At 39.8% G+C, this 59,693-nt stretch overlaps 3 protein-coding genes and 1 long non-coding RNA gene across 6 annotated transcripts in view; 1 reads left to right on the top strand and 3 right to left on the bottom strand.

The window, feature by feature from the left end:
- Positions 1-12,917: 12,917 nt before the first annotated feature.
- On the bottom strand, positions 12,918-29,735 carry TRAM1 (translocation associated membrane protein 1). Its single transcript, XM_054190384.1, has 11 exons — positions 29,467-29,735; positions 26,480-26,543; positions 25,767-25,888; positions 25,448-25,564; positions 24,600-24,658; positions 24,119-24,203; positions 18,625-18,695; positions 18,431-18,535; positions 17,669-17,812; positions 16,527-16,687; positions 12,918-13,569 (listed from the first exon to the last, which is right to left on the bottom strand). The coding sequence occupies exons 1-11, from the start codon at positions 29,587-29,589 to the stop codon at positions 13,496-13,498; spliced, it is 1,125 nt and encodes a 374-aa protein (XP_054046359.1). The 5' UTR covers positions 29,590-29,735; the 3' UTR covers positions 12,918-13,495.
- Positions 19,748-24,112, bottom strand: LOC128905030 (uncharacterized). The gene is made up of 2 exons (XR_008464732.1): positions 20,469-24,112; positions 19,748-20,101 (listed from the first exon to the last, which is right to left on the bottom strand). It is a non-coding gene; the product is annotated as an uncharacterized LOC128905030 (long non-coding RNA).
- A 3,182-nt stretch (positions 29,736-32,917) lies between the features above and the next one.
- Positions 32,918-47,962, bottom strand: LACTB2 (lactamase beta 2). 3 transcript variants are annotated; one of them, XM_054190387.1, is made up of 7 exons: positions 47,683-47,962; positions 47,119-47,282; positions 45,704-45,827; positions 43,281-43,459; positions 38,961-39,133; positions 37,276-37,357; positions 32,918-34,680 (listed from the first exon to the last, which is right to left on the bottom strand). In XM_054190387.1, exons 1-7 carry the CDS (start codon positions 47,802-47,804, stop codon positions 34,637-34,639), a joined length of 888 nt encoding a protein of 295 aa, XP_054046362.1. In that variant the 5' UTR covers positions 47,805-47,962; the 3' UTR covers positions 32,918-34,636. The 3 variants fall into 3 exon arrangements, with proteins under 3 accessions (XP_054046362.1, XP_054046363.1, XP_054046361.1); XM_054190388.1 differs by having other exon boundaries at positions 38,961-39,109; positions 47,683-47,957; XM_054190386.1 differs by lacking the exon at positions 32,918-34,680 and having other exon boundaries at positions 36,012-37,357; positions 38,961-39,109; positions 47,683-47,960.
- A 10,612-nt stretch (positions 47,963-58,574) lies between these two features.
- Positions 58,575-59,693, top strand: part of XKR9 (XK related 9) — an 11,370-nt gene continuing 10,251 nt past the window's right edge. Inside the window, exon 1 of the mRNA XM_054190383.1 lies at positions 58,575-58,849. Within this exon, the coding sequence (XP_054046358.1) occupies positions 58,575-58,849 (275 nt within the window). The remainder of the gene's footprint in view (positions 58,850-59,693) is intronic.

Genomic DNA, 59,693 nt, shown 5'->3' with positions numbered 1-59,693 from the left:
CACTTGACAGCAAAACAGAGGATGCCTCTCAGTCGTCTCAATCTGCATAAAGGAGTGGACCCTTCTTTATGCAGATCTGCACAAAAAACTTGAGTTCAGTTTTAAGTAAGTTAAGACAAAAAGGAAAATAAACAGTTCCACTTCCAGTCAAGCTGCAATTTCATCAACAGACCAATGAATTATTTTCTATGCTTTCATTGCTAACAAATCACAATTTATATAAAATGCCAAGCATATTAGAATTTTTATATGAAATATAATTGTAAAATAAATTCCCCCCCCAAAAAACCCCCAAACCCAAACATTGCAGTGTGAAGACAGGAATAGAATACTATAGAATTACTAATATTTGTATTCTCTTTTAACTCAGTAGTAAGTTATTTAAACAAGAAAGCATTATTTCATTATATAGAATGAGTAATATGGTTATTCACAGGAGTAACAGTTAACTCAGGTATTTCCAGCTGATATCAGGGAACGTTCAAATTTATCTAAAATACATAGCCACTATTATTTGTTGCAAAGAATGGCTGGAGACCAAGAATTAAAATACCTTGACCATAGGACAGACAATGTCACTTAATCCCAGACAAAAAAGCAAACCTGCGCTCTGGGATTTTTCCACTCCACCTTCTGTAAATCTCTTTCAAAACGTTTGTTGCACTCAAGGTGCAAATGCCCTTGAAACAGAAAAATAAGGGGAGCATAAAGGTGGTATTACCAGAAGGCCTCTCAAACCCCAGTCTTTCTTCAGTTCTTCTTTTTAGTTCACCTTTTTTTTAAAAAAAAAAAAAAAAAAAAAAAATCAACATATCTTCCGGCTTCAGATGAATTTTAACAATGCATCTAAGGCAACATTTCCAATGCACACAGGCGGTGGTAGGAGGAAGAAGGGTCCCACCACTTTACACATTGAACTGTAATTCAGGCTTGCTCCCCATGGTACCACAGAAGCCTTTGGACCATCAGCTCCAGCTCTTCTGCTGTAAGGTGAGAACATATTCAAGGCCAGGCTTGACGAGGCTCTGAGCAATCTGATGTAGTTGAAGATGTCCCTGCTTACTGCAGGGCAGTTGGACTAGATGGCCTTTAAAGGTCTCTTCCAACCCAACACATTCTATGATTCTATACTGCTTCTCCACTTCTCCTTGTCTGATACATGGATCATCTTTTATCACATGTAGACGCAAGTCCTAGGGCCGTTAGCCGTTCTAGAGCAGACGTGCTATTTTAACTCATAGCGTCATTCAGATATCCAGGTCAAAGGACTGCGGGTTGAAGTATGGAAAATCCAAAGCGCGGCAGCACAACATCTTGTTTTCATCACAGCATGTCTTGAATAGAAAAATCTGCTTTTGAAGTTATGGGTGATTTTTGACAACCTTCCCCATCAAGCTGAATCACCCGGCCATGCAGAACCCAATGCATTACCATTTTTCTTTAAAGCAGCAACTGCAAGGCACAGCAGATAAAATACATTTGTAGGTCACAGATCCTTAAGTCAGTGTCCCAATAGCTATGTGAGCTAAATATGATCCACTATTTAAAAAGAAACAGAAAGTTAAAACTGACTAGTTCAAGGTTCCCAAAAAGACTGAGATAGATTCAGAAACAGAACTTAACTCATCATGGTTTTCAAGTTAACGTCTTAACCATACTATGCAGCGACTCAGTTTGATATCAGATCTAAGTCCAGCCTTGGAAGTATTAGCAGGTTGATGTTGGGGTGATCAAACCATACTGCTCTGAAGTCCAAAAGATAGCTCCTCACCATAAGAGAACTTCGCATTTTTTGAAATTACCATGGACAAAGATAAGTAACTAATAAAACGGGGAAAGGACAAAACAAACTGGCGTAACAACTAATATGGTAGCTCTACCTTGAAAATTTTTGTTTCTAAAAATTATGACCCTTTAAAAACTAGCTGATCCCCAGTGAAAGAAATCCAAGCTACTGCCAGCAATCAGGGCAGGCCAGCAGCACGCCTGCCAAAAGGGGTTAATTTGTTACAGTGCCTATTTTCAAGACACAATGATCCCAGACCTTTGAAACATCCAGTGTTTGCTATTGAAATATTGCAGAACTAAAGTATTATGGCAAATTTAGGCCATATGCTTACCGACGAATGCTACTGTTGAAAAGCATTTTCCCAAGTTGTTTGAAAAATATTTTAATAGCACCAGCAAGACCAATAACAGAACAACCACCGCGTGTGTGCTACACTACAAACAAAACCAAGAGGCCACTAGAGTGAGCATGGCCATGGAAGACCAGGCTGCGTTCAAGATAAAGCCTTTCATAGAATCATAGAATGGTTTGGGTTAGAAGGGACCTTAAAGATCATCTTGTTCCAACCCCCCTCCCACTAGACCAGGTTGCTCAAAGCCCCACCCAGCCTGGCCTTGGACACCTTCAGGCATGGGGCATCCACAGCTTCCCTGGGCAACCTGCGCCAGTGCCTCACCACCCTCACAGTAAAGAATTTGTTCCTAATATCTTATCTAAATCTCCCCTCTTTCAGTTTAAAACTGTTGCCCCTTGTTCTATCAGCACACTCCCTGATAAAGAGTCCCTCCCCATCCTTCCTGTAGGCCCCCTTTAGGTACTGGAACGCTGCTATAAGGTCTCTCTAGAGTCTTCTCTTCTCCAGGCTGAACAACCCCAACTCTCTCGGCCTGTCTTGACCCTCCTCTGGACCCGTTACAACAGGTCCATGTCCTTCCTGTGCTGAGGACTCCAAAGCTGGATGCAGTACTCCAGGTAGGGTCTCATGAGAGCAGAGTAGAGGGGCAAAATCACCTCCCTTGACCTGCTGGCCGCGCTTCTTTTGATGCTTCCCAAGATGCAGTTGACTTTCTGGGGCTTCTCATCCACCAACACCCCCAAGTCCTTCATCTCAAGGCTGCCCACAATCCATTTCCTGCCCAACCTGTGTTAGTGCTTGGGATTGGCCCAACCCACATGCAGGACCTTGCACTTGGCCTGGCTGAACTTCATGAGGTTCGCACAGGCCCACCTCTCAAGCCTGCCCAGGTCTCTCTGGATGGCGTCCCTTCCCTCCAGCGTGTCGACCGCATCACACAGCTCAGTGTCATCGGCAAACTTGCTGAGGGTGCACTCAATCCCACCATCCATGGCGCTGACAAAGATGTTAAACAGCACCAGTCCCAGTACTGACCCCCGACGAACACTACTCGTCACTGGTTTCTACTTGGACATCGAGACGTTGACTGCAACCCTTTGAGTGCAGCCACCTAGCCAGTTCCTTATCCACCGAGGGGTCCACCCATCAAATCCGTGTCTTCACTTCCTTGGCAAGTTACTGCTCATTTTCCTTGTGAGAAACTATTGTATCACTCATCAATGTTCAACCTAAAATGAATATCTTGATATCTCACTGTTCTAGGAATGTAGTTATGCAATTCAACTAACATGTAAACACGTGCAGCAAAACCAGCTAAGACGGTGTGAAATGCATCTCAGAAAAATGCGATTTAAGATAAAAACCCAAATCAGATCTAGAAGCGAATGATCTGTTAGGAGCTACTTCCCAATAAACTTAAAAGTAACACACAAGCCCAAAGACAAAGCATTTAGGTGAGCTAGAAAAGGTACATAAAAGACAGCACAGATAATCAGATGTACGGAACAGCTTCTGCACAAGAAAATACTAAATAGGCTGGGAACCCTCAGGATTGAAACGGAGAGGTCTATAAAATCATACGTAGTATGAGAGAGACGAACAGGGAATGATTATTCTACTTGAGACTCACACAAGGAAATCATCAGGTTTAAAACACAAGCCAAAGGAAATACTTTTTCCAAACAAGGCATAGTTAAATTGTGTAACTTATTGAGTGTTGTGGATGCCAAGTATTTAAATGGGTTCAAGAGGGATTATACAAATGCGTGTAGAATACTTCCATTGGTGGCTATAAAAAAAATAAAAAGACAACAGAAGTTTTGATGCAACCAGATGCTTCAGAAGTCCCTAAGCTGATGATTGCCAGAAACCGGGCGGATGAAACAGGATGACGCTTCTCGCAGTCTCACGACCCTTCTCTAAAGAGCCACGAAGGCAAGACGCTGGAGCACATGGTCTTCTGGGTTTGTCCAGGACAGCAGCTCTTTGCAAAGGAGCCTTACAGCTGTGGAGACAAGAAGTCTGCCGGGCTGCCCTGGTAAGAGGAACCTCCAGGGTTAACCATAGTTTCTCTCAGCCTTCTCTGCAGCTCGTTCTCACGACTGCACCGACTTGTGGGGCAGAGAAGGGGAAGAGGGGAGAGGGAGGGAGCAGGAGCAGAGAGGGTCAAGAGAACTGTGGCACCATTCATGCCGCATCTAGAAACTACACCAACATTTCCTTCACCTTCTAAAAAATTTTCCTCTAGAAAGCTTCTGAGTGTTTTCTTGACAGCACAGACAGTTTACAATGTCTGAAAGGTCTTTTTTTTTTTTTAATGGCATGCTATGAACAAAATTTAAATACCAGTGCCAAGAATTAGAATGATTTACATCATTCTCTCCAGGGTGGGGCATACTCCAGCCTCTGTTTGGTTAGAGACTCCTCATATCCCCCATGCTGCCGAGACGCATTTATCACTATAAATTAAAAGGTTTCCATTTCAAATCCCCTAAGTTCTTGAAGCAGGGCAGGCTCGGTGGTGGGGAAACGGGGGTACGTGTTCAAGTCCTGAAGGGAATCGGCTGCTTCCAGCACAACCACAGCTCCTGGCTCCCGCTGCATTCCTGCAGGGCTCAGCGCAGCCGTTCATCTCAAAAGCCGTAGCCGGAGGAAGAGGGCGCTTGACATCATACCTCCTTCGTGTAAGCACTGCAAGTCCCGCGACCCATTTTCAAATGCATTCCCATAGACGTGGAGCCCCACAAATTGACTTTTCACACAACGTCTGTCTTGGAGGTCAGCGCAGCAACACCAAGCTGGTGATCAGTCCGGTTAAGACACCCAACCTGTCACCAGCAATATAATGAACTACAAATCAAAGCATGTTCACAGCTCATAACATGATTCAGCTGGTTCGCCATTTCTTAGCAGGACTACCCAAATCCAGATGTTCAGGAAAATTTTGCCCAGGCTCTACCAAAGTCCCAAGACATTCCTGAAGGAGAGCCATATTTCTTTATTATTCTTCCAGAGCTAGATTACTCTGCACTGCAAAGCTTTCCAGCAGGAAAAGCAATCCTACCGGGGCCCAGAACAGCTAAAGCCAGTGCATGATGTTTTTTTTTCCTGGGCAGATTAGGGTAAAATTACCCCAAAGACAACAAGAAAAATTAGTGTATCACAAGTTGTTTACCAGTGTCACCCCAGAGCTCTTTCTTCTATATAAAAGGGGACATATGCTAAAGGAACAAGACATTTCCTTATTATTGAAGACAAAAATCTGTAAGCTGCAAGTTATAATTTATATTTTCTTGGAAGTTGGGCATCTAAAGGCAGATGTCCATAAGAAACGCTCCCACAAAATGTGGGTGTCCTATTGGCAGGTAAAAGCTGAAATTTCTTTTCAGCGCAGGAAACAATTTTATAAGCTCCTCTAATAACTTCGTTTTGAAAGCATCAAAAATTAGTGGAAATAAAGAAAGCAGGTTTTCTGTACTCCCCCCCCCACCCCACTCCGCCAAGGATTAAGCAAAGAAATCAGCATCTGCCGCAACACCGTGTACTTGCCTACGAAACTGAGCACAGCCAGTAGATGTAATCTGAGGTTTACTTTGCATTCTCAACACTGTTTTTAATCTAAGATACTGTACTTCTGGGTTAAGACAAAGCTGTAATACTGGAGGTCTACATCCTGCACTCTCAACCAGAAGCGAGGAAGTAGCTTCTGGCCAAATAAGGACATCTTCCAAGGCCTGCAGAATATAACAGATTTTTATTACTATGTCACCACCAAGACCCAAAACTACGAGGAGTTGTGTCTAATTTAATTCAATGTTCTGTTTTCTGAGTTACAGCAGAGAGGTGCTACTTAAAAGGAAAGACGTAATTTTTGCTGAAAGCACAGCAAAAAGATGGGTCTCTGGGTAGATTTTTGCTGGCTACCAGACACCCGAACGCCAACACAGCTGACAAAGACTGCGGTGGCCTCTAGTGGCTGTTTTTCCCCACATCTCAAACTCATCACATGGTTTGGCTCCTAAGAGTGTATCTATCTGCTGCACTTCCCATCATTCTGAAAGTGGCAGTAGGGCGAGACGATGATTTGGAGAGGTGCAGCAGCGGAAAGATAAGGCAGGACTCATTAAAATTGTCCTAGATGCTATTTACATATCAGTATCTGCCTGTCCTCACCAGCTACGGTTGTCCTTCACCTGGCAGGTATACCCCACCGGTAAGGTAGCTCTGGTTCTTAAAATTCTGTTTTCCATTGATTTTCTGACACAATGTCTTTTTAAGCTATAGTTTAAGCTATGTTGTCTAACAACGAAGCCAAGAACCAGATCCGTCTTCATGGCAGACTAATCTTCACGTAAAGTTTTCTTTCAACTGGTTTGAGGATTTACAAGTTACAAATGCAGGTTTTACGAATGAACAAGTAGCTCAATAGTTCTTCAAAAGCAACAATGCATTTTGAGGTGAACTGAATACAGAGATCCTGGGATCCAGTCAGCCCCTCTGCCACGTAAGCAAATCAAACCCATGGGAAGGTAACAGTCATGGCAAAAGTTTGCTAAAAACGGTCTAGCTTTCTCTAATTCAGGTGACAGTCCTCAGTTCCCCACCATCCTGCCTAGATCTCCAATGGATCAGTGCAGAGGTTCAATTTCAGATTGGATGAAGTCCACGAAGGCTTTAAAAGTTCCTCAGCTGACAAGAGCCGAGACGCTTGAATTTGAGTAGTAAGCTCCCAGGCCACACCAGACACTGCCCAGTGCAGTTTTTGGTATTCTTTAAGTTTGTGGTTATCTTCTCAAGCTTGAAAGCACTACTCGAAAGGTACAAACACCACGCAAGCATCACAGCAAACAAGCCCCACCTTCCCAAGAGGGAAGGCCAATGCAGCTTCTCAGGTTGACAGAAGGTGAGAAGCTCAGAATTCCTGGTAATTTTGTGCAAGCTCCAGCCTGAGTTACAACGCGTTGCTCTTCGGCCTAAGATTTCCTGGCTCCGCGTTCATTGGTTCAAGCGACTATCCCCAAACAGAACACTGGATTTGCCTTTGACCACTGTTTCCCTGGTACCGATTCTCTGGACTGTAAACAAGGCCAGGTGCAACACACAAGCCTCTGGTTTTGGAACAGACTATTCAAGCACAGTTTTAATTTGATAGTCTTTATTATGATATCCAGGAAAACAATAACAAGGTGATTGCTTATTACAGCTTCCACAGACTGGGGCTCCAGGCCTAGTTGTCCTGGGTACACACACATGCGCACACGCACACATACAAAAGACAACCCTTGCCACAAAGAACTTACAATTTAAGTAAACAAAACAAAGATAATGATTAATCAAGAAACAAAGAGGAGGAATCACCTGCGGTGAGAACACAGGATAGTCTTGGCTCGGCTTCTAGTCTGGAGTTCAAGAGTTGAAATTCCTGCCCCGTTACAGTATTCTTATCACCATGGGCTGAATTTTTATCTGTTAATTACAATGCACGATACATTCTTCAACATTTAAAATTGACACAAGGAGACACAAAGCTCAAGTTCCAGACCCTAATTTGTAAAGTTGGGTACAGTAAAACTACAGTCTAGAGATTCAGAGACTTCAGTGCCCAGTTTCCTAAATGAGAAAGGCAGTAATAGCGAACTGCAATATGGAAAATAAAACCATCCAGGAATACCAATTTCTGCTAAACCAGTCAAGACTTACTAATATTTTTTTTTCACTTCACTATTTCAAATTGCCTAACACTCGTGTTTGGAATGAAGTGACAACTGTGTTGTGCTGCATGACAATGCCTGACCTTTAACATTAACCACAATAAATAAGGGGAAAGCATGAATACCGAAAAGCTATCAAATGATAAAGCTCCACTTTAGCTGCTCTTATTCTGCAAAAAGTTTCAAACACAAAAAGAAGAAAAAGGATTTGTCATTTCTGGCACTCACATCACAGATTTGCCATCCTTGAGCTGGATAAAAGTTAAGTATTTGCAGAAATCTAAAATAAAAGTGACAGGACACAGAGAAAGAGATCAAGAGCAAGCGTACTGGATTCAAAACTAGGTAGCATGTTTTTTTCTTTTTTAAACCTGAAATAAGAGTTGTTGCCTTTTGTCTTGTCAACATCAAAAGAACTTCTCTAAAAGGCAGAAAGCTGCCTACTGCAGCTGCAGCCCAGCACTCCTCACCCATCGTTCGCAGAAGGGGAACCGACAGCAGTTCCGCCTCACCGACGGAAAGGCACTTGCTATCTGGGCTCTAGCCAATAAACACTACACCGCAATACAAGTCGTATCATAATGCATTCCTCCTAAAGAGTTTCAGTTCCCATTAAGTGGGTTCTGATGACACCCGGCATATTGATGCGCGTATTTCTTGCACGTCCGATCCAGAAACACTCTGGCACTGCTTCTATTACAGTTCTGAAGACCGTGCCAAATTCCTTAGCGTGTACAGAACTTGGCTTATCAGATCTGAAACCGAGTAGTTCAAGGAGCAATGAGAAGAGGCGATACCCACCAGACACCCACCACAACAACCTACAGCATAAAAAAAAACCCCAAGCATGGGCTAATACAGTGCTCTAAAGATAATCCACAACTAATGTGAGAAATTCAAATAGGATGAACAGATGACAACTGATGTCAGTCCTTTGAAGTCTTATTCTTTTTAAAGGATCTCACAAATTTTCCCCAAGTCTTAATTTTGTAGGACATTCTTATACCCTGTGCAAGAAGTAACCCAAGTATTTGCACGCCAAGAAGACTACAGCCTTCAGGCGTTAAACCGCAGCCCCCTGGAATGCACTATCTCTGCACGCAGGCTCTCGTCAGCCTGCAAACGTTACAAGTATCACGACTGTCTCTACTTGGTGTTCAAGTCCCCTCAATACTGACATTATCCACCGAGAACAATTAGGACAGCAACGACCAACACTGCATAGGGAGCCTATTGAAGCTGCCAGTCTCCGTCTTCTACAACACGGGCCCAAAGGGCTGAGTCACAAATGGAACCAAACCCAAATATGATCTAGGAATCAGCTGGTGAACTTCTTGAAAACAGGAAACAAAATGAGAGAAACCAAACAATCCTCCCCCTGACACACCTAGACAGGCATACAGTGCAATTCTTGCAAAGCTCTCTGGAAGACCTACTTCAATACATAAAGGGTTCATGTGGAGGGGAAAAAAAAAGTCCCCCACCAAAACATCTGGAGTTTCCTGGCGGTTAAGTAAGCTCGTTTTTTTGATCTACGTGAAACTACATTTTCAGAATTCCTATTTCTACACCACCAGTATTACCTTGCACTGCTTGGAAACCCCAAAACTATGACAGATAAAACACATCTCAGCACAGCATATTATTTCCCCTTGCCCCACAATATCTGACAAAACCCCATGAACATTTAAACAACCTGGCACGTAGGAGCTACCAGACAGACCAGTTCCCTTCTGGTCTTGAGGACTGGAAGCCCCTCAATGAGATCTCTCCCACCTCATACTCTAATCTAGTGTAATTTTCAACCAAGTGCGCAGCCGAAAAGGGTAGCTGCTTTAGAGATTGATTCACCTTTTCCCTGCATCTTTTTTTCTTGCTTATATACAAACACTTGAGGACCTCCAGGATTACCATCAGGCAACTAACGCAGTGGAAGAGCAACAAGCCATTTCCAGCCGCATCAGCTCCCTCATCTAGCTCACCGTGCAACCAGAAAGGCTTGTGCTAGACAAGGCAAAGGACAGAACCCTGATTTTGGCAGCAACCTATATTACTTTCAGCTTAACATGACCATGAAAATGCTCCCTTCCCTTTAATAGCAAGTTTTGCACCAGGCCCCCACTCCCCCCCACCAAAAATCACCTCAGGTGCAGTTAGTCAGAAATCTGCAAAGCACAAAAGCACCACAGATATGTAATAATACTTTTTACAGGAGTCCAATTACTGGTACCAAAATACCACACTGATTATTACAATTCTGGGTAATACCACTCCATAAACACAACTAAAATTTTCAAAGAAAAAAAGCATTTGGGAAAATTATCAAATGCTTACCAATAACTACTGATTTTCCAAATGCATTATCCCAACATACTTAATTTACTTTCAGCATATTCTAACATCATCAGAAATAGCCTATGAATTTTCTCTGCACAGCAAATCCCTTTATCATCCCTAAATTTGGGCATGGAGTCACCCAAAAAGCAGTATTTCCAAAGAGCCACTTTCATGAATAATTCACCCAGGAGAAAGCAATCTTTGCAACTAGCCAAGAGGAGAAAGTGTCCAGATAAAAGCAAAAATTCTGCAAATTAATTTCAGCTGCTCTGCATTCCTTGTTTGTACTTTGAAGTTACATATAATTACTTAGTAATAAAATACTGGTTTTGATAGTAGATTCTGGCACATAAACGAAACATACATTGGCGGGAGGGGAGAAGGCTTGAAATCATCTGTTTTAAGTCTTGAAAAGTTCTGACAAAATGGGGCAGGGAGGAGGGTGTTTTAAGAAAAAACCCAAACCCAACAAAACCCCATCCACAGTCTGTATGAATTACTCAACTCAAATCCAGCTACATGGACAAAGCCTTCTCTTTGTGGGAGCAGGATAAATTACTACAGTCTAAGCAATAATGATTTTATTAGGCATAGGAATACAATAATGAGCTCTTCAGTCATTTCCGTTTCTAATTTTCCTGATTCCGTAAGTAAGAAAACACGATTAGACAACTAATCTTCTTCCATCTTACTGAATCCCAGATTACAAAGAGACAAAACGCAGTAAAATTCGAAAATCGGTTTTAAGCAGTTCAAAAGGAGTTATCCAGACAAACTATAATCTTATGCAAAAACAAGTAATATCAAACTGAAAACAGAGTCTCAAAATCTTCTAAATTCACCAGGGGTTTCCACCCCCAAGTACAAAATTAAAAGTTATTGCTTTTGCCTCAATGGAAGTGGTAAATAGGTATTTTTAGTCATGACACAAGAGACAAAAGAAACTGGCTTTCAATACTATATCCAAATTCTACAACAACCGAAAGTATTCTCTATTACTTGGCAGAAACCAACAACTCCTGTAAGGCTGGGATGAAGATTAAGCCGTCATGGAAACAAAGGCGCTTTTCTCAAAGTCCAAAGGCCAAGAACATCCGTAAGGCCAAGAAGAGACAAAAAGCAACATCAGAATTAACAGGCAAGAACATACTCTTTTGAAGTTTTTTTGAAGTTGTAAACTTCACATTCGCTTCCAGACTACTGTGCCAAAGAACGAGGTTTACAAGAAACAGTTTGCCCTTGGGAAACAACTATTACAACCCTCAGACTCCAATAAGTCTTAAAAGATCCCAAGAAGTACCTTAAACACTCACTTTATAATTTGTTCCTCCACCCTTTATGATTTTGACAGCCCCAGGACAAGCAGGTATCACAAGCAAACTGATTTAGAGTCAAAACACCAGACTAGAAACTTTAAAAATTTGCCCCTTTTGGCTTAAGGTACGACTTGAGAGCAAGGCACACAGAATCTCTGAAGGTCTTTTTAGAAACAAACAGACATGGAACACGATTTTGTGCAGTGAATGTTTAATGTACGCAATTCCCTCAAAATTTCCGAGTTCCAATTTTCCAGTTTCATGGTCAGATCAGATAGATTCACAGTTTCACCACTTCAGTTCTACTGCTTCAAATCACGATACGGTATAGCTACTTCCACCGAAGCAGACTGGGCATATTACAGGGCACGTTGCCCCAGAGTACTCAAGTTAACCAAGTCCAGGTCTGTCAAGTCCACTTCAGGAGCTGTGAAGCAAGTACTCAGAAACTGGGACTAAAATTAGCTGAAATGTATAATAAGTTATATTGCAATAACTCTAAGTAGCACTGAACGACTGAAGAATGGATAGTTACTTGTAGTCAAGATTTTGTACTAGAAACGTTTATTCTGTATAGTAAGCAACCAAACTGTAGAAGATACAGAATGCAGATTTATTATTTTGTTTGGTATAAAATCAACTATAATAACAGTTTTTAATTAAAACTATTTTATTTATCAGCTTGATTGCTCATAATTACTCCTCTCAATCAATAAGCAGTCCAATACTTGGCTTAACTTGAAAGACTAATTTAGCAACTTCTTCCTAAGACTGAATTAAATCTCTAACTCATTCTCTCAAGTGAAATGGGCTGAACTGTACCCATTACAAAAGGGTACAGGGAAACATTAACTGCGTATTAAACTGGAAAATAACTGGACAGAGCTTCACACTTAATACAATTATGAAAGACAGATAATGGAAAAAATCTTAAGATTTTTCCAATTGTAGCAAAGGGTAAAATAAATCAATTTTAAGAAGTTGTAGCTTTTAAATATTTTTCCATAAAAATATATATAGGAGAAATCAAACTATTTCCTAACAGAGATGAAACAAAGCAAAGCAGTTAGAATAAAGGAATGTTTCTCAACTTCATCCGTTTATCTAACAAATTCCCTCTTCATGGAGCATCAAATGCCTCCTAGAACAATCACAACAACACATTGTAAGAAACTCCACCCTCTAAAAATCAGACAGACAAGTTTTCAAAGAAGATCCAACACACACTAATTCTCCAAGATACGTACACTTTAAAAGCACAGACGGGAGTTAACAGTGCTACTCAAATCAACTCTTTCTATGACCATACACGTTCCCTTCTAATTTTCAAGTGCTAAAACTATATCTCAAAAAGGGTTTTTGTTCCTTGTAAGAGATTTCTAACCAACAAACAATAAGACTCTGCAACATTTCCAATTAGTTCAGTTTTGTTTTAATGATATGGGGCAATTCTTAGAGCAGACATTGTATAGCTAATAACTACAAAATAAAGATGTTTACTGGTGTGGTCTTGGAATCCCAATTTGAACTGTAAATTTGAATCAAGGTAATTAACTGAAAAGCCAGAGTATCTGAAAATGCATGCTAAGTTTTTTACTTCAATTTTGCAGTACTTCTTGAAGAACTTGGAAAAAATGAAGTTGGTAGAACAGCATATATCACCAAGGTTACAAAAACTGGAAGGAAATAATACATTGCAACAGTGATCCTCATTAAGTGAAGTTATTTCATCACAATAAGTGTTTAAAAAAGTGTCAATGTTATTTAAAAAGCGTTGTATTCCCCCCCCCCCAAATATTTGAAGACAGATAAACCTTTTTCTTTAGTCAAAATGGCTTTTAAAAAAAGTTTCTCAAAACAACAGCAATAATCGAAAAACATGAATTGTATTTTCTTTAATCCATAACATCGCTAGTGCTGAAGGGCCATCCATGTAAAAAGCAGATTCTTTGGGGACATTAGTCAATTAACTTAACAAAACCCAGTTTTACGAGGATTTATCCTTCCTGCTACGAGGCGAGTCTGCTCCATTTGAGGTCACTGTTCCATTTATCCCATTTTCTAGAAAAAAGAAGAACACATTTTTCAAATACAATGAGATACTGTATATTTTATTACATCTTTGTAGGTCCTATACAAACACTCTTTTAACTTCTTTTCTGATGTGTCTTCTCTGTTAAACCTCATCATTATCACTCATCATGCAACAGTACAGTGAAGTTTTTACAAAGTACAAAATTTAAAGTCTAGTACAAAATTTAAAGTCTACTACAATAAAGTCCTGTTTCCTGACGTGGGCCAGACACTGAAATGTGTGCATTATATACATCTACACTGAAAATCAAGACCAGCTATAATGTTTTAGAAGATACTCTCTTAAAAAGCAAAGTAACCTGTAGATGAGACTGTCCTGTGTAATTTTGGAGACACAAAGTATATAAACAATTCCCTGGTATAGGTTTTTACTGTTTATCCCACCTATTTCATATTTTAATTCTTGCTAAAATTACACTCCTTCACTTACCTTCACAAGCTTTTTATATATATATAGGAAATCTTTATATACACATACACACAATTTTTAAGTATATACTTTAACATATAGAATTCATTTATGTTCTGATGAAGATATTTACGTAGACACAAGATGGACAGAAGTAAAACACTAGTTTCTACACTGTAGAACAATGATCCACAATCTATGGATTTATAATTCACACAATTTATAGTGAAATGGAGCGACATGATATCATTGTGAATTAAAAATAGGCCCTTTACTCAGTGTCACCACAATCCAAGGAAGCAGAGATGCTGCCTGACAGTAACCATTTTTATAGAACAGATTGAAGAGCAGAGTGCAGAGCCAGCTATAATTCTTGCTCTGACTTACAGTATCATTCTGACTTCAAGCAAGTGTTGCAGGTTTTTTTTTTTGTACAAATAACTGACTAAATTAATGTTCTCCATCTGCAGATGTGTTGCAGATCACTACAGTGTGTGGCCAATCCACAAAAAGCAACTGTTGATCTCCCTCTCTCCCCCACTACTGCCAAATGCTCCCATTTATGCAAACAGGCAACTAAAAGAAAATAATGAAGTCAGACACGTAAATGAGGATACCAGACACAGGCCCAGTTAAGTCACATAGGAACAGTAAAAGTCCATCCAACACATTTGGTTGTAAATACCCCCACCATTTTAAGGCTACATAAGGTGGTCTTTGGATACTTTTCCAAAAGTTTTTGTTGTTCTTAAATCAAGAAGTTTACAAACAATGAGCTAGATCCAAGCCAACTCACTGAAATGCTATTTTCTTAAACAGTTAAGTCAAAACACGTGTAAGTAAAACAAAGAACAAGAATCAGCATGTGCCAGGGTACCACACCTACATCACCAGTAGGATTTTTCTACTGTCATTTCTTGCGTTTGGCATAGTCTAAAAGTAACACATTTTATCGTACCCTGACTCCCAAAAATCCAACAAACCACAAAGAAAAAAAGAAAAAAGGCTGTTTTAAACAGTTCAAATACACTGTCTCGCAGCATCTTGTGCACGTGTTCTGAACAGATAACATTACAGAAATCTTCAAAACAGAAGAATCTGAAACAACACTAACCTTTCCCATCTTAAAGTTCTTTTCTTCCCATTTAAAATAAGCTGTAAAATTCCACAGTCTTTAAGACAGGCATAGCTCAATTACTTTGTGAATATAACCACAGTTCCAATTAACTCCCCTTTTCACTATTAGTTTACCACTTGAAAGTCTCCATTGAACTAGGGTGAAAATTAGCAAATTCACCAAATTAGATGAATGAAATAGTTTAAGAGATTTTTAAAAAGCTACTACAGTTTTGACTGACTAATTAAAACACCATTTAAGTTTATGCTTTAAAAATATTTGTCATTAATTCCACAAGAAACATAGTAAGAAACAATGAACGTGATGCTGTGATAAAGTAGGACACCTACATAGGAAACTACCTTCACTCAATTAAAAAAAAAGTCCAACTGGATTTTCTGATGAAACCAAAAAAACCCTAACAATACATAAGAGCCAAGTTGTGATAATTACAGATCATCAAAAGAGAGTACAGAAATACTCTAAAGTACATCATTTTAATAAAAAATAATCTTGAAAAAATTCTCTGAATTGGTCTCTGACCATAAATCTCAGTTCCCAGTACAAACGGACTTCACACACATTATGTTCAGTGAAGTCATCAGAAATGACTCAAGCAGTTTCAAAAAGTGCAGAAGCTATTCAACCTATCATCTAAACACACAGAAGTTTATCTGTTGGTACAGCAGAAATACTGAAGTGTGGGGATTTTTTTTTTTTTTAATGGAGCACGTAATTTTCCTTGGAGAAAAAAAAGCATTCAGTTCATCTTTCCTGCTCTTTCCATAAAGTGTGTGACATAATCAAGAAGTCAAACCTGGTGCCATTAGTTCATTTATAAATGCTTCTACACAGGTTTAGAGTCGTAAGTAGTTATTACCTCCACATAAAAGAAATATCAAAATTCTATTTTTAGTAAAAACAGTTCAATATAACCTTATTTACTGGATCATCAAATGATCTCCTTGCCCTAAAACCTCAGAGTTTAGTGGTAATGAAAAACAAGCTTGAAATTAATTGCAAGAAAAAGTTAGAATTGATTGTGAGAACAGATCTAAAAATGTGCCTGTTCCTTTTTTTAAGGGAACAAAACATAAGCACGACACAATTTGCTCAAGTAACAGAAGTCAGACATGATAAAAATCTCCTGTTTCATTAACTAAATAAATGGCAATTCTTTCATTCAGTCAATTAGAAGAGAAATACTGAACAATTAATATATAGTGAATTTTTTAAATAAAAAACTCCCCACAACGGTATTCACCAGTACTATTTCTATAACTGAGTCATCTCACTTGCAAGTGAAACATAAAGTGTTTCTTTAGCAATTATATTAAAAAAAGGCTAAATTACCTAAAGCTGAGAAGTGAAGGCAACAGGATAACTGAAAATACAAACCTCGTTCTTTTCTGGAGTTCTTTCCTTTAGCTGTTACAAACTTCTTTTTCACTGACTGAGGCTGAGAAGAAGAATGCTCTCTCCACCTCCGAAGCTGGAAATTAATGAACTTCCACATCATAAATGCTTGAGTCATGCAGATGGAGGCCAGCACACTGATTCTTGAAACAAAACACAGGTAAAGGTTTATCAGGAAGTTTATCTTGTTATCCAAAGAGGAAAGTAAAGTCAAACACCACCTCAGATAGTTTTTTTTGTATGCCATAAACTGCCTTTTTACTCAGGTTCCTCAAACACTAATTAAGAGTGATTCCTTCTAGATAATATGAATTTGTAAAAATTTGTGTGGTGTTTTTTTTTTTTTTGGCATGACTTCACCCTCCACCTCGCTAGTAACATTCATCTTTTAAGTCAAGCAAAAGTTAGCTCACATAGAGGGACTGGGCTTAGCACAGCTTATCGGAAGTAGACATACAGTGAGAGTGAAGTCACCCATCAAAACTGGGAAGCACTAGATTTCTTTCCTGCTTTCTCCTTTTTCAGTATTACTCTCAAGGTACCAGCTAGTAACAGCTGAAAATGGTTTGAGAGAGTCTTGCAGTTCTGAGTATCAGTTCTGCAGGGTAATGCTGACATTGTCAATGTTCTAATAACTTCCTTTTCTGGATTTAATTCATAAAAAAGGCCAGGTGGTTGGCTGAACATTCCGCAGCACACAACAGCAAGAGAAGGCTAATAATAAAGGCAGAGGAAGAGGTAGAATCTTCAACCAGGACAAAAGATGCTCTGGGCATAATGCCCTGACCTCTATAAACTCACTGCAATTCTATCTAGAATTCAATTCACTAACTCTAAAATATTTAAAAGTAATCTCTGTAACTGGATACTCCTTTTCATTGTTTTTTCTGACAAAAAACAACAGACTAACCAGTTACAGATTTCTCTGCTGTAGACTGTAAATTTTTCAATTCATTTCACTGTGCCCTACAAGTTTGTTACACAAGATACTCCTATTAATCCCACTGGTTTCATGAAAACACCTAACCGTTCAGAATTACTAGCATTAATACCATACCATTTATATTGTGTATTTAACATAGGTTTACAGCTCATTCTTAAGAACTGTTCCAAGTTTACTATACCTAACAGCCAGGATATTAAAGTTTCCAGTACTGAAATTCAGTTGCTGATCTTCCGCTCTTGCCAATCCAAAGCCAAAAGTGAGGACTGAAAGAATCAAGGTGAGAAGCCTTCCCAAAACAAAAAGAACTGCCCACAGTGAAAATCTACAAAGAAAAACACCACAAACACTAAATTAATTTTCTGTTCATGATACAAGTACTAACAACGCAAATGTTTACTTTTTACCATGCAAGTTCCTTTGAAACTTAAGAACTTACCTAAATTCATTATTTTGCACCTATCCTAAACTAGTCTTGTATTTCTAGTACTCATAGAAGACAAAAAGCAACAGAAGCCCTTCCTCACAATTTTTTTTTTTTTTGTTACAAACTATTTCAACTCAACAGAAAGCATTTTCCTTTACTACTAGGACATAAGCATATTATTAGTACCTATAGAACTGGCTGTATTAGCAACCTATGGTGTTCCTTTGCTCTACAAAGCTTTTTTTTTTTTTTTAAAATATTAATACATAGTGTAAGAGCTTATTTCATTTTATTGACCATTTCATTTAATTGACCATTACTAACATTTACATAAATAGGTGAGTAAGGTAAAAAACCCAGTTGTTTTAGAGATACAAATACTTGAACTAGTCTGGAGAACTGTGCCCTCTAAGGAAACACTGTCTGAACTTCCTTGCAACTTTGATTTCTGGTTAGTTAAACTCAGAAATTTCTGAGACAGAAATTACATGAATTTAAAAGATGAAGACTACTTACCCTTTCTGGTACCTTTCATCACTGAAGTAGAAAAGACGGGATATATGGAAAAGAAATTCAACGAAGTAATGCAATACCAGAAGAACAAGTCCAAGATGGGTCAGACTATCAAAACAAATGAAACAAACATTCAGACATTTTGTTAGATGTTTAAGACAGAGAACGATGCCAGCGAACGTTTACAATTGACTTACTTCAGGAGATAGGCTCCAGCAATATGGAAGAGATAAAGTCCAATGTAGACAATCTGGCGAAAGATATCTTCCTATTAGGAAGAAAAAAGTCATTATGCATTACACATAATGTTATACATTATTGTACAATGTTAATTATTACAAGCTATTCCCCAGTCCTGGAAATTTTTCACGGTTTATCAGCTACCTTAACGCTGGCACTGAATTACTCAGCCTAGATCATCTAATTCCACAAATAACTTATCGCTTATTTACTAATAATATTCAGTATCTTACAGTGAGAAAACATATCAAATGTCAAAAAGATGCTTTTTAAAAGGGCCCGGTTTTATTTGATATGACTAGTGTGAATTTGTACTGGCTATTACAATACTTATTTGGTATGTATTACTTTATCATCAGATAGCTTCCTACAGTTCTGCATGTTTGCTGCTCATCAGATTCTGTCAGATTGCTACAGAAATAAAATAAAAGTCTATGAACCAAAATGAAAAGGTTTCCAAGTGTTGAACATTTATTTTAAAAACTCAAGATCATCCAAGATTTTGGCCCACTGATGCTGGCAAATGCAGCAAAGAATGTTATTAACCAGTCATGCTAAGATACATGGCCACACCTCAAGTTAGGTTTTAGCCAGCCCCATTCAATTTAACACTTCATAGAGATGAAATAATAAAGAGGGAGAAACATGAACTAAAGCGTAGACACACAGCATATGGAAAGCAGAAGGTGCCATCTGTGAACAGAATATCACTAGAACACAATAAAAGTCTGTCTTGAAGTGGTATGCAGAGTATATTCAGTTGTATTTAAGAAACTCCTACTTTTTGGAAAGATTCCCTAAGCTTAAAGCAAGGGGCTTCAGTTTTGTCATAGAATAGTTACAGTTGGAAGGGACCTTGAACATCACCTAGTTCCAGCCCTTCTGCCATGGGCAGGGACACCTCCCACTAGATCAGGTTGCTCAAAGCCCCATCCAGCCTGGCCTTGAACACTTCCAGGGATGGGGCATCCACAACCTCCCTGGGCAGCCTGTTCACCACCTCACACTCTCACAGTTAAGAATTTCTTCCTAATATCTCATCTAAATCTACCCTCTTTCAACAGTTTAAAACTGTTGCCCCTCATCCTATTGCTACACTCCCTCATAAAGAGTCCCTCCCTATCTTTCCCGTAGGCCCCCTTTAGGTACTAGAAGGCCACTTTAAGGTCCCCCCGGAGCCTTCTCTTCTCCAGGCTGAACAATTCCAACTCTCTCAGCCTGTCTCTACAGGAGAGGTGCTCCAGCCCTCTGGATCATCTTGGTGGCCCTCCTCTGGACTCACTTCAACAGATCCATGGTCCTTTTCACATTGAGGGCCCCGGAGCTGGATGCAGTACTCCAGGTAGGGTCTCACCAGAGCAGAGTAGAGGGGCAGAATCACCTCCCTTGACCCGCTTCTTCTGATGCGCACCAGGATACGGTTGACTTTCTGACCTGCAAGCACATGTTGCTGGCTCGTGTTGAGCTTCTTATCAAAGAACACCCCCAAGTCCTTCTCTGCAGGGCCGCTCTCAATCCATTCTCCACGCAGCCTGTATCTGTGCTTGGGATTGCCCCAACCCACATGCAGGACCTTGCACTTGGCCTTCAACTTTGTGAGGTTCACACAGGCCCACCTCCCAAGCCTGTCCAGGTCCCTCTGGATGGCATCCCTTCCCTCCAGCATGTTGACTGTACCACACAGCTTAGTGTCATTGGCAAACTTTCTGAGGGTGCACCCACTAACGCTGTCCTTGTCGCCACCAAAGATGTTGAACAGCACCAGTCCCAATAACAACCCCTGAAGAACACCACTCGTCACCTTTTAGACATCGAGCCGCTGATCAGAACTCTTTGAGTGTGGCCATCCAGCCCAATTCCTTATCCATCAAGTGGTCCATCCATCAAATCCACATCTCTCCAATTTTGAGACAAGGATGTCATGTGGGACAGTGTCAAATGCTTTGCACAAGTCCACGTTAGATGATGTCAGTTGCTCTTCCCTTATCCACCAATGCTGTAACGCCATCATAGAAGGCCACCAAATTTGTCAGGCATGATTTGCGTTTAGTGAAGCCATGCTGTCTGTCACCAATCACCTCCTTATTTTCCATATGCCTTAGCGGAGTTTCCAGGAGGATCTGCTCCATGATCTTGCTGGGCACAGAGGTGAGACCAACTGGCCTGTAGTTCCCCGGGGTCTTCCTTTTTTGACATTTTTAAAAATGGAGGTTATGTTTCCCCTTTTCCAGTCAGCAAGAAATTCACCAGACTGCCACAATAGTGGTTTAGCAACTTCATCTGCCAGTTCCCTCAGGACTCACAGGTGAATCTAATCAGGTCTGATGGACTTGTGCACCTACAGGTTCCTTAGATGATCTCAAACCTGGTCTTCTCCTACAGTGGGCGGTTCCTCATTCTCCCAGTCCCTGCTTTTGCATTCTGCGAGTTGGGCAGTGTGGCTAGAGCCCTTGCGAGTGAAGACTTAGGCAAAAAAGCCTTCTCTACATCCTGGGTGACCGGATCTCCCATTTTTTTCCAGAGAGGGCCCACATTTTCCCTAGTCTTCCTTTTACCACTGACATAGCCGTAGAAGCTCTTCTTGTTGCCCTTGACATCCCTGGCCAGATTTAGTTCTATATAGTCTTGTATATAAGCAATTTAAAAAAAGACCTAAAAGTTCAATCTTGGAAGATCAACGCTATGTTATCCTCTATTCCATCTCAAAGCCAACAAAAGCACAGAATCAAAAACTTGTGACAACAGCAAACACCACACGCATACGCAAAGAGCGAGAAAACAGATAGAGAAAGACCTACTCTAAATGATCTGAAAGAAAACAAGAAATGAGTTCTTTCAGACAAAATAGAGAATAGTCAGCACAAATGCTCAGTTTCTTCAAGGTGAGCCTTTTGCACTTTATCTTCAGAACTGAGGTAACATTTAAATAGCCCATGCTGCCTGCTTAGATAAACCATCAGAGACAGAAGGCCTACTGGCATAACACTGCCGGAGGTATACACTACGATACAGAACGCTCAGTTAAGAACTTCTTTTCTTGTCTACATCACCAACACAAACAACTAGACCCAAGAAAAGCCAAGATGGCAAAGATTAAACTCTGGTGGAAGAAATATCAACTATGAACTTGTTAAAATAAATGAACTATCATTCTTAATGCGAAAGACAGAGGCCAAAGTTTCAAGCCGTGACCCAGGAAAACACTACTATTCAATATATAGCACTTCTGCCACTTGTGACAGCTCTCTTTAAGTTATGTTAAAAAAAACTCCACACTTGGATACGAAGTCAAATTTGAGAGGTATCACTAACACAATATGGGAATATCAGCTGCGGTGCATCTTCAAAACATTAGTGTTTATACTATGTCTGATCATCAGGAAAACAAAGCATCTCATTACTATTTTCCCAAGCCTCTTGAACAAAGACCTACAGCTACATAACCTGTATGTTTCATTTTCTTGACTAAATCAGAACTCTGGAAGCAGAGACGCAGTCTGGCCACACAGCAACAACAGAATCATAGAATGGTTTAGGTTGGAGAGGACCTCTGTAGATCACCTAGTCCAACCCCTCCTGCCATGAGCAGAGACATCTTTTGCTAGATCAGGTTGCTCAAAGCCCTGTCCAAGCTCGCCTTGAACACCTCCAGGGATGAGGCATCCACAACTTCTCTGGGCAACACGTTCCAATGTCTCATCAACCTCACAGTAAAGAATTTCTTCCTTGTATCCAATCCAAATCTACCCCCTTTCAGATTAAAGTCATTGCTCCTTGTTCTGTTGCTACAGGCCCTGACAAAAAGTCTTTCTCCATCTTATAAGCCCCCTTAAGATATTTAGAGGCCACAATAAGGTCTCCCCGGAACCATCTCTTCTCCAGGCTAAACAGCCACAACTCTCTCAGCCTCTCCATAGGAGAGGCCACGATCATCTTCACGGCCCTCCTCTGGACCTGCTCCAACAGGTCCACACCCTTCTTATGTTGGGGGCTCCAGAGCTGGACGCAGCACTCCAGGTGGGGTCTCACCAGAGCAGAGTAGAGCGGTAGAATCACCTCCCTCAACCTGCTGGCCACGCTTCTTTTGATGCGGCCCAGGATACGGTTGGCTTTCTGGGCTGCAAGCGCACACTGTCAGCTCATGCCCAGCTTTTCATCCACCAGCACCCCCAAGTCCTTCTCCTCAGGGCTGCTCTTAATCCCTTCATCCCCCAGTCTGTATCGATGTTGGGGATTGCCATGACCCACATGCAGGACCTTGCACTTGGCCTCGTAGAACTTCATGAGGTTCACAAAGGTCCACTCCTCAAGGCTGTTGAGATCCCTCTGGATTGCATCCCTTCCCTCAAGTAAATCAACTGCACCACTCAGCTTGGTGTCATCTACAAACTTGCTGAGTGCACTCAATCCCACTATATGTCATTGATAAAGATATTAAATAGCATTGGTCCCAGAACAGACCCTTGAAGAACACCCTTTGTTATTGGTTTCCACTTGGACATTGAGCCATTGACTGTAACTCTTCGGAAGCAGTCAGTCAGTCAATTCCGTATCCATCTACCAGCTCATCCATCAAATCCATCTCTCTACAATTTAGAGGTAAGAATGCTGTCGGGGACCCTATCAAAAGCCTTAACAGAAGTTCAGGTAGCTCCTCCCTCATCCACTGATGCAGTCACTCCACCATAGAAGGCCACTAAATTAGTCAAGCATGACTTGTCCTCGGTGAAGCCACATTGAAGAGTTTAAAGCAGAACAGCTTAAAAAGGAAACTGCATATAGAAAATAAGCCAGAGCAAAAACATGCAGAGAGGCTACTTAAATCAGTCGAGGAAGGCAAAAAGCGTGCTACAAAAAAGTCTACAGTAAACTCAGTGTTTTGACAACCCCAACAGAGAAAACGCATACGGGGAATAGGATACTGTTAAAAATTGAGCATTGAAAAAAAAATCTCAAAACACAAATAACCAGAACTTCTGCTGACAGTGGTATTTAAACCAAATCCCAGATTCCTTGGATTTATGAAATTATTTACTGCTTATATTCTACACCTGTATCACAATTCATGAAGCAATTCTAGCTTTCAGTGAGACTACTCAGACAACTAGTTGCAAGAAACAAAAAAAAGAGTCTGAAAAGAAAGTCACATTAATTTGCTCAAGAGAAAATTATTTTAGTAGATGAGAAACACTACTAATTTTTATTTACACAACAGACATATAGCAATTTTACTGCAACTAGAAATACAGGATTTAGCTGAAAAGGAAGAACTTACCTTCTCACATGGACATTTGAGCACCCAAAACTCCATCAGGAAAAGTGGGTAACACAAATAAGAACAGAGTAGGAAATGTAGGGTAACACATAACTCTGGAAGTCCAAAAGACATTAACTATTCCACTGTTCGAGCTGTTTTGTTTGGAATTCTTTCGATTTACATTTTGAACTTACTTTTTTAGTTTTCTGGAAGTACAGTTCTGGAAAAGCATGAAACCAGTATGCCAACTGTAAGATGTAGAAAAACTTCATTTGAAACCTGTACAATACAGTAAGAATTGAATAATATTACTTTTTATTAATGAATTAAAAACCTTTCAGAAGCTTTCTAGTGAACACATTTAATCTAAGTCTCTACAGAAAGAAAATATATTGGCCTGCCAGCCAATTTAAGAGTAAGATTTTTTAAAAACCAAAATCATTAAGGTAAATAAAACTTGCAAAAACATAATTCTTTAAGTAATAGCCTACAGAAAGAGAACTCTGTATGCTACAAATTGACAGAGAACCAAGTGTCTCCATATATAAGAGCAAAAATACATTAACGACTCATATATTTTTACTGACTACTTATTCTACACAGATTCTATGTGACACAACCCAAGTTTAAAATATTCCCCTTCTCCCCAACAACCCTCTAACGAAGAGGCCTTACGGAATCAGAGTGTGTGGATAGTCCCTCCACAGAGAGGTTGGATCTGATATATAGTTCTCCTAAAAAGAAAAAAAAAACAAAAAAACACACAATAAACCCTCAAAGATGCCACTTTCTAGTCAGAAAGTGAATCAACATAGATACACGTACATATTTATATGCGCACATGTACATACAAACATGCACACACCTACACACAGAAGTAAAAGCTGCAGATCACTATATTAATTTTTACAAAAAAAACCAAAACAAAACCCCCAAACTCAAACAACAGCTGTATTAACTAACAAAAATAAAAAGCAACCAAACAAATCAAGCGCTCGTTCAAGATAGAGTGTGCTTATGAGATGGAGGTTATTTCAGCATCACTACAGCCATATGTCTTCCCTTGTAAACTGCTGACAAGGTTTGAGCTTAACTAAGAGAAGGAAAGTTTCTTCATGAGTCATGATGTTAAAGAAAAAAACCCCAAACAAACAACAAACTCTTCCCCTTCTTTGAAACTTAGGTCATACACATACAGCCACTAGCAAAGAACATGCCATCTGAAAGCACACACTCACCTCAGCCTACCGCAATCTGCCCATACACCCATTCCTTAGGCTGCCAAAATGCTCTGTATGATGCTTTTGACAGTAAATTACATTAACTCAGACTGAGCAACAGTAATACTATTGGACTTCATACTCAGTTATGACTACAGCCTACACAGAATCCCTGAACTTGTCCCTGCTTAATATTAAAACCAGCTAAAACCAGAAAAATAAGCCAAAAAACCCCTTATTTCTCATCATCGTAAGTCAACCGTCTGAAATTCATAATACAAATCAAAAAGAAAGCATACTTACAGAGACAAGAATACTTATTCCCCAAACACAGGAGAAAAGGTAGAATGCACTAAGTTGGCCAGACTCATTGAACTTGCTATGCTTTGTTTTTGAAAAGTGCATTTTCCTGTTAATTTTCTGAAAAGAAAGTCCATTGTTATTTATATGCCGTAGTACTTAACATTTATCTGCTACCTGCATTAGAACATCTAAAAGTTTCAATGCATGTTTTAACAGTTAAGAGCTTTAATACAGAAGTTTACTTTAAAGTTAATAGTTTTAAAGTCTAATTAAAACCTGACAATTATCTTGATGAAAGGAATTAATATTTTGTACTTACATCCAGTACGTACTCCTGAATTATAGCATGTATGATTATTGCTACAAGCATGTAGAAGAAAATTGTGGCCAAGTCTTTGATGCCATAGTGATAGAGAGAGATTGTTTCTGCAGATTGTTCTTCTAAAAGACAAACAAAATTAACTGTTAGGCACCAATACAGTTTAATCACCAATATGTTTATTTTTCAAAGTGAAAACTTTCAGAGTAGTTTGCAGTCAGCTGAACAAACAGAACTCAAATTAAACTGCCGTCATAACTTAGATCACTACATCATTTACCGTCATCTTCTCCATCACATCATGAACTAAATTTGATTCTGGAAAGACATACTATAAAAATAAAAATTTAAGTGCACTTACGAAGCTTACCCAAATGCATTGAAAGGGGACAATAAAATTATGTTAAACTATCACACAGCTTTGACTAGTAAAGATTGTGACTTTCAAAACTAGAGTAAGAATTAATATCTACCAGTATCTAAGAAATATCTACCAGTCAGATGGCGTTTTAGGACTAATGATGGATCCAGCAGAACAGAAACATTGTCCCTAACCTAATTAAAATGGAGTTCTACTAAAAATAAAGTGGAGTCCTTGAAAATTGCTCAGTATCTATTCAAACTGACACTTTCACTTACCCTCAGTCTAGAAAGTATGGCATACTAATGTCCGAGTACACTGTCTCATAACTAACCTCCTGCAAGATACATACCTGTGGCAGGAATGGTAACATTATACTGAAGTGTAACAAAAATGACAGCCGCTTTTGCTGTAATCTGAAAGAGAAAAAACGTTAAGCGCTATAAATTCTCACTGAAATAAACTATATTAAACCGAAAACATTTGCCCATAGCTTTAGCACCCTTCCCCAGCATGTTTGTCCCCCTCCCATAAAACTGATCAACTCCACTTCACCTGACTTTCCAAAGGCAGAACACACTGCATGATCTCTATAGGTTTGTTTACAGAATACCCAATTTCCTGAATTAAATATCCTCTGAAATGCTACTTACAAGTAGTCTGTTCTACAACATTAACATGCAAACACACGCTGCAATTCTCTCTCCAGTCCATACTGTATTATTACATTAACAGCGTGTACAAAATCATGTAATCCCCAGACCCTGATATGCATGCAGCAATGACTGAGAGTAAGCTTAATTTAAAATCACTTTTTGACAAAATTTGAAGGTCAGTATCATTTTCATAAATCTGTGGGTGATTTGGAAAATGCGGACAGGAAAGGAGAAAGGGCATAAAGAACGCAGAACCATTTCAGGCCAGCTGCATACCAACTCAATACGATTAGCATTCTTTCGACCCTGGGGATCCTTTGGCAAGAAGTGCAAAACAAAAGAAATGAAATTTAGCAGTAGGGGTACAACTCCTTTATGATGGACAGTAAGAAAAAGCAGAATGAATAAAAGAGAGCGGGGGAGGGGGGGGCAGGAGGGAAGAAAGATTATTCTAAAGGCTTTTTTGGGGGCTGGTGGGGTGGGTGGTCATGCTATAAAACCCTTAATAAATAAGCAGCAGCACAAGATCTTATCTATCAATATGCATCAATTTTCAACTTCAACGCAGCTTTCTTGAATCCCAACATGAATCAACATGTCTTAACAGAGAGGGGAAAAAAACCACGCTTTACAATAGTTATGGTCTGATCTGCTTCCCGTTGCTGTGAAAACCTAGCATCCTTGTTGCATTTATAGGATGGTCAAAAAAACCTCACAACAAAAAACCAAACTCCTTTATGAATCTGGGAAGGATAAGTTGAGTATCTGAAGATAATGACTGGGTTACTACCACCATTTATTATCATTCACAAGAAATGAGACTTATTTATTTTTAAAACTAGCACTTTGTAAACAAGCCCTAGATTTTCTAGGAATCCCTGAATACACAGTGGACTGTTCACTCCATCTAAACTCCGGGAATACAACTAGTTTGCCTGAAGTAGTGAAGCTGCCTAGGCCTCCCTATTCATCAAGGGAGCCCTCAGAGGACAGTTCAAAACGTTAGTCAATTCCGAACTGCCCTTTGGAGGCTCTGTCAGCTACTCACAAACTCCTAATTCAGCTGCAACAAGTCAGGCAGTACAAACACCTTACCAGACCAACATTAACCACAGCAGGTGATTTCCAAGGCCTACATCAAAGCATTTAAAAAAACTGGCAACAATCTCCTCAGCTATACCATGTCTGTACCAACAGAGCATATGGCCCTTCTGTGCTGGGGTACAAAACACCCCTGATTAAAAAAAAAAAAAAAGGGGAAACAAATACTTCAGCACATTCCATCCCCCCAAAACTGCCCATCCTACCAGTAATGCTGTGTACATGTACACTGTAATGTTTTAAGTCTATCTCTTTAACCTCAATCCCCAGAAAATCACCATGTAAGGACTGTCTTGGTGATTTTTGATTGTAAACCCAAACGCAACAGGTTTCTTAATCTGCCCTGCTTTTTCTTTCCATATATTTTTTTTGTCCTAACTCCACTGGCCTCTAGTACTGAGCCGTTATCAACATCTGGATAAAATTATTCTGCAAACCATCCACATAACAAAAAGGCTCACAACTCTAAAGATGGCTAAAATACTGAAAAGCCAGAGACATTTAGCCAACAGAGATGTAAGTGTCTTACTCTGACGGCACGCAATGGAGAACATTTGGGAAGTCACACAGGAGAACCACCTTTCTGGTTCTCTCCAAAGGTGACCGAGCAGAGACAAAAAGCCGCGCTTCGTCCCGGCGGCCCAGCTCAAGGCTTGGTTGCTTCCACACACTCCCCCCGCCAGAGTTTACTAAATTCTCTTGTCATTTTGGAAGAGCGTCGATGACCGCATCCAACATGGGGGCCCAAGGAGAGCGCCTCAGCCAGGCCCGAGAGCCCCCTCCGGCCGCTGCCAAACCCACCGGGGGGTGACCTCGGCGCCGGCCCAGGCCCCCGCACCGACCCCGACATGGGCAAACGGCTCCGCTGACCGCTCGCCGCCCGGGGAGCCCCGTGAGGGGGGCTGAGGGGCGGGAAGGGGAACCCGCCATACCTCCCCCCCCTCCACGAGCGGCGGCCGTTTGTACACGTCACCGCTGGCCTCCCCCCCGCCCCCGCGGCCTGCCGGGAGCCGTAGTGCCGGCGGGGCCGCGCACACAAAGCGCGGGGGAATCGCCTCTGGCGGCTGGGCCTCCCCCCCCGCCCTCCCCTCCGCGCACACTCCTCCCCTGGCTGCCGCGCTCCGACTGCCACGTAACCCCGCCGCCGGCAGGAACTACCCCCCGCCGCCACCACGGGAGGAAGCGCGCCGTCCCGCTACGCCTCCCCTCACGGCGGCGGGTGGGGGTGGTGGTGCTGGGGGCACGGCCTCCCCCTCACAGGCGGCGAGGGGAGCGGGGAGCCGTGAGCCTCTCCGGGCCGAGACGGGGAAGAGGGCGTTCCCCGAGGGGCCGGGCCCCGGGGAAGCGAGGATGAGCCGCGGGGATGGCGCCCGCCTCGGCTCCTCCGGCCGTGCGGCGGGGGTCGGCGGGCAGGTGCGGCGGGAGCCACCCGCGCCGGCTGAGGGAAGGCCGCAGCGACACCGCCGCCCGCCAGCCCCCGGCGCGCCGGGACCTCCGCGCCCTCCCCGCCCAGCACCGAAGACCCACGGCGAAGGGGGATGGGGGGAGAAGCGGGACGGAGCCCCCCCCGGTGCCACCTCACCTCGAACATGAGCCCCAGCAGGAAGATCATGGCCATGCAGGACACGATGTCCGCATGGTTCTGCACGATGAACTCATGGCTCAGCACCGGCGGGTTCTTGTTGCTCTTCTTGCGGATCGCCATGGCGGGCAGGGAGCTGGGCGCCGCTGCCGCCGCCTCCCCGCTGCCAGCACAGCTCCTCTCGCCGCGGCCAGGAAGAGGCGGAGGGGGAGGAGGCGACCGCGCAGCCCAGGAATGGCAGCCGCCGCGCCGCTTTCACCCCGCCCCGCCTCGGCCGCAGGGAGCAGCCCCCGCCGCCGCCAGCAGCGCCCCTGCCGGCCGGCGGGCCGTCCCTCCCTCCCTCCGTCCGCCCCCCACCGGGGGCGGCGAGGGGCAGCGCCCTGCCCACCGACGGCGGCGCGGGGGCAGAAAATGGCCGTGGGTCGCGGAGGAGGCGGCCGGTACCCGCAGAGCCGGGCCAGGCTCCGCTCCCCGCCCTTCCCCGGCCAGCCAGGTTCGCCGGGCACCCGAGGGATGCAGCTGGGCGGCGGGTTGGTGATGGTCACGGCTGTCACCGTGGCGGCAGCAGGCTCCTGCCATCCCGCCTGCTCACCCTGTGCTCTGCAGCCAGAAACAACGGACTTTATCCAGGGAGCAGGAACAAGGAATCCAGTGACAGGCAAGCAGAAGGGAAGAAAAGCTGACCTGGAAGTGTCAGAAGGAGGAGACATTAAAAGGCAGGCTAGATGCGGACTGAAAAAGCCAACCCCATCACGGAAGGCTGTTACCAGGTTACCACAGGTGAAGGAAGAGGTCTGAGAATTCAAAGCTGATGCAGAAACCATCCAGGCCGAATTGAGCTGTCCTTCATATCCCCCCAAATTGATGCTATTTTTATTTATTAAAGCTTCTGGCAGACAGCTGCACCCAATGCATAGATGGAGAAAGATCAAGAAAATGAGTAATTTAAAGATGAAGTTTAGCATTGTCCAAAAGGCTTTTGCAGCCAGCAGCTAACAAATACAGGGAGGCTGAAACTATTCAGTAATGCTTGCCTTGCCAGAATGGGGAGTGTGCACCAAATGCATTGTATGAACTGTTTTTAATAGGTTGGTTTCTTCCTACTACATGGAGCTGCGAGTGACTCATGGAGCAGGCTGATTAGTGTGTGACCAGGTTTTTCAACTATGAAACACCTTCATCAGCTGTGAAGCTGCTCAGAGGCTTTGTATGAATTTGTTAAATCAGGATATCTGATATCTGGATATGATCTGGGGTACTTAAAAATACAGAAAAGGCTACAGAAATTTTTCTCTTCATAGTTGGAGATTATTTTTTTTTTAATATAAAAGTTTATAAACATATGCATTCGTATTTCAGTCCCAAGATGTTTTACATCAGAAATCTCCTCCCCTGGCCACACCAGTATTTTGTAACTCTTAAGAAAGAACATTATTTCAGCAATAACAATGTGAAAGTATATGCCCAACTGCATACCATGTAGTCATGGATATAACACACCGCACCTGAGAAGTACACTGGGTTGGGATAAAAATCGGAATAATTTTTGCAATGTAGTATCACATCTATTTCCCACCTCAGCCTTAAAAGAAATCAGGGTGGGTCATCTCCAAAGAACATGACAAACAGGGCTTAACTGGGACAAAACATCCTTTCCTAAAGCTGCAATCAGCAAGCTCCTCAGGTGCCTGGCTAGAAGTCCTCTCATACCGGCACAGAGCCCCTTGCCTTTGTGTTTGTCCTGAGGCTATAGTGTAAACTGCTGTACTGAAATGGAAAACAAGGCAACCTGTTGCCTCATCTGAACAGTTTCCTCACCTTCGTTTCATTGGAATTCCCTCTTCTGCCACGTGATGTTTCTTAGGGCTCTTGAGGTGAAGCGTCGTACCTGAAACACCCCAGACTGTCAGCCCTCAGCTGCCTTCCTGCCAATGGGCTGCTGGCCTGTGTTTGACAGGTTTCTTTCCAGATGTTTAAACTGAAAGAGGGCAGATTTAACTTAGATACTAGGAGGAAATTCTTTACCCTGAGGGTGGTGAGACACTGGAACAGGTTGCCCGGAGAAACTGTGGATGCCCCATCCCTGGAAGTGTTCAAGACCAGGTTGGATGGGCCTTTGAGCAACCCAGTCTAGGTTGGAACTACATGATCTTTAAGGTCCCTCCCAACCCAAACCATTCTATGATTCTATGTCCATATTTTGAAATACCAGGCTTCAAAATGATTGCGTCATTTAGGAAGAAAGTTCCCTTCCCTTCCAGTTGGAAACAGGGGAACCCTCTGCCCTCTTCTCCCAGAAGCCACCCCCGTGGCTCGCCCGCTACCAAAACCTTGCCATGCAAACCCAATACACTGTTTCAGGTGGCAAGGCTGTGGAGGATTTGGTGAGCATATTACTGCACCCACAATAACAGACACAAACAGAACAACGCTTTTCCTATCTGGGAACCTTTCCTGAATTCACTCATCATCAAACGTGCTTAAAGATATAACCAAGAACAACATTTTAAACAAAATGTAAATAAGCAAGTTAGCAAGAAACCGAATAGAAAACCCTCAAAAGGTTATAAATACCATCAAACTTCTTTCCTAGGTCTTAAACCTGGTAAATGATGCCCTCTCAGGACAGGATCTTAAAATCAGCTGGCAGCAAGGCTGGAAATGCAATTTGTGCTTCTTCCAGCTTCCGTCCCCAGCTGTTTAGAAAGTTAATGCATCGAATGGCATTTGCCCTTCCATCTTAATAAGACAGAAATTGCTCCTTCTCCTGTTCTTATTCTTAACTTTTACTGCTTTCTGCACAGATGAATGTATTCAATACAAGGGGTGTAAATAGGCCAATCCCCGTTTTTATACATACGTGACATACAGCTTACATTGCCATTCTATTTTTAAATAAACAAACACTCCTGACTTAATTTCATCATCAACGAGTCTTAAGACTTTTACAACATGTCATAGCTGATATGCTACCTTTATTGTATATACATCTTAGTAACAGTGCAATCTCTGCTTTTATTATTTCAGAGACACCAGATATGATCATTGACGACAAATCCGGTTAAACTGCAATTTCCCTCATTTTTTGAGACTGTCAGGCGCTTGCTGCAGCACAGCACAAAACATGGAATTCTCTGATTTGTATCCTCTCACTTTCACTGCCTGCAAGTTGCAATGATACTTTAACTGAACTCTAAAGCCATTTCCGTATATTTAAAAATGAAGTATAGTGCAACAGAAGAAGATGATTCAGCAAGTTTTGCCTGACAGTAGATTTCTTCTTTAGCTCAGAACAGTAATGAGACATCACCTCTTCATACCAGTTTCCTACGGGCTTCAGTTCTCAGACCTCATGACAGAAAACTGTGCCATTTCACTGATTTTTCTGTTTTCCTGAAGCAAAATGACATCATTCAGAGAATGTGAATTAAGTTTTTAGAAAAGAAAACAGTGACAATTACCCTTTTATTCCTAACAATGTAAAAGGTCACTATAAATTCACAAAAATCACTACAGGAAAACTAATTATTAATGGCAAGAAGTCCATGTGAAAGCTTCTGTGTAATTATGAAGAGAGAAACAACCCAAAAGGTATTGAAAAAAATCAGGTTTGTTGGAGAAGGAGGAAAAAAAAAGCGTCTGAAACGGAAGAGTGCAAGTAAACAGAAAATATAAAAGGAAGAAAAACTAGGAGACCTGAAAAAGACCCCAAAATGGCACTGCATAGAAAGTTAAAAGGGAACAAGAATCACAATGTGGCTAAAAACCAGATCAACGAAGTTTGCAAAAAGCATCATTTCATAGAGCGAAAAGTTATTGTTTCCCCTCTTCAGGGTCTGATTACTACTTCAGAATATGATTTCAGTTTTGGATTGCTGTTCCTGGGAGTATTCTTATATTGGATTTGGCTCAGTTGATCAGAACAAATGCCATCAACTTCATAGAATAACCATAATTATTAAGACATGCTTTGACTAGCCAAACATATGCACGTTTCACAAATGAAGGCACAGGACTGAACAGTAAAAGGTTTTCAAGGATTTTCAAGGACACATATTTGCCTTTGGTACTTTCAAACACCTCATATCTGATTTTTTTCTTTTTTTTAAAGTTGAGCCAGCATTAACAGAATTGTATCTAACAAAAACTTCACACACTTTGAATACACAAAGTAATGCAAATATTTATGCACTATTCTGGAAGTTTAAGCTACATAGAGAACTGAACTTGCAGTTTAAATTAATCTTCAAACATTTTATTTTAATACACTATGCAGTATTTTACAACCAAATACAATCTTTAGTTAAAATACCTGTAGTTTAAATGGATTTAATAGCAAAACTTGAAGCTTGTTAGTTATAAAGTGACAAACTTAACTTCATATGCGTAAAATACATACCTGAATTTATACAGCTTTTTAATCACATTCTTGAAGAATCTTATAAGATAAAGAATTTAAGAGTCTGCTCCAACTCTGTGCATTTTTTTGGCATTGATTAGTTAAAGTTTATGAATCCTTTGAATAATTCCATAGAAATGGTGTTTCCACCAGAAAACAGAGAAGTCTGGAATTGCTTTCAGCGCTTGTTAAAATCTATTGCAGTGAGCAACCAGCAAAGATGTGCACAGGTGGCTAAATTAAAATAGGAATATAAACCCCAGTATTTACATCTGTTAACAAAAATAACTTGGTTTTTAGACTGCACAGATAACTTACTGGAAAATCACTTTTTGAAAAGCACAACCAAATGAAAACAGGTTTAGAATAAGATATTGTCTGTTATTTTTACTGAGGATTTTTTAGTATATATATTAAGTTTATAATATTGCTTTATGATATTGCAATATTAAATTTATAAGACCTTGCTATTTTTCTTCTGCCACCGATGAAAAGCTGGGTATTTTATAACAGAGGTAACATTCAGTTCTTCATACTCATTCCATTTTATTAACTCAGTACTTATCAGGTTATTTTTTAAAATTCCCATAAAATAGAATATGAAAAACATTAGTTAACTGACTGTAACATTGCTTCAGAATTGCGTTACCCCTTTAAAAAAAGAAGAAAGAAGAATTAGTTTTTATTTTACATATCATCTGAGCTCATCATAATATTTTTTCATGCAGCAACTGTGCGGATTAAAAATATTCTTGAGCAATCTTGTGTAACTTATAAATTGTTTCTCCATCTGAAGTTGGGAGAATCCTCACATACTGTTAAGAAAAAAAAGACCAAATTAGTCACAAACTAACACTTACGTGCTATATATAAACATTAGACTGTCTCAAACTTAACCTGTACATACATATGTATGTCTGTACACGTCATTTTTTATTAAAACTATTAGAATACTTTCCTTCAGGCCAGTGTTGAGTTTTAATGGAAGGTGATAAACATTAACTGTTTCACAATGTCACCTAGCAATATAAAGAATGATTAATAAAAAAGGGTTTAACAACCCTACAGTTACTTAAAGGTCAGAATATTAAAATTTCTAGATGTTAAGAAATTTGAGGTAGCAGAGAGCTTGTTGCATATTCTGAAATTTATGAACTTTAGAGGAAAAAAAAATCTGTGCTGCTAAATTAAGAACAGTCAAATTATTTTTATCACTTCATCAGCTGTGTTTTAAAAATGTGAAACAGTGACCAAGATATTTATATCCAAATATGGGAGAAAGCTTACACGCGCATATTGTGACATACTCCTGTGTACAAGGCATTATTTTTCTGTTTTAAGTGAGAAAAGCCAATCTGTAAAGGCAGTTTCACTCCCAATTGAAGTTATAAAAGTTATGTACCAACATAAACTGCAATCCCTAGAATGAAGTGGTGAATTAATGACTGCAGCAGACAGCATATGGCCATAATTTGCATGGAGTAGCTCCCTTCTAACATTGTAATATGCCTGTCACATTCATTACCCATATTGACAACATGTTTCTTTGGAAAAATATTTTGTGAAAATTAAGCAGACAGTGTTATGACTGCAACTCAAGTCTTCCATAATGAGAACAAAACTTGCAATACTGCAACTCAGACTATGTGGAAAGGCCATCATATCAAAACCAAATGAACAAGTAACATGAGCACGCAAGTATTTGTATGCTACATGCTCAGAACCAACAGAATTCATTTTCCTTAACAGATGTCCTTAATTTGAACTGAAAAACTGACAAAGGTCACATGATGTCAAGTGTTTATCATAGCTCTGGGTCTAAGCTTGTATTTAAAAATTTAACAACTGTTTCTATACTGCAGAGGTCAGCACAGAAAACGCCCAAGTGTTTCGATGAGATTGCTTTCCTCCTCCTCTGTGAGCACAAACTGAAGATTAAAAAAAAAACCCAAAAAACAAAACAAGAAACTTTAAAGGGCACTTCTTGTGCTTTGTGGAAAGCAAGAGCATGCAGCTTAACCAAGGACCTCCAACTGGAGTAGAAGAGTCACAACAATTCTTCTGATTAGTATCTCCTCTAGTTATTTAAACTTTCTAATAATTTTTTTTTGGGGGTGGGGCAGGGGGGAGGGAAGCGGGAGAGGGAACTGCAAAAAAACCCTTAGCTTAAGAGATGAAAGTCACTATCTAAGTCAAACAAATAAATTCCTGGATATTTAAGATGTATACATACAGTCTTTTGTAAGGAAGACTGCAAGTCTACCTTTAAAGAGAAAGTTAATTTATCCACTACATCTAAACAGAAAATGCTGTTGCTTGAGCTGCTTTGGCAGTGAAAGGAAGGGATAAATAGTCAACCGCATCTGACACCCCAGAGGAATCTTGTGCAGTCAATCTGGAGAAATGTGTAGGTCAATGATGTGTTAATAACCAAGAATTGAGACCACATTTAAAAGCAGGTGCAGTAAGTATCACGCTGGTAAGCTTCCATGGCATTCTGTACAAAATATGCTCAAAGACAGCATTTCAGTAATGACTGTATTCATGTGTCTCTAGTCTATTTTCTCTGAATAAAAAGCAGGTCATTATTATTACAAAAATTAAGTCTCAGTTGTTCAAGCAATTAGTACCTAGTAGCTGATTTATCATCAAAATAAACAGAAGGTCTAAGTTGGAAAAAATACACTGATTTCATGTTGTTATTCAGGCTGGTAAATGCTGAAAATCTGAAAGCGTTCTAAATATTCATGTAGTTATTTACTTTTAAGTAGACAGTTCTGGGTGCAGTTATGTAACATACAGAAAAATATTTTCCTTAGCTTTTGGCTGAGTAACATTTCCACATGCGCATGCCATTACAGAAATAGAATACTTCACCTTGTTCACTAAAAGTAAAGGCACCATGTGAAAACAGAAAACTAAATATAGTTGCTCTACTTAAGTACTGTACTAATCAGAAATTATAAAAACTTATACTGTGCGATTTTAACCATCTCTAGAACACACACATACAACAATATGCATTTAGGAAAGGCAGAAACATAAAATGTAATTCCATAAAATGCTACATACGTGCGTACTTAGGTATGAATTTCAGAAAATACACAAAGGTATAAACCATGTATTCCATGGTACATTTAAAACAAAAATTTAAATGTATACGCATTGCAGTAATCTGTGCTCTAAGCATCTCACAAATATTTTATAAAATATTTTCCAAAAGTTTGGAAATACTGTATATAGGCTTTTTGTATATAATTCTACTTCAAATTGTCTGAAGGACAGCCACTGCAACTAATTGCAGGTATTTTTTCCCCCCAGGAAATAAAGTACTAAAATACAATGAGAAACAGCACACAGAATATCAAAATGAAAATCACTCTCCGTCCACCCCTCCATCCACAACTTACACACTTTTCCTTCTTTTTCCAGCTTCTTCAAGTGGACTAGGAGGTTATTTTCTGCTGCTAGAAGTAAATTTTCAGGGATATCCTAATGGGAGCACAAATACACATTTTGAATTTAAGTATCTCCCAACTGTTTTTTCAATATGGAACTTCATTATGAAAGTCATTAACATAGATTTTCCTCTTCTCAATTGCTATGTTGAACATTCAGTTAGTTATATAATGACAACAAACTGAAATGAGTAAATCAGTTTTACGCCAGTTAAAACTAGTAGCCTAATACCGCATTTTTGTTTACTTTGCTCATTTTTTGCGCTATCCATTTGTATTATGCAAACTTTGGCCAATGCTAAGACGACTGTGCTCTTCTGAACTTGGTCTGCACTGGGTTGTCAGTGTAGCTGAGCATTTTTAGTGACAAATTTAAAGATGCATTTCTCAACAGATACCAATCACTTCTGTTCCATGACAATATTTGCATTGGTTTAAATATCCTTTAACGATTAGTATCTGTAAATGAGTAAACAAGTTCAAAAATACAACAACTTCAGGAGGACAAAATATCTTTTAAAGATTTCCAATGCTCATTAGGTAAAAAACAATAACATTTCTCAAAATGCCCCTCTCCAGCTCTATCATCCTGAAAGTAAAGCCGCCTTTTTCAAAACTGAAAAGTGCTCCTCCAAACAACACGAGTCTGGCAGGAAAATTCACTAGAAAACTAGCTCAATAAATTGTATATCTTCAAAAAGCTTTGGAAGATTCGACTCTATTTTTTTTTTTTTTAATGTGAAAGCTTTAGTAGTACTGAAAAAATTCTTATCATATAGTGACAGGACAAGTGGTTTGTGATTTACAGAAACATGTGAATGGCTATATACTTAAAAACTGCAGTTGTTCAGGCAGGAAAACTGCAGGAGCTAAACAGCCACAGGTAACAGTACGTCAGCACTGCAAAACATTCAATGTGACATAGCTGTTCTTTTGGAAACTGGGGATCAGCAGAACCATGAAAAATGAGTTGTGAAGCTGTTACAGACCTGTTCACAAACCACAGCCACTGGCAACTTTGACATCTTCCTCCGAAGTAAATGCTATCTGTCTTTTTACCTCTACTTGCTAGGAGGGGTAACCCCATACCACACGTACAGATTATTGAGGTTACATGAAGAATAATGAAGTAGTGAAAAAATACTCTTATGCTTGTCTAATGACACACGCAAGCTACCCAACTCCTGAGCATAATATCCGTCTCTGTGAGATGTCAGTTCACCTGCATCCTCCCGCACACTGATCAGGAACTAGAAATTTTAACCAATCTTTCAGGAGACTCCAAACAGACTTCGACAAATAAAAAAATTAACAGTCATCTCATACTTTTCACTTAGGACCAAGCACTACAACTTTATTTTTGCTTGGTTCTAGGAAACTGTCTTTAAGGACCACCCAGATAGTGAAATAAGAAGTTTGTAAGAATCATTTGGGCCCTACTCCAGTGAAGTGCTCAAACAATACAATTTAAATGCATGGTCATATATGAATTCTGAACAAGCAGCAATCTTTTCTTTTTTCTCTTTTAAAAAAGCCACCACGGTCTTCACTCGACTACTTAAACTGTTACATACAATTTTATGAACATAACCTCAATTTTCTTTAGCTTGATCTAAAAACTTTTAATCAACAATTACCTGGTATACCACCTTTACAAGCTCCGAGGATGTATATGATTTTCCAGCATTCTTCTGGAAAACATTTAGAATTTGCTGTTCACGTGCATTTCGGTGAGAAAGGTAGCTCTGGATTCTAGCATTTGCATCACGTACTACTGGGCCATGACCTAAATCAAAACACATGTACCACACTGCTATTACTTAAATTTGGAATTAAGCATGCTACTGAAAAACTGAATCATTCTTATGTGAACTCTGGTGGACTTAGAAGTCATAAGAAGGGAGCAGCACCTGTCAGACTATTCTTGATGTTAAATTGCAAGACATTCTTTGCATGGTTTTGTATTTCATATAAGTAGGCCAAAATTAAGTTTGAATGTCTGCATCACAGTCTGCAATTGAAAAGCATTAAGATGGAAAGGAAGAATTACGATCTGAAGTGTCTGAATGGGGAAAGGGAATACTTCAGATGGAATAAGGAAGGCAAGGAAAGACTACTTTAGGCTATTTAAAAAAAAAAAAGGAAAAGAGTTCACTGCTGAATGGATTTGAAAAATGCCTGTCTCTCTCTCCCCAAACTATACTGGTCTTTGAACACTAATGGCTGAGGTAAAAGGCTCATGTACCACTGTCCTGTTGTGGGGCTATCCAACAAACACAGAGGTAAGAAAAGTAACATCTTCTATTGCGACAAATAAATTTTCCAGGACGGATCTTCAAAACTGACTCACACACTGACTTCATTCCCTTAAGAACACACTTTAATAAGTACGATCAAAAAAATTAATAGAAGACAAATCAGTGAATCAATTGGAACCTGTAAGGGCAGGAATAAGCAATGCACAAGGAAGGTTATATGTGGATCATTTTATGTCTGGCTGGTTAATAAACAAAACACATATGTTTTTTCCTGGACTTACTGTGGCAGATCAGAAATGTTCAACTTACTGAAAGGTCTTTGAATCAAATTAGAAAAAGGCTAAATTGGTAAAGCACTAACCTTTGGAGAAAAATCAAATACTGGTTCATTATACGCTAAAATGGCAGATGAAAAGAAAATATTTTTCAGAAATGAGTTACATGCACAGAAATTAATGTTTTACCTATAGAGAAATTTACTTGCATTAATAGTCATCACGTGCTTTTTATAGCAAGGTTTCCTATTTCTTTGCCTGTATACCTCACCTGAAGTTGCAGCAGCAACTTCCAGCTCTGCCAGCCTAAACTCCAAGTAATTTATAAAATTAATAGAACAGAAACTACTGTAAAAAATCATAGCTTTCTTTTAGAAGTTACTTGGTATCATCCAAATCACTCAGTTTCTTTCGAGGTTCTTGTGACTATTTTTAAAAAAACCATCATATTCTTTACTTGTACTTTTGTGTTAACTGACTAAATGGGTTTTTAGTTTTAAGGGTTTTAAATTAGAGTTTATTTTGCCTGAGGACAGGTAGCTTATAGAAATATAGCCGTTAATTTTTCATGTTTTGAATATCTGTGAAATGAAAAAGTGTCAAAGGAATCTATCCTTCAGCAAGTCAAAATATTTATGCATATCATCTGATACACTCACTTCAGCAGATCTGAAATTACTAAATATACATTGAAGCTTACCTTGTGTAAAGACAGTATAAATAAAATATGTAACATGTAAATATAAAACTATACTATCGTATACACATATATTTAATGATTTAAAATGTATTTAATCTGAAGCTATTTTTCCTTACAAAATAAATTACAAATATAACAGTATTTCTAGTAAATATGTTACCATTTTTAAAAAAAAAGTTTAAATTTAGAAAAAACACATTAAGATATGCAGAGCAGAGACTATAATGGTAACTGTCCATTCTCTTGCATTCTCCAATGACAGAAGTCACATTAAAGAATCCAAAATTAAGGCACGGACATTGAATCACAAGGCAGTCTTAAAACCAGTTCCTGCTCTTCCAAGTGATTTAATTGACTTAACGTACAAGACCGATGTCAGTACCTGGAATGGAACCCATGTTTTACAAAGCTAAAGGCATTTCATATCCTTTACATCATCTGATCCATAGCCACTGCGTATGCATATACATACATTAAAATTATGTCAGACACCTTGGAATTAAATCCAAATGTGGATCTTTCCCATCCATAATTTTTCAGGGACACACAGTTGACTTCACCAATAGATAAATTAAAATCTGCATAATGTAAAATGTTTCTGAGCATGTGAAATAGATCTTTGTAATAATTCAGACTTTATATCAGAGAGCTTTGTATTATTTCAGACCTCTGTATAGCCCAGATGATCAGAAACAGTAAGTTTTCATTCTCATAACACCCTGTGAAGTAATAGAGATTCTCTTACTTTACAGTAAATTAAAGCACAGAGGATAAAATTGAAGAAAATAATTGGCTCATGAAATCTTGCACAGATTCCTAACTCCAGTACCATTTGTTTCTATATTATCAAGGAACGCTGTTTATTATTATAGGATAGGGAGCCCTCTGCTGACTAAATCGCACTTTTCTGGTCCTAAAGATTCTCATCAACTATTGGCTGTAAATAGACTGCCATGACTATTCTGCCTGAAGTCATTTCCACATTAAATTAAAAAATAAACATGGCAGGGGAAAGCTTTGCAAAATTCAGCTACTCGCACCATGCCAGCACAAAAAAATCACGCTGCCCTACTTCTAATTCTGAGGCTGCAATGTGGACGAGGCTGTTGTGGATGGGGAACAGAGAAACAGCTCAAGAATTATGAAGACCTAAAACCCCAATAAAAACAAAGTACTGAGCTTATATAGAATGTATTGGTAAAGCAAAGTACTTTCTGATATAAGTTACCATTCTACTGTAGTTCATACCAATAGTATAAACAATTGTTCTGCTTGGGCAATAGTTATCTTTTACACAATCGCACATAACATTTTGTGATGCATGGTTAAAAAAAGAAAGTTAGTTCCAAACCATCTCAATACGTAGCTACTCATCACTGAAAATGCATAATACCTGACTAGCTTCCTAATTGCAAATACAACATGAACATACTTACAACAGCGTAGCAAACAGTTACAGATAAATGGGACGAATATTCAACTTGGTGAATATGTAACGTAGATAAATAATGATTAAGAAGAGAGTGAAAGACCAAATAGAATTTGTCATATATGGGGCTTTGGAAGGCAGAAATTCAATTAGAGGAACAGACTGTGTTTTGTAGGTATTTAAGAAAGAAAGTACATTCAATTGATCAATAGATTGAGATTCTGGAGGCTAGAATATTCTTAGTTTTATCAGTAGTTAAGGCAAAAACTATGAGCAAGTCACTATTTCTGTCTATGTCAGCCTCCACATCCATGGAATATCTATAATGATATTTTTCTTAAATAGCATTTTTATGCTTAGATCTTAAAGCACTTAAAGAACACCTACTTCAAAAGAAGATTTTTTAAGAATGAATACGCAAGAGATTTGTTTATGTAGGCTAAACATAGATGGTTAATGGAGGAAGACTGAACTGAGAATGTAGACACAGTCGCTCAGAATGACAGGTTGAAGAAGATGAAACAGAAAAAGTCAGAAAAAATCCTAAGATGTAGCCCTGAAAAAGCAAATGAGGAGCTTAAGCCTTAGTTACCTAATGAATTCTTAAAATCCAGTCTTGTCAAACAGACACATGGTTTATATGAAAAGTAAATGCATTCCCAAGGTTTGGGGGAGATAGAGCAAAAAAATTAAAGCATAGTCATAGACTGAATAAATCGATAACTTATTTTTAGAACATGATGTTGAGCCTCTTGGCTCTCATTCACATTTAAGCCAAGTCATTAACTAAGACAACCATTTGACAGTTCGGTAGCTTTCCAAGATGAACTTTGATAATCTGTACTGCAAAGGACAGAGGTCTCTCTCAGAAAAACATTACCAGGTTACTCACATTGGCCGTGTATGTGAGGATGCAAAGGACCAAAAGAACAACTATTATTTTTTCTTGCAGGTTAACATTAAGGCACATGGATAGAGTGATATAAGAAAACGAAATTTGCTGCATGATTCCAACAGTGAAAGATTCCGGCCTCTTTAGGCTTTAGGCACAGAAGCGCCAGATCCACCCTCAAATGGAGAAATCTCTGGAAGGAAAGATACCTATCACTGAATAATTTTCAAGTCTTGCAAACCACTGTGTCATAAAGTCATCTTAGCTTAGCACTGGATATATAATGAACTTGAATTGTTACATTAGTAATGGTGTTTGAATGTAGTAAGAGTTCGCAAATTCTTAGAGGAGATATTTAAAAATTATACAGTAAAACAGAGCAGTTAAAAATAGAACCACTTACCTGGATATATTAAATCTAGTTTCATTTCTAATAACCTTTTCAAAGTTTTCATGTAATCATCCAGGTCTTCAATTACTGTTGTTCCTTCCCCTAAAATACAGTCACCGGAAAATATAGCATTTTCTTCTTCCAGATGTAAAACCATATGGTCATCAGAGTGTCCAGGCGTATATAAAACTCTTTTTAAAGAGCAAGAACAAAAAAGCGTAAGTTTTTCACACAGCATGTACAGTTCATTTTCAGAAGCTAGAAAAAAATAACGATAAAACCATACACTTACAAAGTAGCTTGTAACAAAACCAGAAAAAATAGACCAAAAAAGGCTGAAATGTCAATGTAAACAGGGTATCACTTTGTATAATCCCAGTCCATTTTCTTATACCATGTAGAGAACACAGATCATCATCTCTAACATGCTTTTACTTACAAGACACATCATAATAAAAGTGCATGAAGAGAGCTGGCTAGTCATATAGAATTTGTGTTATAGAGGGCTTTACTCTGAAGCTTTAAAAAAAGAAAAACTGATGTTATTTGCAGATTGAAACGTGTGAAGTTCTTGACATACACCTTGCACTTAGCAAAAGAGGGTAAGGATGATGTTGCCAATTTTTTTAGAAATTAACTATAAACTTCTGGACCCAACCCAGATTAAAGTTCTGTCTCCCGGAATTTATTTTTCCCTGAAAGCTCCATGACACAGTGGAGCAGAGCTGTCAAACACAACAAGGAATCATGGTCTTTTAGCTATTCTATATGCAGGTCATTAAACAGCCTTACTAATGGTAAGGACTGAGGACCCCACATCCTGAATGAGTACTGCATTAGAAAGCAGCAAAGCCTGAATGGGCAGTTGATACACATATAGTAACCTGAGCAGCACTGCAGTGTCCTTCTGCTACAATTTTTGAAAGGCGGGAGACCTCAAGTTGAGGCTGATTCAAACTGAAAGTACACAACTCAGACCAGCATCACTGCTGAAATTCAACAGAATCTTCTTACTAATGGCAGATGCATCTATCCAGTGCTAGGGAACGGACAGAGCTGGTGCCAAGCAGGATGTACAGGCCAATGCTAAATGGCACCCAGCCATGGCAGTGCAGGGCTGGGAAGCCAGAGGCACAGCACCATCTGATGCAATGACTTCCAGCTCTTACTGAGGTCAGCAGAAAGCAGCTGAGCCATCACCCTGTGGAGGCAACATAAAAATCAAGTTGATGGGTGGCATCTTGCCTTTGTAGGAAGTGGTATTCTCCAGTTCCTGATGAAACTTTACCAGGAGCTTAGCCACTAACATGGAAAAACTAAGGAAAAAGAACCCAACGCTTCCTGGCACACCTTGAAAACTTGAAGGTTGCTAACTAAAATTTAACGTGCAGATACTGCTATTTTGGAACCAGTGGTGGATCTAAGAGTATCCTTAAAGTGCTTACTGGATTAATCAGGTGAGAGTACCTGCTTATAACAGAAGCATAAACTTTGGCTGCATTACCCGAAACTTCAAAGTGTGCCATGCCTGTCTTACTTGGATTCAAATTTAACAAGTTGTTTTCCATCTCTAAATTGATTTTGTCCAAACATGGGCCACTTAGCATAGTGATAGGTCTTCAATATTCAATATCATACTCTCCATGTATTTTCTTTTTTACACTAACAAAATAAAATGCTTTTTGTCAAATACATTCTTTAAGTTTTTTCTTCCAATTACCCATCTGGCATATTCTGCAAGTGGTATATAATTCTCATCTAAACTGAGGAAAACAAGCAAGATCTGCTCTTAGAAGAGTAAAGGCTTGTTAATGAAAGACCTCTTGAAATAGAACGGTCAGATCTTTTTATTGTGTGTGTGTGTGTTTGAGTGAGGCAGAGTGGCTTTCTGTTTCAAAGTCATTCATACTAACAAGACAGGCAGTATGCTCTCTGGGAAGAAGCCCTCCCAAACTGGAATCCTACAAGAACCTGACAGGTTAAAGGTTTAAATTTAAACATTTTAAGTATTAAATGTTTTAGTGTCTCCTTGGGAAATATTTTTAAAGTAAAAAGAAAGGCTTGCTAAATAATCCATCCAGACTACCGTAAAGTTCCCCAAAAGGATCAATTTTAATAATAACTACTTATCTAAGAGTGATCAGAAAGTATGTAAAATCCTATTTGATTTTCCCAGAGGAAATATTTTTCACAGGAAAGGTTCTAAATTTCTCTGCTGAGGCCAAAAACCAATGCAAATTCCTGATAATCCTCATTCGTAAAAACAATTTCTTTGTATAAACGCACCCTACTGGATCATGATGGGAAGTCTACATGCATAAGTGTTGACAAGATTAGATGTATGGGCTGCCAATCATTAGAAGTTAGGATACATATATGTTTCAGAATTCGGAAGAAAAAAGTGATCCAGCAAACTTGAAGAAATTGGGGTTTACCTGAGTGTGGCTCCCTCTGTCTGTATCACATCTCCCTCTTTAAGATAAAAATATTTATGTCCTCCTTTTATTTTTTCTTCACGGTGAGGGACACGAGGAAGCTTACAGATGCGATATTCAGAGTCTATTTAAAGAAAGCAAAGAAAATGATGTTTTGAATTTGTCACTAACAAAGCTCATTCCACAGAAAGGCTACTTGTTGAACAAGTACAATTAATTATTACACAGTGTGAATACAAAACTAGAAACAAGAAACTCTCTACAATAACTTTGTGTTTATAAAGCAACCTTATTCCAGAGCCACAAAAACTGAACAGTGAAAGCCACTGAATCTGAATACTGTACTCTGTAACAGCAACAGTTTTGAAGACAAAACAGCACGAGTGAAATTAAAAAAGAAATGTCAGTAATTATTGTATTTTACAAGTGTTCCTTCTTGACTCATCAAGAGCCAAAACCCACAGGCTTCTACAACACCACTAAGATATCCACGTTCTCATTCTGCATTATGATTCACAGAAGCACCATTCAACATTTGCGTAACGGTGGACAGAGGCTTTTTGATCTGCAACTTCCCTCAGTGTCTATTGTTCTGAACTGTGAAGGCCTCGGCTGGAACAGCTACGGATAGCAATCCAGAAAGGTATTTATATCCCTTGCTAGTCTTTACTGCCATGCTCATGGGTTGCAAAACCAAAACCCTCACAAAGACACCAATGTTGTTTTCAGTAGTGCCTGGGCTTCTTTGCAGATAAGTACCTGGCAACTTTACAAAATCTGATAAAGCCTGTGACAAAGCTTCTGACAAAGTCCAATGACCCTAAGAACTGTATGATCCATACTGCTTATTCGCTTCCCAGATACTAAAGCAAAAATGTCCTACTCAACATGAAATACAGATTTTTATATCAGAATTCATGTGCAGACTGCCCTACCCTCTTCCCCCTCATGATCCGAGGTCTACAAATTTGTCAGCAATTACTAATGGTACACTGTAAGGAATCTCAAAGTTATGCATGTTTCTTTTTCAGAGATTAAGTTATTTATTGTTTTTACACAAGTGAAAGTAATGGTCAATTTGTCATTACTGTAAATGCAGAGAGAAAAGAGTATCTTTTCTCACAGCTCTTAGTATCCCATAAACTGCTGATGGTAATCTAGGTTCTCATTATTCACACATCAAAAAAATTCACTATGAAGGTATGCACAGGTATTGATGCAAAACTGTAGTACTACAACATTCAGATTATTCATTGCTCCGATTCCAGACATTGCAACAGTATAACGAAATTACATGTAGTTTACACAGAGATTTCAAAATAATCTCTCAGGTGCTTTGCACAGAAGCACTCAGTAAAAGCTTTTTCTTGCCAAGTACGAAACATTTTCAACAATATCTGAAATCTCTGGCCTACCTCCAGGGATGTTTGTGCAGATATCAGGTATTCCACCAGTATGATCACGGTGCCAGTGCGTCACTAAAATTTCTTGAATTGAGATGTTGAACTCTGACAGCGCCTGCTTTAAACAGCCAATATATTCAGGAACAGCTGGCTCCCCAGTGTCAATAAGGACTCTTCTACACATGGACAAAAAAGAAAACAACAGAGGGAAATAAAAAACCAGTGAGAGAACTTTGACATATGATAGTTAAGTAACGTTAAACAGAGAACCAAACATCGCAGGGAAATGTGGTAACGATGGATGTCTTCATATTCCAGACACCGTCTCTCCTCTCCATAATATTCAACCCCCCGTGGCAGAACAATTTATAAATGGGGATAAATAACACGTTTAGTCCACAGACTTCAAATTCCCGGACAGGTCGCAGCAGCTACGGCCCAGCAGGGGCCTGAGGGGAAGGCACCCACACGGCCCCCCTCAGCGAATTCCCCGCCTCGGCCCAACACAGCGCACAGGCCCCAAGCGGGGCGGGGGACTGTCTGTCCCCTTCCCTCGCCCCCGAGCAGGGTCGTTACCTGGACCCGGTGCCCACCAGGTAGGTGTTGGTGCCCTGCAGGGTCAGGGGCCCCGGGTTGCAGCCCAGCACCCGCACCACCCGCGACGAGAGCCGCTCGATGCGCGGCAGCAGCGACACCATCCCTGCAGGAAAAATTTACACACGCACACACACACACACACCCCGCCTCCCCGGGCTCCGCTCCGCTCCGCTCCCCTCACACCGCCGCCGAAGAGCGGGAAGGCGGAAGCCACTCTTCCAACTTACTCCGCCTCCCGGGGCCTTCCGCCCGGTCGTGAGGCGAACCGGCTGTGAGGTGGCTGGGTTGCCGCCCTCACTGAGGCGGTTCCCCTCAGCCCACAGGCCATGGCGGGTTTTCCTTTTAAAACTTGCCCTCTGGGAACAAACGCTGTGGTGATTCCGTGGAAGAAAGGCGATGTTCTACTTTGAGGGGTCGGTGCCTGGCTGCTGCCCGGTGAGAGGCAGGTCCAGGCTCTGCTGGCTTCTTCCTAAAGCCGCGAGGAATTTTTTTGCAGCGACAGCTTCTGTATATTCTGAGAACATGCCCGCTTGCAGCGTATGTAGGAGCTATATATGCTCCTGTATAACATGTAGGAGCTATCTAGGATTCAGCGTTTTTAAGAAAATGGGGGAACTACGGGGCGAAGGGCCACAATACACAGAAGATTTCTTCAGACGCTTACCTTCACGGACATTGGCACTTGCAGAATTATTCTTTCACTTTCATTATATGTTTATGCTTGTTACCTGGTACAGAGATAAGTGAAGAGACCTTAAACCAAAAAGAAGTGAAGAGGATTTTGCAAAGGGAACGCAGGACACAAGATTCCTACGTTAAGAGGCAGCATTGTGTAGAAAATGAAGAAAGGCAGATCAGCTGGTTTTTAGGAGATGATTAGGGGGGATGATGAAGGACTGGGGCATCTCTTCCATGAGGGAAGGGGGAGAGAGCTGGGACTGTCCAGCCTGGAAAAGAGAAGGCTGAGAGAAATCTCATCAGTGTATAGAAATACCTGAAGGGAGGACGCATAGAGGACGGAGCCAGGCTCTGTCACGGGGCCATTGCCTTTGGTCCAGTCACACGGCCCAGTGACAGGACCAGAGGCAGTAGCCAACACACTGAAGCACAGTGTGTGAAACATCAGGAGACACTTTTTCACTGTGAGGGTGACTGAGCACTGGCACAGGTTGCCCAGGGAGGTTGTGGAGTCTCCATCCTTGGAGATAGTCAAAAGCCATCGGGACACAGTCCTGGGGATCCTGCTCTGGGTGGCCCGGCTTAAGCAGGGATTTGGACCAGATGTTCTCCAGCAGTCCCTTACAACCTCAGCCGTTCTGTGATTCTGTGAAATTTTGTCACTGTCATCCAAGTAGTAATACTGTGTTTGCAAACGGCATGCATTCTAGAGCCTGCAAAGTGCTAAAATTCACCTGTTTGGCAGCTTTGCAGTGTCTCCTCTGAAACCCCTGATTAATTGCTTTTCAACTGGCATTGTTAGAGAAATTAGAGCAGGCTTGTTCTCTCCTTAAAGTAAATGAAGAATTTGACCAGATAATTTGACCTGAAATTAAAGCAGGTAATATTACTGTGGGCAACTTTACCAACATTAGAATTTCAAATATTATCTAATTGTTTTATACCTATATAAGATCCTATGTATTACCTGTAACAAATAAATGTAAATTTATAAGGTGATTATAGCCATACAAAGCACAAAAAAGGGTTTGGTAGTAGCATGTTCTTTGCTTAAATGTTTTTTCATTATATGAAAATAGAATTGCAACCCTTATATGTGATCTGGGGCCATTTCTAGGGTTTGCATGGGCAAACGGAACAGATTCCCACTGTTTTCTGAAGGGGGAGAAATCCCCAAACATGATCTTGAGAGGCAAACTTCCAAAAGGCTTGTAAGATACGAACAACTTGGTATACAGCATGGAACTGAAAAACAAAACTTCATGGCTTCAACAGAGCTTTGTAACTTCATGAAACTTTGAAGTTTAAATTTTTTGTGTTTGCTTAAACTTTAATGTGGGCAAACAATACATTCAGTACATGCCAGGAGATACGTTATTGAAGACCTTAACATGCTAACAAAGGTCTGCATCTTGCCATGTATGACAAACCGGTATTCCCCCTCTCTAACACTATGTCTCTTTCCTCCTTCCCCCATTGCTTGTTCTCAGCCTGCCACAGATTCACCCGATGCATTTGGCTTCATGTTTGGCTTCTTGGGCAGCGTGAGGCAGAGGATGGCATGAAGCGGGGAGGCAGCTCTGATGAAGGCCCTGCTACCTGCCTAGCCATGCCACACTGGCTAGTGTCGACTCACAACTCCAGATTTTCAGCTGGCATCCGAGGTCAGGGAAAAAATGATGCCTTTCACCTGCTCTGTATCTTCACTGCCCGGGGTCTGACAACATGCTTGCCTCTAGGCTGTTTCATCAGTGCTAATTTAGCTACAGTTAGTACACTTGAAGTGCTAGCTAACCCTTCAGCTACACAAACAGTATGCATTACCTTGCAGTCACCCATTCAGCCAAAAAGTTTGCGTTGTGACACACAAGAGGCTTGCTGGCAGTACATTGTGCAGGCCTATATTATGCGGCAATTAAAAAAATCTACTCCTGGGTATGGACTTTGATTGCAGCTGTTAATTGCCAGGCATCACAAAAACCACAGACAGAAACTGTGCCACAGTACAGGTACCGGACATCTATATTTAGGCCTTCAAGCTGATTTATTTGATTTATCTGATAAATCAAAACTTTATTTATTTGGTATATAGAATGAATACATTTATTTTTTTATTTTCAAGCTCATCAAAGCATGAACTACAGTCAACAGAAAGGATGTTTTGGGGCAAAGGAAAGAAGCCTTTTTGTGCAGTTATGCTGCTCAGATAAGAAAGACATCCCTATACACAATATTCCGGTCTCTTCCCATATAATTTTCCTGTATATTGTTTTATAAGAAACTGTGACTAGACATGAACTCACCTAATCATGAGGTACCCTATTATGCTGATTTTGTAACACACATGTATACCTATTTGATGGTATGTTCAACCCATTTTCAGCACTTAGATAAAGTTTAGTTGCTGCGTCGTTAGAAGAAGGTACTACCTAAGCAATGACAAGTGGTGTATTTCAGTGGTTTCCTATTTCTAAGAAAATTCTGAAAGTTTAGAGATTTCTGAAATGATATACCTGAAGTTTTACATGTCATTGATAACGCAGAAGTAGTCAGGTGCCAGTTATTTTTAACATCACAAGAACTTTTTCTTTTTCTAAATTAAGAATTGTTTGGGATACGGTACATTTGTTCCCCGGGGAATACTTATTACTACTGTTACTGTCCTGTAGTGAAAGAATACATTTTCTAATATTAGGCAGGAGCTGTGTATCTGTTTCGTCTGTAGGTGGCAGCAGTGGGTGCTTTTGGAGAACGAAGTGCAGGTTCTTTCTTCTACTATCGTTTTCATTTCCTGCACAAGCCCATCGGTTTAACAAGTCTGTTGTTTCTCTTATAATACAGGGGTTAATAGGCATGTAGTGGAAGTCTTGCAATGTGGTGCAAGCAAATATGAATGTATAGCCTCAAGTTCTTTTGGTTCTCTGACTGTTTTACGTTGTTAAGACAAAATTTTGAGGGGAAAAATATTATGAAGCAGGGAATGTTAGACTAGTAGTTAAAAAGAAAAAGAAGCTGAATTTCAATAAACCTAACGTGAGATTGCTGGTCATATACAATGTGATATTTGATGGAGGATTAATTTTCTTCAGCTATGAGATACATAAAATGCAGTTTGGTATTTCTGAAAATCCCACAAGGTGACTGAATTTTTAGCACTCAAGAAACCTTTGAGTACTGGCATTTGTCTTTCTTCCTCATTTTAAGCATAAATGTGGCTGTGTAATAGCCTAATAGATCTAAGTACAGCATGTAATTCTGTGATAATTAGACACAATCAAGTGAATACTACGCAGAACATTTCTTGAGATGCTTATCTTCATAGACATTGGTACATGAAAGTTGTTGAGAGGATTTTTGGTTGGTAGGTTTTTGCGTTATTTTAATACAATTCTAGCTGCTATTTATAAAACATATATTAAGTAAGATATGCATATATTTCTTGGTACTTGCAGAATTCTTCTTTTGGTTTTATTATGTTTTTATGCTTTTTACCTGGTACAGAGATAAGTGAAGAGACCTTAAACCAAAAAGAAGTGATGAAGATTCTGCAAAGGGAACGCAGGACGCAAGATTCCTACGTTAAGAGGCAGCATTATGTAGAAAATGTAGAAAGCCAGATCAGTTGGTTTTTAGGAGATGGTTAGGGGGGATGATGAAGGGACTGGGGCATCTCTACCATGAGATGGGAGACAGGCTGAGAAAGCTGGAACTGTTCAGCCTGGAGAAGAGAATGCTCAGGGGAATATGATCAATGCCTATAAATACCTGAAGGGAGGGTACAAAGAGGACAGAGCCAGGCTTTTTCCGGTGGTGCCCAGTGACAGGACAAGAGGCAATGGGCACAAACTGAAGCACAGGTGGTTCCCTCTGAACATCAGGAAACACTTTTTCAGTATGAAGGTGACTGAGCACTGTCACGGGTTGCCTGGGGAGGTTGTGGAGTCTCCATCCTTGGAGATATTCAAAAACCATCTGGATACAGTCCTGGGCAGCCTGCTCTAGGTGGCCCTGCTTGCTTGAGCAGGGAGCTTGGACCAGATGTTCTGCAGTGGTCCCTTACAACCTCAGCCATTCTGTGACTTTGTGAGATTCTCCTAAAAATCTGTATGTTAATGCTGCTCAAAGCATAAATACTCTGTGTGAGTTCAACTTCTGGGTTCACTGGACAGGTGACCAGGGGTTCTGCTGCAGCAGGGTGCCAAGTAGCAGCAATGGTAGAACACTGCTGACACTTCGTACAAGTATACTGGAGTACTTCATGAAGAAGCAGGGGAAGCCGTTGTACCGAGGTGAAGTCATCAGCTAATACACTCTTTCAAGCCATGCATTTTCTTCTGTAACTTCCATTAATACCAATGGCAAAAACGTTCACTGACTGCAAAGCTTAAGCGTCAAAAGTAAAGACACTTACACATTGAATCTTCAGAAATCCCCAGGTTTTTCAGCTTGGCATTTCATCCTGTTTACTTCTATGCTAGTCCTAGTGAGAACCTTAGTTTCTGATGTCTGGAGTAAGTGGACTGTTCCAAAGAGAAAATATCCAATGTTCTGTCAACAGTAATCAAAGCAGAGAAAAAAGGTCCTACTCCATTTGGAAGCAAATAACAAGATGTGTACTGAATACCATAGGAGTTTTGTCACTATGCTTTCTTTGATGGCAAGTCTAACTAGAATACAAATAAATCATCCAGCCAGTAATTTAGCACATGAACTGCTTGATTTACACTCCAAGAATCAGATACATAAACCTTGTCTCTCTGTGCTGTAGAGTTTTTGTAATTTTTAAATAAAAACAAAGGTCACAGCGATGAGTTTGTGACTTGATGCCTTCTTTTAAAGCTGTAGGAACTTAATCACTATTTGGGAAAATAGCTTGCAAAGCCTATTACAAATTAAAAAAAAGCTGAAGTGGAGCTATAAGAATTTTAAACTATATACGAAACTCAGTATATAATGTATTTATTGCTTTGCAGGTAAATTATGTACATAATTCAGGGATAACGTATCTCAGATGACCAAAATTTTTCATACATAGAGGAGTGATATTAACCATTGACTAAGATCAATAGAGATTTTTTTAGGATTTAAAAGAAATTTATGTTGTACTGGGGGGCAGTTACTTTTCAAATCTGGCACAGATCCACAGAGAGGGGCAGTCTTGGTAAAAGCTGCTAAATGTAGATAGTCTAGTCCACAGTCAGTTTGCCACAGTCTTGTCTTGCCTGCAGCTACTCTTGCAGTCTCATCCATCGAGGTCCCAGTGAAGCGAAGGTTGCAGAGAACCAGTGGTACAGTCCATTCCAGAGGATTTTATTCAAGTGGAACTGTCAAGTCAGGGGAATAAAAGACAGGATGGGCATGATGAATTACTTTTGTTTTTCTCGGCAAAGATTACATGGGTTTATGCTGGTATCAGACGTTGAATTTGCTGCAAAAGCACACAGTAGATTAGTCCAATGTTGAATGAAATATTGTCCACAAAAGCTATATTCTAACAGAGTACTTGTATTCATTAGAGCAGTTATAGGACAGAAGAGGTGTCATTGTAATTGCTCTGCCGCTGCTTCTTTGAAGTCACTGGGATTTTATCGTGGAGCAATACACGACTTTTTTACTTAGTGCATTCCTGGTGCTCACAGCCATTATGAAGAGCTTTTGGGCATGCAAGCAGTAGGCCTGTTATCTTTGAATCATTACCAAGATGATTCTGCAAAGGCAGAAAGGCCTCTGCTGCGTTAATTCAGAAGGTCATTATGGATAATGCATTGCCCCACTGATGTCCTGAGGTGTTTTCCTAATGTGTTGTCTTGCAGAAACGAACTGTGTGCAATTGAACCAGGAGTTCTGCAGTACTGCTTTGAATTCAGACACTGCTTTTTTTAGCTTTGGAAAATTAACTTGATCCATTGATTCTGTCCTTCAAGTGATGACAGGAAAATAATGGTATTTCAAGCACTGCAAGAACTGCTTAGGATTGGGATGTTTCTAACCTATAAGGGAGAAGCAGGAAGAAATACAAGAAAAGGCAAGCACTGATACTATGTTCACTATGAAGACACTGATAGGATTGTGTCTCCTGTCCTAAGAGCTAGAAAAGCTATAGACTGCGCTGGCTGAGAGTATGCATCATCCTGGGCAGCGCAGTCATAGAGGCTGAATCACAACACCTGCTCCTTGTAACCTGCAGCTCTTTTAAACATGCATTTTAAACTTGCATTTAAACATGCAGTTCTTTTAAACATGCATAAAAATTGTATGTGGAGTGCCAATAGCACTCAATAGTGCTGGAGCAGACTTTTGTAAATGCCTGCAGTTTTACGAGAGGAAAACAGTTTTAATAACTTGCCCCTGGACACATGCTGTCCCTTCATGTATCATTACACAGAAAAGGGTTTTGTACATATTTTAAAATGCATTGTACAATAGTTTTCAACTATAGCCAAAAAAGATTGTTCTTTTTTCGTAAGTCTTTCAGATATATAATTGTGTATACAAATAAATAAATGAATATGTACAAACATATACATATAAACACACACATATACACATATATATTTCCATAAATATCTATTGGCTTTTGCTCTACAGGTCCAACAAACTAAAATCTAAGTTTGAAGATGCATGCACAGATATATAAACATACAGAGGGAAAATGATACTCTTTTTTTTTCTTTACTTTTATGGAATAAAGTGTGAAATTAATTTATTTAAGGGAATTTTATGATATATTAAATTTAGTATTAAATATGGCCAAGGACTTCTAAACTGAATTTTTAGAATAGAATTTTTATAATGTAGTCATAAGAATGTCAGTTCTTGACAGGTAGCAAATCATTAACTGTGTCACATGGTTTCCATATGATTTTTGTTTCAGTTTCTGTTATATCAGTAAGCCCTTTAACTTTTCTTGGATTGCAAATCCTGTAAAGGTGTGGATGGGAAACCTGCGAATATGCAGATCTACATTTTTTTAAGGTGAAAAATCTCTCTCCATGCCCAGTATAAAGGTAAGTCTGCATTTTGTAATAACATTTTAAATGTATTGTGAGAACTGAATCGCATTTTATTGTTTCTGCTTTATCCCAAAATGATTCTGTAAAAGTATGTTAGTTTTTAGAGAAGGCTTATATTTATGTTGGCTGATAGACACTTTACTCTTCTTGCTCCTGTCATGTTAGATCTCATATGTTTAATAAGACCGGGGGCAATATAATTCTGAGTGATATAAGACTCTGTTGTGGCACTTAATGATACCCCAGCTCGTACATGAGACCATGGTGCTCTTTGGAGTGCTACCATGCATACAATATAGAGGATATTAAGGGCTGAGATCTTCAAGAGAGATTTCATGTTAACCTGTGAGCAGGCATTTGTGCCCGGGCTTGAAATTAAGACATTGGGCATTCAGGAATACAGATTTGTGAGTCTCTGATAGATTTTTTTTTTTTTTTTAAGTTACCATGAGCACAATGTAAACACTGTGTCTTACCAGCCATTCCAAGGCTCTTACAAGACTAGATTCCTTATTCAAGTTAATTATGAGACTATGAGCAAGCTGACATTCTTGGTAATGTGTGGCTCCTCATTTATCTCAGTTTACCTGATGCCTTTATATACCACCAAGATGCCCAGACAGGTCTGCAGGCTGCCAGCATGTGAGCAGATTGAACAGTATGTGTGTCAGAAGAAGAAATCACTTGACTCACAGCTACTCTTCATGCTGTTGTTTCAGAGGAGTCTGGACATAGCCTGTAAAACTTCCTTTCTTATTTGGGATTATATGATAATGAGATAATTCTTCTTTGTGAAGTGCTGAGATACAAAAGGATAGGGAGGTTGTGAACAGGGAGGAATCCAGTTACCCTGTGTATTCATTTCAGGTACAAAATTAGAGGCTTGCCACTCCTTGCCACTCAAAGGTGTAGTACAGTATTACTCATTAAATGTGAACCTTGGTATACTGCCTGCTTCGGCAATAAATTGCCTATCCAAAGAACTTTCTGTTTGGATTCAGTCATTGACTTACCTTTTACTGTTGTGTTTCCTGCAACAGTCAAATAGTGAACCTGTTTGGGTTTTTGGGTGTTTTTTTGAATCTGTTCTAAAAAGCATGCATAATGTTCTTGTCACAAAAAAAAGGATACAGCTTGTCAAAGGTGGTACATCAGGTTGCAGAATGACATGATGTTCTTATATAGAGTAAATACAGTTTCCTTTGGAATTTTCTTGAATAAATCATAGAATCACAGAATCATAGGATGGTTTGGTTTGGAAGGGACCGTAAAGATCATCTAGTTCCAACACCCCTGCCACGGGCAGGGAAATGAACCCTAATAATAAACTCTTAAGTTGCTTCACACAAGTTTTCAGATATGAAACATTTGTAAACATAAAGTTCAGTTTATGCTGGACTTTGTACCGAAATCCACTTCCCTGAATCTGACTGTGAATTGGATATAAATTGCATTAGTGATTTGAAAGAGATTAGTGGTATTTTATTGGAGAGGATAGGAAAGAATAGTGAAAGGGTTACAGCTATCCCAGCTGTAAGATTGCCTGATCTTTCTGACCTCTTTGGGGCCAGGACATGAAACCTAAGTAGGAGATAGAACAAGAAGCTAGAAATAGCTAAGGCCCACATCCAAAAAATAATGTTTAGACACCCAGCATCTTTGTAGGCTGTTATGTTCCCACTTGTCTTTATTAGGAAATTAAAAGCTTAAGTTCTCTTTTTGGGATTTGTACCTGGGTCACAGTGTAGACTAGCTCAGTCAACACAAGTGAAGAACAGTCATTAGCTTTCAAAAGCTTTGTTCATGGGATATTAACCAATTGTCTCATTTCATTCCTCTGTGGCAGCATGCCTAAATACACAAAAATCCAAAGGAGGCCTGCCTCTGCATGCCTTGCCTCTGCTCTGAGTTCCCTAGTGTGGCTTTTCCCTGTGTATTGTCTGCTGCTGTTTGGTGGTGGCACTAGCCCAAACCCAGTGCTTTGGCATGTCCTGCATCCCATCCTTTGGGATTGCTGACAGTAGCTTTTTCCTAAGATATGCAGATGAAATAAGGGACTTCATAATTTTCATGTTTATAGCTTTGCAAAGGTGGAAATGAATGAGACAAAGAATGTACTGCTTTATAGCTTTTCTGTTTCACCTGACAAATGCCACAGATCTACAGAGCAAAGATGTGTAAGGACTACTTAAAGAGGTCACAAGAATCCTTGCAGTGTTAGGCAATGTAAATGTAGTTTGAACTGCGAATTAATTCGGTCTGTAGCAGAATATGTGGTTAGGTCATCTGTGTTTAGCTATTACTCACACAGCTTGGGAGACATTTCCCAAAGAGGTGTAGGCTGGTTCAGGTCTGGCTCCTTACAAGTCACTAACAGGAGAGCTGCAATCCTATTCAGTACTTTCTTGCTGCGTATGGAAAAACAAAGAGAAATGATAAAACCACTAGATATATGCACACAAATGCAGTAACACAGTTGGAAATGACATAATGATGTGTACTGTGATACAACGGTGTGTACTCAAGACAGGAGTTTTCTCAGTGTTTTGTGCTGTGCACAGTAAGGGAGGATAGCTCAGAAGCTCAGAAAGTTCTGGGAAGGAATCAATCCTTTTTTCCATAAACTGGTTTTAAAAGCTGGTAGAGGTAATCTTGTTTCTTAGTATTTTGCAACTATTAGGAATTATCTCAATAGCTGTTTGGTAAGTGGAGAGTCACTGTGGTTGGGAAAGTGGGTGACCTCAGCAGGTTCAGAGGTGCAGCTTCTCTTGGACTGATTGTTCACAGATATCTCAGTACATTCTGCATTTTGTACTTGCTTGTTTAAATGCTCATGTGAATTGCTGTGTAATACTGTAAAAGAAAATATTGTTTCTGCTGATCTTCTGTTTTTCTTCTTCGTTTTAGGAACCAGTAATGAAGAATGAGTCCAGCAATTAAAAAGACAATTTACATTTATCTTTTCCAGAATAGATGTGTATCAGTGCAGTTAATTTAATATTTAAATCAAGAATCCAGAAAAATGCAAGTACCTTTGCCATAATAAAAATGCATAACCCAATTTTATTTTCTATGAGGAGGTGGTATCATCAGGACAAAGACTCCATTGTAGATTTAGATTGATTTTGACTTTCCTTTGCATGAAGTGAGGAGAGAGTGACAACAGTGACAGTCTAATGCATGATGAAATTTACTAAGCAGAATTTTATTTTTTTAGTTGGTGGAATTATAATTTATGTAGTTGATATTGGATTGGACTTCTGGGTAGCTAGTAAATATTTCTGTCAAGGTCAATATTCTTGGAGTATATTGATACTGTGTTTTAGAGGTCTTTCATCATTAATAACTCAGATATTTAGTTATGAGTGGTTTAAAAATGACTGGGAAGGTACTAATACCGGGAAGCTGAAATGGATTTTTCTAGTTCATGTCTTTCAGTGTGGAATTTTTATAAGGTAAGCACATTTTAAAATTTATTTTAAAATGAGAAATCATATTGCAAGACAGTTTATTAAGAAGTGCTTAAGACAGTTTATTAAGAAATGCTTAATATGGCTTCAGGGACAAGACCACTTCTGTCCTTGGCATTTATTGCTCCATGTAAGCAAAAGGACTTTTGTCTGCTTATGCCAGGGGTAAATTATGTCAGGTTTTGGTGGAAATGTAGATATTTCATTTTACCTGTAAGTAATAATTTTTATCATTCACAGCCTAATTCTATTTGATTCATTAGCCTTTTGATAGGGCATGCTTAATAAAAATGCCTGCTTTACAGAGTAATACTATTGTAACTGATAAATCTAAGTTTTTAAAATGATGTTAAGAAGGGAATTAATTTGATTACACTAAGCAGGTGAGACAGCTGAAGTAAGAGGTAATTTTGGAACCTGAAAGCCCAACCATATGTGGAAAACCCACCAAGATCGGGAAAGAAATTAATAGTTGAATAGTTAGTAAGAATACTTGCAGCAGTACTTCCTGCAGGTACTGAGTTAATGGTGACAGGAACCTTTGTTTGCTGAAAGGCACATGTCCAGGAATAGTTTAAGAGACCATATGCTTAACATTCTGTGGTGGCTTTGCTATAAAATGATCATTATCATTCTTATTATAGAGATCATTTGTGCCCAGATTTTACTTCCATTTTAAAACCAAGGTGAAAGGTGTTGGCGAAAAGTCTTGAATTTTAATTATTTTGGGTATGCTGCATGCAAGAAACATGAGCGAATATAGACTTATTGGAGGCACTTAATAAAATACTTATTTCAAATGCCTCCTTTACAGGCAGTGCTGAAAGAT

The sequence above is a fragment of the Rissa tridactyla genome, chromosome 2 (assembly GCF_028500815.1).
Source record: "Rissa tridactyla isolate bRisTri1 chromosome 2, bRisTri1.patW.cur.20221130, whole genome shotgun sequence".
Taxonomy (NCBI): domain Eukaryota; kingdom Metazoa; phylum Chordata; class Aves; order Charadriiformes; family Laridae; genus Rissa; species Rissa tridactyla.
This window is presented reverse-complemented; position numbering and strand designations above follow the sequence as displayed.

Bases quoted from the DNA above. Each gene is read 5' to 3' on its own strand.
- TRAM1 (XM_054190384.1), bottom strand. From the start codon at position 29,589: ATGGCGATCCGCAAGAAGAGCAACAAGAACCCGCCGGTGCTGAGCCAT. The intron at 18,536-18,624 runs GTAAGTCAATTG...TTGTTTTGATAG, and splicing joins GCTGGAGCCTATCTCCTGAA to TCTGACCCATCTTGGACTTG. The intron at 16,688-17,668 runs GTATAGTAAACT...TTTTGTTTCAAG, and splicing joins TTTAATATCCTGGCTGTTAG to AATCAGTGTGCTGGCCTCCA.
- LACTB2 (XM_054190386.1), bottom strand. From the start codon at position 47,804: ATGGTGTCGCTGCTGCCGCGCATCGAGCGGCTCTCGTCGCGGGTGGTG. The intron at 45,828-47,118 runs GTAGGCCAGAGA...TTCTTTAAATAG, and splicing joins CTGCACAAACATCCCTGGAG to ACTCTGAATATCGCATCTGT. The intron at 43,460-45,703 runs GTAAACCCCAAT...CTCTTTAAAAAG, and splicing joins ACAGAGGGAGCCACACTCAG to AGTTTTATATACGCCTGGAC.